The 72,089-nt window shown below is 45.6% G+C and overlaps 1 protein-coding gene across 1 annotated transcript; it reads left to right on the forward strand.

The window, feature by feature from the left end:
* Positions 1 to 2,181: 2,181 nt before the first annotated feature.
* myo3a (myosin IIIA) lies at positions 2,182 to 51,336 on the forward strand. Its single transcript, XM_070880241.1, has 7 exons — positions 2,182 to 3,021; positions 4,933 to 5,077; positions 34,534 to 34,640; positions 43,017 to 43,057; positions 46,039 to 46,091; positions 50,836 to 50,902; positions 50,991 to 51,336. The coding sequence occupies exons 1-7, from the start codon at positions 2,182 to 2,184 to the stop codon at positions 51,334 to 51,336; spliced, it is 1,599 nt and encodes a 532-aa protein (XP_070736342.1).
* The last annotated feature ends 20,753 nt before the right edge of the window (positions 51,337 to 72,089 follow it).

A 72,089-nucleotide genomic window follows, 5' to 3' on the forward strand; every position in this document is an offset into this window, starting at 1 on the left:
GCCCACTAGTTCAGCCGGGCCGCCAACGGGCAGCCTGGCACCCCCTCTTGAGTGACAGGCCACTGGCTCGGCCAAAACCCTCCCTGGTGGCCCAGTGGCCGAAGATAAATGAAAGATTCTCTTCCCTTTAACAGAGGGGAGAGAGTGTGGTGTCGCAAACATGCTGTGACATCACCACTACTCAACTGCTGATTGACAGCGGCGGAGTTCCGGTCCTGACCCAAATTCAGCCCCTCAGCCTGCCTTCCTGTCTATCTCCTGCCCCCGACTATGACCGATTTCCTTTGGGTCTTTGAAAAAATTTCAAAGTCCTAAAAATCTATCATCTGACCGCATCGTGGATCCCTGCGGTAAGAACATTAAAAAAAATCATAGGTGGGCCAGCTTTCTTGCGCTACTAAATTCCGACCCCTAAGACTCAACAGGGATGATAGTGCAAAGCAAAAGAAGATGGTAATGGGACAAATTAAGAAAATAAAGAGTCTAGATATGGTGCAAATGGAAATGGCAGAATCATCAACAGCTCCCATGGGAAAGAGAGAAAAAAAGAGAAAAAAATTGAGGCAGGGGTTATGATCTGAAATTGTTGAGCTTGATGTTGAGTTCAGAAGGCTTTAAAGTGCCTAAACGAAAAGTGAGGTGCTGTTTCTTGAGTTTTGTTGGAACAGTATAGGAGACAAAGGACAGAGAGGTCAGAGTGAGAGTGGAGCGGAGAATTAAAGTGACAGGCGACCGGAAGCTCAGGATCATACTTACGGACTGAACGGAGATGTTCCGCAAAGCGGCCACCCAATCAACATTTGGTCTCCCCAATATAGAGGGGACTACATCGTGAGCAATGAATACAGTACACTAAATTGAAAGAAGTACAAGTAATTAGCTGCTTTACCTGGAAGGAGTGTTTGGGGCCCTGGACAATCAAAAGGGAGGAGGTAAAAGGGTAGGTGTTGCATCTCCTGCGTTTGCTTGGGAAGGGGCGGGTATTTTGGGGGTGATTGAGGAATGGACCAGGGTGTCCCAGAGGGAGCGATCCCATTGGATTGCTGAAAGGGGAGGGGAAGATGTTTTTAGTGGTGGGATCACGCTGGAGATGGCGGAGGATGATCCGTTGAACATGGAGGCTGGTGGGGTGAAAGGTGAGGACAAAAGGAACCCTATCATGGTTCTGGGATGGAGGGAAAGGGGTGAGAGCAGAAGTGCGGAAATAGAACGGACACGGTCGAGGGCCATGTCAACCACAGTAGAGGGGAATCCTCGGTTAAGGAAAAAGAACATATCAGAAGCACTACTATGGAAGGTGGCGTCATCAGAACAGATGCGACAGACAGAAAAACTGGAAGAATAGAGTCCTGGAAGTGGGATGGGAGGAAGTGTAGTCCAGGTATTTGTGGGAGTCAGTGGGTTTATAGTGAATGGTTGTCAATAGCCTATCCCCAGAAATGGAGACAGAAAAGTCGAGGAAGGGAAGGGAAGAGTCGGAGATGGACCATGTGAAGGTGAAGGAAATGTGGAAATTGGAAGCAAAGTGAATGAAATACAGCAGGATACGGCACCGATACATTCATCAATGTACCGGTAAAAGAGGTGGGGAGGGGGGGGGGAACCTGAATAGGACTGAAACAAAAAAATGTTCCACATATCTCACGAAAAGGCAGGCATAGCTAGGACCCATACGGGTTCCCATTGCAACACCTTTAATTTGGAAGAAGGGTAGTCACTCTAGCTGTGATATATGTACAACTGATGTGAAGCCAGCTCTTTAAATCGTGAAAATAAAGTATTAAGAAAACTCCAAGTAGTTCACTGGATCACCTTTATGTTTTAAAGTCATTAAAGAGCTTATAGGACATTTTGTTCTTCACTAACTTTAAAAACTTCACCTATGGAGCTTAAGCATGTGTTTAGGCCCTCAATATAATTCAGTGCTGTTGCTTAACACCGCTATAAAGGAAATACCGGTGTCAACAGTGCATGCAATGTAAAAAGGCAAATCCATTATCTCTACCATAAAATTCTTTACTAGAACAAGACAAATGGACTCGACAATTGTTTTAATAATTGTCCTTGAAAGTCCCAGAATAAAACTTTCTTTTTTCTTTACTTTAATGTAGAGAGCATGGGATAAAGAATCCATATGAAGAAACAAATAGCTCTGATGTGAATGGCAAAGAAACAACAAGAATGGATTCTGCAGGACAATGCTCCAGGAAGGTGGTAGAACGTGAGGGGAGCAAGGACGTTAAAGGTGACATGCTGATTCGGAGTAACAGCCGAGCATCCATTAATAGCATTAAAGACAAGCATCATGAAAATGCCAAACGGGTACCATCACACCATACCACAACTGCAACTGATGTGGAAGATGATGAAGACAAAGCGGCAAAAGTTATTCAGAGCAACTATCGTGGACACCAAGAGAGAAAACGGCTGGAGGGTGAAGGAAAGCTTCCTGAGAGGAGAAAGAAGCAGGAAGAGCAAAGAAATCCTCAACAGCAAAAGCAAGAGGTCCAAGTCAAGAATAAAAACAGCATAAAAGAGCAGTTAACCGAGGAAATGGGCAATGAGGAAGAGGATAACAAAGCCGCTATTGTTATCCAAAGTAATTATCGAGGTCACCAGGAGAGAAAGAGACTGCAAGAGAATAAGGTGCCAGTTAAAACTGAGGAGATAGAAGTGTCAGGAAAAGAAATCCAACCACAAGAAGAAATTTTAGCCAGTGAGGATCCAGATGAAGAAAGAGCTGCAACAGTTATTCAGAGCAACTTCAGAGGGCACAAGGAAAGGAAACGGCTGAAAGAAGAAAGGAAATTAGATGGAAAAGGAGAGATGACAGTACTTGAAGAAGTTACAAATAGTGAAGAATCTATATTGCAGCCAACAACCAAGCCAATTGGTTCTGGTGAGGATGAACAGCAAGCAGCGGTGAAAATTCAAAGTAATTACAGAGGCTTTAAGGAAAGAAAACAAATTCAAGAATGTACTGAAAGAGAAGGAGAAATGTTTGCTACCTTTTCAAAGCAGGTGGGTAATATTAGGGATATTGTTCCTTTTGATCTGTAGGACATTAATGCTCAAAGCCCAGCTTAGAGAATGGGAATGATTTACAGCCTGACTAGTTGAACAGGCCTGTGTTTTGTAAAGAACACTGAGATTGATACCCGAACAAGACAAATCCATCACCCCTTCACCTAAACTCCTTATCGAGAAATTGTCTGGGGTTTACTGTTCAGTCGATGCTGAGGATTGAATGATGCCTAAGTTTGCTTGCCGAGCTGCCTTACATCAATCAATTCGGATTGGATTAATATTTACACTATCAACTGCCAATTAGGACACACACAGCTGTTGAGTGAATGAATTAACCCCCTTTTGCTAAATTATCAAAGAAGAAGTCGCACAACATGTCATAAACAATTGTTTATTAACCTCAAAATCATAAATAGCAGCACTTAAACTGAAAAATTGGGGAGGAAAATAACTAGTACATAGGGTTAATTAAAGAAGTAAATAATAAAGTTTACAAAGACTGTTGAGTTAAGTCACAGTAACTCAACAGTAACTGCTTGCTGATTATAACTTAATGGTTGAGATCAGTATCCGAGATTGATATACATTGGTGAGATTAATTTAGGATTAGATTGCTTAGACAGCTGACAAGCTGACATCATAAGATAACCAGTATATTCAATAGATTAAAATTGAAAGGCTGGATTTTCGGTTCTGCACATTTCGGGGCGGTAATGGCGGTGGGGCGGTAATGGCGGTGGGGCGGTAATGGCGGTGGGGCGGTAATGGCGGTGGGGCGGTAATGGCGGTGGGGCGGTAAGGTTTTCGCCCGGTCACCTCAGTCAGCAAAATTCATCAGCTAGGCCCTGAGTGTGGGGTGGATGCTAAGGGAGACATTACACACCTCTTTCAGGGTGCTAGACCGGCTGAGCAAGCGAAAATCCCAAGCGAAATAGGCCGCCTCGGAGTGCTCTAAGAGAGGAGGGGGGAACCTGAAAAAAACCCACCAAAAACATTCCCAATCAATTACTCACGCCACCACAACATAAATCGCAAAAAAAATTAAATAAAAAACAATGACTCTTACCTGAGGTCGACATTATTTACCTCACTGCAACCGCTACAGATCGGACCACCAGCTTTCACAGGCAGTCCCAGCTCTATGGAGCGCTACGGATCGGGCGTCAGCAACCAAGGACGTTGCACACCAGCTCGCCTCTTCTGGGCGTGAATGCTCCGTGCTCCATTGAAACCGTCACTGAATGTCCCGGCGAGGCACCTTAAAGTAAATGGCAACAGCAGACAAGCTGGCCGCCCGCCCAGAAATGCTTACCGCCGGGACGCGAACGGGAGCGGCAGAAGACCGAAAATCCAGCCCGATGTTTGTAGTTAGAAATGTTTCTAGAATTTACATGATCTCATCCGTGTCAGCTGATGTAGGTGAAGTGGTTGCCTCGTTGTCTCTGGGAGGACGGTGTTAGCCTTTTGAGACATCAAAGTGATGAAACGCCTTCTGTAAAGGTTTTGCCAAGTTTCTTCCTGGCTTCCCCTAAAAATGAAAACAAGTGAAACTCTAGAATATCTCTCTAAACTCACATCTTACATTGTACATCTTTCACTAATTGCCATTCTTGGCCTGATACTTCCATGCACTCAGCAATTGGCTAACCATGATGTTTCATAAAGCTAATTGCATTTGTCTCGAACTGTACTTATTCTTCCAAACCTCAGTCCCATTTGCAAACAAATGATTAACCAGTTCTTTCTTCCATAATTTGAGGAAACATTTTTGACAGTGGCATAAAGATGAACGATTCATTTCAGGATAATTGATTTTCTTTCATAAATGATACTGTATATTTACACGGAATGGTGCACAACCTACTAATTTTTTTAACCAAATAATGTTTTTGTTCTTATTGTCAGATAACACGACATTCTGAACAATTCTTGATTGTCCAGAAGAAGCTGAATGATGTTATTGTCTCACACTATCTGACGTCTAAGGACCCGAATCCACAGCCGGTGAAAAAGCAACCAAATGGGAGACCATTGTCACAGTATCAGCCAGGTTTGTCTGCTGTTGCCGCTTACTTTAAGATCCTACAGCAGTAGGACGTTTGATGGGAAATCAGCACCGGAAGAAACAGTAGCTGGAAATGTTATAGTGCTTTTCCCATATCAGAATGCTCAAATACACTTTACAGGGGTTGGGGTGAGGAGAGAAGGTCAGGGACCTAAGCAAGAAAAGGGGGAGGATTTAGTGGAACTGGCTGAAGGCGAAAAGGGTAGATTTGGAAAAGGCTTTTGCAGGTGATGAGAGAGATAGCAAAGCAGAAAGGATTGGGAAGAAAATTGCAGGGTGCATCCTAAGATAGTGGAGTGAAGGGAGCAGGATACGCACAATATATCCGAGTTGGGAGAGTAGAAAGTGCAGACAGGGACATGAGATTGATGTAAAATGCAGAGCTAGAGACTAACAAGACCATAGAAGGATATGAAAACCGTTGTGGGATTGAGAAGAAAATCCAAATATCAGATATTCCAGAAAAGGTAGCTGTATTCTGACCATTTTCTACAGAAAGGATTTGAAAATCGGTGTTATTTAAAATGTTTTTTTCAAAACAGAAAGTATTCTCACATCCTTTTTTTAAATCCACCTAAATAAAAAGTGGTTAATAGGCCAAATGGTAGTATTTTTCCCTCATAAACAAAATAATAAGCAATTTGTTAGCTTGTCTAGGTAATCAAAGAATACCTTGCACCCATTGTTCCTTGATCCTGATTTGTCTCTGAAGAGACAGATATATAAACAGGGAGGCTGTGAGAACAGTCAAGCTGTTAGGCAGGCTCAGAAAGTCAGAAATGCTGCAGGAATATCAAGAAGGCACATACCCTGATTTTGAAGGCCTCTGTCTGGCAGGAGCAAAGCAACAGCAGTCTGAAAATCTTAGCTAAACACAGACCACCCCGTTCCTGCTCCCGATCGACCTGTCGGCATTTTTGTTGGGGAATTAATTGATATGGCCAGCCCATGCACCCGCCTGTTACAGTGCTCACAGCTCGCCAGCAGTAACCAAACGAGGCCCAACTCTCAAAAGGGCCTGGGCCTCGCGGCAATGACTTCAGGCAAATGGAATATTGGCCTTTATTGCAAGGGGGATAGAGTACAAAAGCAGAGAAGTGCTGCTACAACTGCACAGGGTATTGGTGAGGCCACATCCGGAGTACGGCATACAGTTTGGTCTCCGTTTTTAAGAAAGGATATACTTGCTTTAGATGCTGTTCAGAGAAGGTTCACTAGGCTGATTCCAGAGATGAGGGGATTGACTTATGAAGATAGGTTGAGTAGGTTTGGCCTATATTCATTGGTGTTCAGAAGAATGAGAGGTGATCTTATCGAAACATATAAGATAATGAGGGGGTTCAACAAGGTGGATGCAGAGAGGATATTTCCACTCATAGGGGAAACTAAAACTAGGGGATATAGTCTTAGAATTACGGGCTGCCCATTTAAAGCTGAGATGAGGAGGAATTTCTTCTCTCAGAGGGTTGTAAATCTGTGGAATTCTCTGCCCCCGAGAGCTGTGGAGGCTGGGTCATTGAATATATTTAAGGCAGAGATAGACAGATTTTTGCGCGATAAGGGAATAAAGGGTTATGGGGAGCGGGCAGGGAAGTGGAGCTGAGTCCATGATCAGATCAGCCATGATCTTATTAAATGCCGGAGCAGGCTCGAGGGGCCAGATGGCCTACTCCTGCTCCTATTTCTTATGTTCTTAGGCAGGCAGCGTGAGCGTTCCTCTCATCGCCTGCCTTTAGCACTCTCAAATTGAAAATCGCGTAAGATGAGGTAACGTGGGCAAGTGTGGCATTTCTTTTGTATCATTGTGCATGGATGGATTGGACAGAGCGAATCTGATCATAACTGTTCTTCCGTATATTCACTCGATATGAAATGATTTGTATTAAGCCTCAGCTCACCAAGTGTTTACTCAGTCTGTCTTCAGAGAGATTGAAGAAGTACACATGCCAAAAATGAAAGAAAGACTTGCATTTATATAATACCGTTCACATCCACCGGACATCTCAAAGTGCTTTTCAGTCGATGAAGTAGTTTTGGAATGCAGTCACTGTTGTAATGTGGCAAACGCGGCAGCTCATTTGCACACAGCAAGCTCTCACAAACAGCAATGTGATGATGACCAGATAATTGAGGGATAAATATTGGCCAGGACACCATGGATAACTCCTCTTCTTCAAAATAGTGCCATGGGATCTTTTACATCCACCTGCGAGAGCAGACGGGGCCTCGGTTTAACGTCTCATCCAAAAGGCAACACTCCCTCAGCACTGCACTGGAGTGTCAACCTAGATTTATGTGCTCAAGTTCCTGGAGTGGGACTTGAACCCTCAACCTTCTGACTCAGAGGTGAGTGTTCTACCCACTGAGCCAAAGCTAACACTGACAAAGACATGACTATCCATGTCACATTGGAGCATTACTATTACACCCCTGGGTTACACTTTCATGCAAGTAGATGTAGGGCAGTGTGCGTCAACTCTCACTGTATCTTTTAAAGCATATTTGCTTGTTTTTGCTTCCTTCTCAACTTTTAAAAAAAATCACGAAAGCCTAAAGATAGAACATAGCAGGTGGTGACATCGTTTAAGCAATGCCCTCAAGATCTGTGTAATCAAACAGTTCTGATGCACTAATGTGCTGGCACTGAGGCATACTGAAATAGGATGGAATAGAGTTGCTAATTTAAGCAGCAAAGAACAGAATACATTCCCACTCCATATGGAGCTAATACACATGTATGGGCAAACTTAGATTTTAGACAATGCGGCCCTCTCAACCGTAATAATATATAAAATGAAAATATATGGTAAAGTATACAATAGGCTATTTCTGAAATAAATCACCTCCTTAATTAAGTGAGTAATATGAGCAAAGGGATAAAGATGCCTGTATTGAAGCCATCAGGAAATTCTACAAGATTGTCTATTAAGAGTGTCATCTGGGCTTTCCCATTGGCAGAAGTTGCTCTTTACAACCAAGGCATTAATCATAAGATGCCGGAGCTAAATCTATCACACATCAACAACATAGGTCACATCTTCATGTTTATAATTAACATGTTAATCTGAACAATAGTTGTCAAAACATGTCTTCACAGCTCCACGCTCCCCCCCCTCCCCCCCGTTCTTTATTCACTGAATGCAGTTTGTTGCCTCATTACTGCCCAGAAGACTATGGTGTTCTCCGTCCATGCGGCTCTCTGAACTGGTTCTTGAACTGCCTTCCATACACCTCCGAGCATTTCAAAGTTGCAAATATTACGCTTCAGGATTACTGGTCAACTCAGAATTCTCCGTATATTCGAAACAGATAAGAAAACAGACCATTAATCTAATAGATGTAGTAAAAATATACGAGGTGTGCAGGTGACTCTTGGGCCTCCAACAGTTGCGCTCTCTGGTGGCAAGTCTTACACAGTTATAATGTTTACATGCATAATATCACTCCCCCCCAAAGTCTTTGATACAAATTATTTACAAGTTGAGACGATCCGGGGCTCTACGCTCCCTGGTTGATTGTCTGAGTTCAAACTCTTGCATGGGTGAGTTGGTCAGACCATTGCTGCACTGCGGCATGGCTGGTCTGATAGGACTGTTGGGAATGGTGGGTTCATCCTCTTGATTGACAGCGAGCTCGATTGCTGGTTGGGTGTGTGTTGGTGGATCGATGATGGTGATGTCCTCTTCAGGTTGTTCCTGGTTGTCGGTGAACCGCAGTTTGGTCTGATCCAAATGCTTTCTGCACGTTTGTCCATTCAATAGTTTGACTATAAATACTCTATACCCCTCCTTGGCCAAGACAGTGCCAGCGACCCATCTCGGACCATGACCATAATTAAGGACAAACACAGGGCTGTTAACATCAATGTCACGCGATACAGCAGCGCGATCATGGTACATGTTTTGCCGGTGACGCCGGGTTTCCACGTGTTCATTTAGATCTGGGTGGACTAGGGAGAGACTGGTTTTGAGTGCTCTCTTCATTAACAATTCAGCAGGGGGATCCCTAGTGAGCGAGTGGGGTTGTGTCCAGTAGCCGAGCAGAACCCGAGATAAGTGGGTCTGCAAGGAGCCTTCTGTCACGCGTTTTAAGCTCTGCTTGATAGTTTGGACTGCCCATTCCACTTGACCGTTGGATGCGGGCTTAAAAGGAGCAGACCTGACATGCTTGATGCCATTGTAGATCAGAAACTCATTGAATTTTGAGCTGGTGAAACACAGTCCATTGTCACTGACAAGGACGTCGGGCAGGGCATGGGTGGCATTCAATAGTGGCAGTGGATGTGCTGGATGACATGATTACGCATTCAATCCTTTTAGAGTAAACGTCCACTACAACTAAAAACATCTTTCCGAGAAAGGGGCCAGCAAAATCTACATGGATCCTGGACCACGGTTTGGAGGGCCATGATCACAGACTCAATGGAGCCTCCCTTGGTGCATTGCTCAATTGTGAGCACGTGTTGCACTGGTGTACGTATGACTCTAAGCCCGAGTCAATGCCGGGCCACCAAACATGCGACCTGGCTATAACCTTCATCATGACAATGCCTGGGTGGGTATTGTGTAGGTCGCGTATAAACGTTTCCCTGTCTTTTTTGACAAAACCGCGCGATTATCCCATAAGAGACAATCCGATTGGATGGACATTTCATCTTTGCGTCGGTGAAACGGCTTAATTTCATCTTACATTTCCTCGGGAACGATCGACCTGCTCCCATTGAGGATGCAACTTTTTACAAGTGATAGCACAGGATCCTGGCTGGTCCAGGTCCTGATCTGGCGAGCAGTGATGGGTGACCCCTCGCTCTCAAAAGCAGCTATGACCAGAAGCTGGTCTGCAGGCTGCGCCGTTTCTACCCCGGTAGTGGGCAATGGTAGCCGACTGAGGGCATAAACACAGTTCTCCATGCCTGATCTGTGGCGGATAATATAGTCATCGGCGGACAATGTTAGGCCCATCTTTGGATGCGGGACGAAGCATTGGTGTTTATATCTTTGCTTTCTGAAAACAGCAAAATGAGCGGCTTGTGGTCAGTTTCAAGCTCAAACCGAAGTCCAAATAGGTATTGGTGCATTTTCTTAATCCCACATACACATGCTAATGCCTCTTTCTCGACCATACTGTAGTCTCTTTCAGCCTTAGACAGATTTCTAGATGCGTATGCAACCGGTTGAAGTTTGCCCGATACATTGCTTTGCTGTAACACACAGCCGACCTCGTACGAAGATACATCACAAGCTAGCACTAATCGTTTACACGGGTCATACAGTACAAGTAACTTATTAGAACAAAGTAGGTTTCTGGCCTTCTCAAAGGCTGTGTCTCGAGATTTACCCCAAACCCAGTCGTCACCCTTATGTAGCAACATGTGCAACGGTTCCAGCAAAGTGCTTAGCCCGCGTAGAAAGTTACCAAAATAGTTGAGGAGTCCCAGGAACAAATGCAGCTCTGTCACATTCTGTGGTCTTGCTGCATTCTTGATGGCCTCTGTCTTTGAGTCCGTGGGTCTGATGCTGTCTGTCGCAATCTTTCTCCCCAAAAATTCGACCTCTGACGCCAGGAAAACATACTTGGAGCGTTTCAGCCTGAGTCCCAATCTGTCTAGTCGATTTAAAACCTCTTCCAGCTTGTGCAGGTGGTGTCACGACCGATGATCAGGATGTCGTCTTGAAACACAACGGTGCACGGAACCGATTTCAGCAGACTCTCCATGTTCCTCTGGAAGATGGCAGCAGCTGAGCGAATCTCAAAAGGGCACCTGTGCTTTATAAACAGTCCTTTGTGCGCGTTGATGCACGTCAATCTTTTCGAAGATTCAGTCAGCTCCTGTGTCATGTAGGCGGAGGTTAGGTCCAACTTGGTGAATGACCTCCCCCCTTACGAACAGGTAGCAGGAACTGGTCTTGTAACGAGACTCGGTTGATCGTTACCTTGTAGTCTCTGCAGATTCTGACCGTGCCATCGCTCTTCAACACCGAAAATCGACTGGCGATATGATTCCCTCTCGTTAAAGTCTGCCCAGTTCGATCTCGACTTTCTCCCTCATCATATATGGAATCGCTCAAATCTTGTGATGAACAGGCCTTGCATCGGGGACTAGATGGATCTATACCTTGGCGCCGATGCCTAGTTCGAATAGCGACGGAAACTTGCTCAGCACTTGGGCGCAGGAGGCATCATCCACTGAAGATAGTGCTTTGATGTTGTCCCAGTTCCATCGAATCTTTCCCAGCCAGCTTCCGCCGAATAGCGTCGGGCCATCACCTGGTCCAATCCACAGTGATAAATCATGCACAACTCCATCGTATGATACCTTAACTGCCGCACTGCCAATGACTGGTATGAGCTCTTTGGTGTAGGTGCGCAGCTTTGTCTGAATCGGGCTTAGTTTGGGTCTTTGTGCCTTGTTGCCCCACAGTTTCTCAAAAGCCTTCTGGCTCATAATTGACTGACTTGCCCCCGTGTCCAACTCCATTGATACCGGAATACCGTTCAATTTGACTTTCAGCATGATAAGAGGGCTCTTGGTGGTGAAGGTGTGTACCCCATACACTTCTTCCTCAAGTTGAGTTGCCTTTCTTGTTTGTTCTGCGGGATCCGCGCCAGATCGATCATCCTCTGCCGACTCTGCCACGTGGTGAGTCGCAGCCTTCTTGCCCATTCCCTGGAGGTGCCCCATTGTTTCACAGCCTTTGCACACGTAGTGCTTGAATTGATATTGATGAGCTTGATGATTACCCCCGCAGCGCCAACATGGTGCTAATGGATTTGCATTCACGCCCAGTGGCAGACTCAGAGTCATCCTAGGTCTTGCAGCTGCAGATATGTAGGCTCTGCCATACGCAGTTCTGCCTGCTAGTGACGTTATTTTATGCACAGTACTTGCCGGTGAGCTTCGATGCTGGGAAGATATCTGTCTGGTATTATCGCTCGTGGATATGAATGCCTGGGCTATCGTGATGGCCTTGCTCAGGTCGAGGGATTCGGCGGACAGCAGCTTGTGGAGATTGACCTCGTGGCCGATGACAAGCACAAAAAAGTTCCGCAGCATTTCCCCCCAAAATCCAGCAAATTCACAAGTTCCCGCAAGGCATCTCAGGTCGGCGACATAACTCGCCACGTCCTGGCCCTCGGAGTGGTGTTGCGTGTAGAAGCGATACCTGGCCATTAAGACGCTCTCCTTTGGCTTGAGGTGGTTCCGAACCAACGTACAGAACTCTGTATATGTCTTCTCCGCTGGTTTCTCCGGTGCTAGCAGATTCTTGATGAGGCCGTATATTGTGGACCCACATACGGTGAGGAGAATCACCCTGCGCTTGATCGCTTTATCGTCCCCATCCAGCTCGTTGGCCACGAAGTACTGGTCGAGATGCTCAACAAAGGCTTCCCAATCATCATCCTCTGCAAATCTCTCTAAAATACCAACGGCAGCCATGATCGCGTGAAAGTTCTTATCTATTACTCGTCGCCAATTGTTAAGTATGGAAGAATTCCACAAGACTGAGTACTGTGAGCTAAAACTGATGTGACCTTAGTCTTTTTAATACAACTGCAGAGTGCCTAAGCAGCCTGGCAGCCAATTTTTTTACTCCCTTGCACAAGGTGTGCAGATGACACTTGGGCCTCCAACAGTTGCGCCCTTTGGTGGCAAGTCTTACATAGTTACAATGTTTATATACATAACACTACTGACTATGGAACTCTGTGCATGGGACACGCTACTTCTTAATGTTATCAGCGGTGGTGACAGTGGCCCTTACAAAATTATCAACTCTGTCCAATGAATCACCAGGACCCTTCCAAATTGTGGCTTCACAACAGAATGGAATCACCCTGCACTCAATGTGAAGCCCACACAGTGAGAGAGTACTTGCGTGAGATGGTCTCATACATATTAATGCACTTGGGAGATGGACCACTAATGCCACTGTATCAAAGTATCCGTGAGAGTTTAAAATGTCTACAATCATAGGTGATGTGCCCCTCAGACTGATCTACGCATATGTGTACTGCCAGCAGCCATTCTTCCTCAATGTTGAATTTCAAAATGGCAGCAGTCGCAGGAAAATCTTTTCAAATGCTAATTTTATTTTCAACCTTTTCCCTTCCTCTCCTGAAGATTCCGGCCAGGAACTTCAACAAAGCCTGAAAACAGGCGGGGGCACCGTGGTTGGGGGTGGGGGGGTGAGATTTGCTCACCCCCATTTAAAAAGCGCAGGCAGCACATTAATTTGGTGCTGCCTGCTAATTGAAGTGATTTTAGCACACAGACCAGTGATTATCGTGCTGCTGACAGGTTGTGCACTCAGCAGGAGGCCCAAGGTTGCGTCACTGGGGCAGCGTTGGATTTCCTTGAAGTAAAGGTGATAGTTTTGAAGGCAGTCTCTAGCCCTTAAAACTGAATTGCCTTCTGCACATAAAAAAAATCATAAAAGTACTGCAGCACCAACACAAATGACTCAATAGGCCAGGGAAAGGGCACCCAGGGTCTTGCACGCAGAGGATCAACACTGGAAGAGAGGTCCTTTATCCACAGGGGGCCAGGAGGCCCTTCAGAAAGAAGGATGTGGGACCAGATCGCCGTGGTCGTCACTGCCAGCAGTGTCACCCCCCAGGACATGACTCCAGAGCCCAAAGAAGTTTCAAGACCTTAGGTGAGTGGTTATCTTTAGTGACTGCACCTTCAAAAGCCATCTCCTACCAACTGAACCACGAGCCTCACACATAGCTCAATGTATGACCCCCCATCACTCATCTACCAACAATATTTCCAAACACGAAGCACACCTCACATTCCTAGCTTCATCTCACCCCCTTGGAGGAGACGGTGCAGGCCATTCTTGGTTCGGGGCATGGCTGAGCCTTTGGCCAGCGGCACTGAAAGAATGCAAGATTCTGGTATCCTCATACATTGTCCTCCTTCTTACATCCCACTTCCCCTTCAATCCCACAATCTCTTCCAATGTACAAGCTGCACATGGTGTAACCACACACCTCTTGCTTTCCCGCCCTACCCACACCACAACCCTACCCTTGTGCCTTCCTCATTTTAGACACCCAAGAAATCCAGTCTGCTTAGCCAGTGGGTGACCAAGGAGAAGAAGAAGAAGAAGAAGAAGAAGAAACACTGTCACTCAATGTGACACTGATAGAATCATAGAATAATTATAGTACAGAAGGAGACCTTTCCACCCATCGAGCCCATGCCGGCTCTCTGCAAGAGAATTAGTCCCACTCCTCCGCCTTTTCTCCATAGCCCTGCAACATTTTCGTAGAATTGTAGAATGGTTACAGGAATCATAGAGTGGTTACATCCCAGCCACTAGCTCCTGGAGGTCATCCTGCGAGGCCATTACACTGATCCCCACCGAAAGTCAGCAACCTTCCACCAGCCATGCAGCAGCCTCCGGGGTAGCACTGTGGAAGAGCACAAGGATAGGCAAAGGCAGATGCAAGAGTCTCACACAGGGAATTCACAAGGATAATTAGTTGATTTTGTTGCTGTAATATTGGATACATCTATGGATAAAGTTGGATTGGAAAGTGTAATGTATTTGCTTCATGGATTCTTTGCTTAAGAATTCATAGCAACACATTGCTATTAAGAACTAGTTGGTTTATTAACAAAGGTTTAACAATCACACGACACATTACCAGTTCAGCCACTGAAAGTTTGCTTTATGGTGGCTTTTATTTCAACATTGTGCTGCAATGATCAGTAACAGAGTGATAGTAAGGTATGGGACAAATGTTGAAAGGGGATTGGGGTTGTGTTCACTGGTACTGCAGACGGATGATTTGATCCCGGATGTCCCGGCCGGAAAGAGGCCATCTGGGTTGACTCCTTCCTTCAGCTTCCTCCTCTTCTTCTTCTTCTGTCTACGAGCAGCTTGTCCTCTTTACTGCCACTGCCTCATCTCCAAGGGGGACTGCAACGAGAGCCCCCAGGACTGTGAGCAAGTGGTCTTCTCAGAGGCCTTCTTTTACCCATCCGAAGCCTTGCAAGTGCCCAGAAGCACTACCTGCACTCCCTGCACACTTTAACAACTTTTGTAATGTATTGCAGCAAGCCACAGCTTCAATAAAATGTAAAAAAAAAAGTCTAAAAGCGGAAATCGAAAATTACCTGAAAGATGTGTGTTATGTATGGAGAAAGAGTCAGACTGAACACTATGAGCTCAAAGTAAAGTGTGACCGTAGTCTTTTATTGCAGGTCTCCAGAGTACCTCACCATCCTCCTGAGGCCTCCTTAAATACCTGTGCTCCCAAGGGATTATGGGATCCCTTGGGACTCCAGGGGATGAGCCCTCTGGTGGCTGTACAGAGTAAATACAAGTTTACATATATAACAACAATTCCGCCTCCGCCCCCCCCCCCACCCCCACCCCCCCACCACCAAAGTCAACAGTGTAACTATTTACAATGTGAGGCGATCTGGGGTCCTTCTTTCCTTCTTGCCCTGGTTGAACGTCTCGGTGTGAAAGCTGGTGTTGTTGAATCATTTGTTGGGCCCTCGCTGGACTGCTGTGCAGCTGGCCTTGCTGGGCTGCCTGGTGTGTTGGGTCCTGCAGGGCTGCTGTGGATGATGGATTCTGCTTCGTGGTCAACCATGGTGCCGGTTGCCACTGGTGTGTATGTTGGGGGATCAAAAAAGGTAGGGTCCAAGGTGGGTTGCTCAGGATAGTCCGTGAACCTGAGTTTGATTTGGTCCAAGTGTTTCCGGTGAATGTGTCCATTTGAAAGTTTGACCCGAAACACCCTGCTCCCCTCTTTGGACACGACAGTGCTGGGAAGCCACTTGGGATCTTGTCCATAATTCAATACAAATACAGGATCATTGATTTCAATCTCGGGTGACACATTTGTGCTATCATGGTACGCACTTTGTTGAATCCGTCTGCTCTCTACCTGTTCATGTAGATCAGGGTGAACTAACGAGAGCCTTGTCTTAAATGCTCTGTTCATGAGCAGTTTAGCAGGTGGGATCCCAGTGAGCGAATGGGGTCTCGTGCTAAGCAGGACTCGGGATAGGCGAGTCTGCAGTGAGCCTTCAGTTACCCTCTTCAAGCCTTGCTTGATGGTTTGCACTGCTCTCTCTGCCTGACCATTGGACGCTGATTTAAACGGGGCAGATGTGACATGTTTGATCCCGTTACGGGTCATGAATTCTTTGAACTCAGCACTGGTAAAACATGGCCCGTTGTCGCTCACCAGGACATCGGGTAAGCTATGTGTGGCAAACATGGCCTGCAGGCTTTCAGTAGTGGCAGCGGACATGCTAGCCGACATTATCTCACAGTCAATCTACTTGGAGTACGCGTCAACAACCACAAGGAGCATTTTACCCAAGAACAGGCCTGCATAGTCGACATGTACCCTAGACCACGGTTTGGGCGGCCAAGATCATAAACTTAGTGGCGCCTCCCTGGGTACATTGCTGAACTGCGAACATGTATTACATCTGTGAACACAGGGATCCAAGTCCGCATCGATACCGGGCCACCACACGTGCGATCTGGCTATCGCTTTCATCATTACGATGCCTGGATGGGTACTGTAGAGGTCATTGATGAAGGTGCCCTTCTTGGGGACCACAGAAGGCCGGATGCCTGTATAGACATTTCATCTTTGCGCCGCTGGAACGGCTTTATCTCTTCCTGCATTTCCAATGGGACACTGGACCAGCTCCCGTGAAGCACACAGCTTTTGACTAGGGATAATAAGGAGTCCTGGCCTGTCGAACTTTTGATCTGCCGGGCAGTGACGGGTGATTGCTCACTCTCAAATGCTTCCATAACCATAGCTAAATCTGCGGGCTGTGCCATTTCCACCCCCATGGTGGGAAATGGCAGCCTACTGAGAGCATCGGCGCAGTTTTCTTTGCCTGGCCTGTGGCAGATGGCGTACTTGTATGCGGACAACGTGAGCGCCCATCTCTGGATGTGGGCCGAAGCGTTGGTATTTATCCCTTTACTCTCGGAAAACAGGCTATTAGTGGTTTATGGTCAGTTTCCAATTCGAATTTTAGCCCAAACAGGTATTGATGCATTTTCTTTACCCCATAGACATACGCTAACGCTTTTTCAATCATGCTGTAGGCTCTCTCAGCCTTAGGCAGACTCCTGGATGCATAGGCAACCAGTTGTAATTTCCCGAAATCATTAGCTTGTTGCAATACACACCCAACGGCATATGACGACGCATCACATGCTAGTACCAAATGCTTACATGGATCATGCAACACAAGCAATTTGCTTGAGCATAATAATTTTCTTGCTTTTACAAAGGCATTTTCTTGGCTTTTGCCCCAAACCTATTCGTCCCCTTTTCATAGTAAGACATGCAGTGGTTCTAACAGTGTGCTGAGACCCGGTAAGAAGTTACCAAATTAGTTCAGGAATCCCAAAAACGACCGCAGCTCCGTCACGTTCTGTGGCATTGGTGCGTTCTCGATTGCCTCCGTCTTCGCGTTGGTGGGCCTGATGCCGTCCGCTGCAATCCTCCTTCCCAAGAACTCCACTTCAGGCGCCAGGAAAACGCACTTCAAGTGTTTTAACCTGAGCCCCATGCGGTTGAGTCGACTAAGAACCTCTTCCAGGTTCTGCAGATGCTCAATTGTGTTCCAACCTGTGACCAAGATGTCATCCTGGAAGACCACAGTGTGTGGGACCGACTTCAGTAAACTTTATATGTTTCTCTGGAATATCGCCACCGCTGATTGGATTCTAAATGGGCATCTGTTATAAACAAAAAGACCTTTGTGCATGTTGCTGCAGGTGAGGGCCTTTGAAGATTCCTCCAGTTCCTGCGACATGTACGTTGAAGTCAGATCCAGCTTCATGAACATCTTACCTCCCGCCAGCGTTGCAAAGAGGTCGTCGGCCTTTGGTAGTGGGCATTGGTCCTGCAGGGAGAAACGATTGATAGTTACTTTGTAATCGCCACAGATTCTGATGGTGCCATCTCCCTTGAGGACTGGGACAATAGGACTGGCCCACTCATTGAACTCGATCGGTGAAATGATGCCCTTTCTTTTCAGCTGGTCTAGTTCGATCTCTACCCTTTCTCTCATCATGTATGGTACTGCTCTCGCCTTGTGATGGATGGGTCACGCCCCCGGAATTTGGTGGATCTGCACTTTTGCTCCTTGGAATTTCCCAATGCCTGGTTCGAATAGCGAAGGAAATTTGTAAGACCTGGGCACACGAAGTGTCATTAGCGGGCGATAGCGCTCGGATATCATCCCAGTTCCAGCGCATCTTTCCCAGCCAGCTCCTGCCGAGCAGCGTGGGACCATCGCCCGGTACCACCCAGAGTAGTAGCTTGCGCAGCGCTCCATTGTAGGAGACCTTTATGTAGCACTGCCGATTACAGGAATCAGTTCTTTTGTGTAAGTTCTTACTTTTGTGTGAACTGGAATTAAGACTGGCCTTGAGGCTTTGTTGCACCACAACCTTTCGAAAGTCTTTTTGCCCATGATGGACTGGCTCGTACCCGTGTCCAGCTCCATTGACACTGGGAGTCCATTTAGTTCAACATTCAGCATTATTGGGGGACAATTCGTGGTGAATGTGTGCACCCCATGTACCTCTGCCTACTCGGTCTGAGGCTCTGGTTCGTCGTGATCCACCATGGATCTGTCCTTCATGAGGCCATAAGTTGGTGCCCCACAGACGGTGAGGAGGATCGCCCTTCGTTTGGCAGCATTCTCGTACCCATCTAGCTCATTGGCCACGAAGTATTGGTCAAGTCGCTCCACAAAAGTTTCCCAATCATCTCTCTCCGAGAATTTCTCCAGGATGCCCACCATTCTCTGCATCTTTGGGTTCGCTATCTGTATCTCGTCGCCAGTTGTTATGTATGGAGAAAGAGTTAGACTGGACACTATGAGCTCAAAGTAAAGTGTGACCTTAGTCTTTTATTGCCGGTCTCCAGAGTACCTCTCCAACCTGTGAGGCCTCCTTAAATACCTGTGCTCCCACGGGATTATGGGATCCCTTGGGACTCCAAGGATGAGCCCTCTGGTGGCTGTACAGAGTAAATACAAGTTTACATATATAACTATGTGTGTGTCCCTTTAAGAAGCAGCATCTCTGCAGTACTGCTGCACGTATGTCCTTCCGTGGGTGGTTTGGAGAGGCTGGCATGAAGAGCAGCAAAGTCCAAAATCACAGTTATGCATCAGTTCAGGCGTTGCACGCCGATTGACTTCACGATCTGCATATTTACATATGAGAGGTCAGCGCAGGCCATGTCCGCGCCAGCAACCTCTCCAAAATGGGGGCTGTCATGTTCCAGGCCGGAAGTGGGTGAAAGCAAGGCAGCCACCATCTTTTCAACAAAACAGGCCTGAAGTATGGTGCTACAGGTGTCAGTATCTCCTCCATTAGCTGTTTAAAAATATATTTATCAGCCCAGAAAATAACTATTGGAAGGCAATTTGACTGTGGGAGACATCATAGCTGACCCCAATTCTAAACTCCCCAGACGTCCACACACTTGCATTAACCAGTATGGGCCATTGGAAACCCTGACTGATCTTTCCCGTCCGTAACTCAGGGGTGCTGACCCATCTGATTAGGTCAGTTAGCACAGACTGTTCGCGCTGACCTGAAAACCTCCGCTCTTGAGGGCTCACTTCACACAGGGCAGTGAACTTTCGAACTGCGCCTTTGGGAGAGTTCTAGAAATATAATTGCTAACAATTTATATATGTAAATTATTCCAAAATGAGGTTATGTACTGGATATCAAAAGCACAAATGATTCTGGATAATAATGAGGACCCCTCCAATTCTGGGCTCTTGTGCATCCCCAATTTTAATCGCTCCACCATCGGTGGCCGTGCCTTTAGCTATGTAGGCCTGAAGCTCTGGAATTCCCTTCCTAAACCTCTCCACCTCGCTACCTCTTTCTCCTCCTTTAAAATACTCCTTAAAACCCCTACCTCTTTGTCAAGTTTCTGGTTACCTGTCCTGATACCTCCTTATGTGGCTTGGTGTCACATTTAGTTTGTTAATCGCTCCTGTGAAGTGCCTTGGGACGTTTTACTATGTTAAAGGCGCTATATAAATGCAAATTGTTGTTGTTGGAGCGGATGACAATCCCAGTGTATCAGATGGAAAAATCTGTCACCAAACTGACGTCAGTGGAAAGGCTCTCCGGCCACTGTCAAATGCAAAGTATCACAGCTCCCCGAGGCTGCAGGGAGGGAATCAAAAATTAAATTCCTTCTGAGCCATCTGTTTTCCTTTCCAATCTGTGCTCTCAATGACATGACACAAACAATTTATTTTAATCTGCGGCAGTTTAAAGGAATGTTATAAAATAACAACCAAGGGGGTGAGATTCCTATTAATATTCAGACAGTATATTAAATGTGAGTTGAAGTTTTTGCCGTTTTAAGTAATCATAGGAGCATAAAACTTTAATCTGTGCCTTCTGGAAGCATACACAAAAAATATATCTGTTTGGTAAATTAAGGAACTCCCTCAGGACTATTGCTTAACCATTTAACCAGTATAGATAGCACACTGTGGATGGATATAGCTGAGAAGTGTGTAACCTGTAAGGAATTGAGCAAAAGCACAGAAAGTGTGAGCAGAATTTATGGATCAAGATCTTTTGAATGTAGTCGAAGGCATGAGGTGCCTGAAAAAGTGTTCTCCATGGAGCAGTGTTCTCGACAGTAGGCATCAAGAATGTGTTGTGGCTAGAGAGCAAACATGAGGAAATTTGCACACTCACCTTTAACTGCTGCTTAACAAACTAAAACATTGTTAATGCAGGGTCGGCTCATTAAAAAGCATTAATCTAGTTTGGTGCAAGACGAAATTTGACAGTATGCACTCCATTAATGCTATACAACAAATTGTATTTATATAGCACCTTTAACATAGTGAAACATCCCAAGGCGCATCACAGGAGTATTATGAGACAACAAAATTGACACCGAGCCACATAAGAAGAAATTAGGGCAGTTGACCAAAAGCTTGGTCAAAGAAGTAGGTTTTAAGGAGCATCTTGAAGGAGGAAAGAGAGGTCAAGAGGCGGAGAGGTTTAGGCAGGGAGTTCCAGAGCTTGGGGCCTAAGCAACAGAAGGCACAGCCACCAATGGTTGAGCGATTATAATCAGGGATGCTCAAGAGGGCAGAATTAGAGGAGCGCAGACATCTCATGGGGGGGGGTGGGGGGGGGGGTTGTGGGGCTGAAGGAGATTACAGAGATAGGGAGGGGCGAGACCATGAAGGGATTTGAAAACAAGGATGAGATTCAAATTATTACTCTGCCTCACAAAATAATTGCACCATTTGAGGGTGGATAACTAAAATTTATATGTTGAGGTTTAGAAATTTAAAAAAAAGAGAACATGTCGTCATAAAGAGAACAAAAGCCATTTATCAGCATGTTTGAGATCATTTAAGTTACAATCAAATCTACATTAAGATGTCCGGACAGGACTCTCTATTGAGGCTCAGTTCCAGAATAAAGTCTTCTGAACAGATGGAGTTGTGCAGATTATGCTGACCCCTTTTGACATCCCCAGGTGATCGTTTTGACGCAATTGTGCTTCTTTTTGTCAGGAGCAGTGAATTTCTAGTTACCAAGTCTTAAATTAAGCCATATTAAAGGGGCATGGTATTCCATTGATAAAATGTTTGATAAAGATTTTTTCATTTTGCAACTTGCACACTGACATAAATTGACAAAAAGCACTGACTCTGATTGAAATAAAACATAACTATTATGGCTGCTCTCCCTAAAGGGATGAGATTTATCTTTTTTTTCCATGAAGACAATGTCACAATATTTCTGACTTGATTTTACTGCATTAAATTCAGATTAGTTTGACTGTCAAATGGTTTCTTCTGGTTGTTTACATAGAATTAACAATTATAAATACCTTTGTGCTTCTGAGGTTTTTGCTGAGGTCTTTTGTGATGCTCCAAAGTTAAATTTTCTTCACTGCTCAGCAGAGCATTGATTCACATCCAGCTAAGTTACAGAATCAAATGCCCTTCTCTGATTGTTGGTAAGTGACGCTATTTACCACAGCATCAATGCAGCTCCTGGTGGCTAACAGTTCACAGCAGAAATGCCTATCCTGTTCTTATGTATTGATGTTTGGGGTCACTAGACACCAGGGGGCGCCACTGTCGGAGGTCATCAGGCTGTACGTGCGTGTGCGCGGGCCCTGGTATACAAGAGCAAGTACCATGTCATGTGCGCACTTTGGGCGCGAATAAAGTTGAACCAGGTTTGCACCTGAGTGAGTTTACAGTAACAAGTCTTTTGAGTCATTATATACATTACACCTTCAATCTACACAAGTCCATCAGTCTCTCAGCAAAGCTTGAGGGTCGAGTAAAGGTTGGTTGGAAATGCTTCCAGTGCATGAGTTATGTTCTTCTGAGAATGAGGCACATTATCTGATTTTTTTTTTTACAGGATAACCAGGAGTGGTGCTCACTATAAGTGATTAAAAAAAATAACCTGATAGTAATGGTAGGTCAAGTCACTGGGAGGTTCACATTTATTCCCACTGGCACCAATAGTAGGAAGCCATTGTCAAGGCAAAAGGAAAAATGGAAGGCTTAAAGAGCAAGAGGCCTAAATTATGTTGCCACCTGATGTTTTTTCTTCTCTTTGTTATTGTCAGCTGCAGCATAGACAATAGCAGATGGAGACAAATTTGAATCGCAGAACAACAACAACTTGCATTTATATAACACCTTTAACATAGTAAAATGTCCCAAGGTGCTTCACAGCAATGTTATCAAACAAAATCTGACACCATTAATGTCTCCCGCAATTAAATTGCCTTCCAATACTTATAAGCAGATATTAAGAAAGGTTACTAAAAGCTTGGCCAAAGAGGTAAGTTTTAAGGAGCATCTTAAAGCATGAGAGAGAGAGGAGGAAATTTCAGAGCTAAGGGCCCAGGCAGCTGAAGCCACAGCCACCAAGGTAGAATGATGAAAATCGGGGATATGAATAGGCCAGAATTGGAGGAGCACAGCACTCTCGGAGGGTTGTAGGGCCGGAGGAGGATACAGAGATGAGAAGGGGTGAGGCCTTCAAAGGATTTGAAATTAAGGATAAGAATTTTAAAATCGAGGCAATGCTGGACCGGTAGCCAATGTAGGTCAGCGAGCACAGGGATAATGGGTGATTTTTACTGATTAATCTCCCATGGTGTTACACACAGGGATTGGAGACTAAATGTAGTCTTCAGGTGAAGTGGTATTAATCGCTCCACCATTGGCAGCCGTGGTTTCAGCTCCCTGTGTCATAATCATTCGAATTCCCTCCCTAAATCTGCCTCTCTACCTCTCTCTTCTCCTTTAAGATGCTCCTTAAGAACATAAGAAATAGAAGCAGGAGTAGGCCATTTAGCCCCTCGAGCCTGCTCCGCCATTCAATGATCTTTTACCTCAACTCCACTTTCCTGCACTATCCCCATATCCCTTGATTCCCTTAATATCCAAAAATCTATCCATCTCTGTCTTGAATATATTCAAAGACTGAGCTTCCACAACACTCTGGGTAGAGAATTCCAAAGATTCACCACCCTCTGAGTAAAGAGGTTTCTCCTCGTTTCAGTCCTAAATGGCCTACCCTTATTCTGAGACTGTGACCCCTGGTTCTAGTCTCCCCAGCCAGAGGAAACATTCTCCCTGCATCTGCCCTGTCAAGCCTGTAAGAATTTTGTATGTTTCAATGAGATCACCTCTCATTCTTCTAAACTCGAGAGAATAAATGCCTAGTCTCTCCTCATAGGACAATCCCCCCATCCTAGGAATAAGTCTGGTGAACCTTCGTTGTACTCCCTCTATGGCAAGTATATCCTTCCTTCCTTATGGAAGGAGACCAAAACTGTACACAATATTCCAGGTGTGGTCTCACCAGGGCCCCATATAATTGCAGTAAGACATATTTACTCAAATACTCAAATCCTCTTGTAATAAACATAGAAACATAGAAACATGGCAAATAAGTGCAGGAGTAGGCCATTTGGCCCTTTGAGCATGCACCACCATTCAATAAAATCATGGCTGATCATTCACCTCAGTACCCCTTTCCTGCCTTCTCTCCATACCCCTTGATCCCTTTAGCCGTAAGGGCCATATCTAACTCCCTCTTGAAATATCGAACAAACTGACATCAACAACTCTCTGCGGTAGAGAATTCCACAGGTTAACAACTCTCTGAGTGAAGAAGTTTCTCCTCATCTCAGTCCTAAATGGCTTACCCCTTATCCTTAGACTGTGACCCCTGGTTCTGGACTTCCCCAGCATCGGGAACATTCTTCCTGCATCTAACCTGTCCAGTCCCGTCAGAATTTTATATGTTTCTATGAGATCCACTCTCTGTAAAGTCCTGTCCCCTCAGTACAGAATCACACGAGGCATATAGTGAAGTCAAGGTCACTCTGGACCTGCACCTTTATTTCACAGCTCTGGAATGCTGCACTTGCCTGAAATCTGTCCTGATATACCTGTCTCTTGTAAGTGCACCCCTGGTGGTAAGGTATGCTGGTGGTTACAGGTCATATCTTATTACAGTCATGTATAGCATGTTAGGATACAGTTATATATAATAATGTAAGATTCATAACATCACCCTCCCCCAAGATCTTATTGTCTTTATAGGTTCAGTTTCTCAGGTGGTCTACGCTCTTGCGTGGAGTGTCTGAGTTGTGGTTCAGTTGTTTGCCTTGGTGTCTGTTTTTCTTTGGGTGTGGTTGCTGGTTTCTCGCCTGGGCTGTCTGTTTCGATTGGTGTGATTGTTGTTGACTCGCCTGGGCTGTCTGTTGGGATTGCCCTTTCCTCAGGTTGTTCCCTCTGTCTGTCCACCAGGTGTGGTGCGAGTTCCACATTGTAGTCTGCCTCTGGTTCCGCAGTGTTGTTGGTAAATCTGCTTTTGACTTGGTCTACATGCCTCCGGCAGGTTTTTCCATTGTCCATTTGTACTACCAGTAGCCTGTTTCCTTCCTTGCCTGTTACTGTACCTGCAAGCCATTTGGGACCCCTGCCATAGTTTAGTACAAACACTTTGTCCCCTATCTCATTCCATCTCCCCCTCGAATTTCTGTCATGGTACTCAGTCAGCTTACGGCGCTTTGCCTCAACGATTTCGTGCATGTCTGGGAGGATTAATGAGAGCCTTGTTTTTAAAGTCCTTTTCATCAACAGTTGCGTGGGGGGGATCCCAGTCAGTGAGTGCGGACGAGATCTGTATGCCAGCAGCAGTCATGACAGGCGACCCTGCAGCGTGGGACCTTGGATTTTAAGCATGCCTTGTTTAATGATTTGCACTGCTCTCTCCGCCTGGCCGTTGGAGGCCGGCTTGAACGGTGCCGTCTTGACGTGATTTATGCCGTGGTCAATTATAAAGTCTTGGAATTCTGCGCTGGTGAAGCACGGACCATTGTCACTGACCAATATGTCAGGGAGTCCGTGCATTGCAAACATGGTTGCGAGGCTCTCCACAGTGGTGGAGGTTGTGCTCGAGTTTAAAATGGTGCATTCGATCCACTTTGAAAATGCATCTACAACTACGAGGAATATTTTGCCCATGAATGGGCCCACATAGTCTACGTGCACTTGTGACCACGGTTTGGTAGGCCAGGGCCAGGGGCTCAGTGGAGCCTCCCTGGGGGCATTGCTGAGTTGGGCACAAATGGTGCACCTTCGGACGCAGAGCTCCAAGTCCGCGTCAATACCAGGCCACTAGATGTGGGATCTGGCTATGGCCTTCATGAGAACGATCCCCGGTGGAGCTCCCGGACAAATGCCTCTCTGCCTCGCAGAGGCATGACTACTCGGCTGCCCCACATCAGGCAGTCTGCTTGTAGTGATAGCTCATGCATGCGCCCGTGAAAGGGTTTTAATTCCTCGGGGCAGGCATCGCGAGCCTCTGCCCAGTCACCGGTTAGGACATCTTTTTACTAAGGATAACGTGGGGTCGCTGGCCATCCAGGCTCTGATTTGGCGAGCCGTCATGGGCGAACCTCTGGACTCAAAGGCATTGATTGCCATGACTATCTCACAGTCCTGCTCATCAGACCCTTCCGTGGTCGCCAGGGGTAGCCTGCTGAGCGCGTCGGCACAGTTGTCTGTGCCTAGTCTGTGTCTTATGGTATAGTCGTAGGACGCCAGCATGAGTGCCCACTGTTGAATTTGCACCGAGGCGTTGGCGTTTATTGCCTTGCTCTCGGATAGGAGGGACGTGAGGGGCTTGTGGTCGATTTCTAATGCGAACTTGGCCCCGAAAAGGTATTGGTGCATCTTTTTGACACCGTACACGCACGCGAGCGCCTCCTTCTCTACCATTCCATAACCACGCTCCGCCCGCGAAAGTGACCTGGAGGCATAAGCTATGGGTTGTAATTTGCCCACACTGTTGACATGTTGCAAAACGCACCCGACCCCATACGCTGACGCATCGCATGTGAGAACTAGCTTTTTACCTGGGTCAAAGAAAGTCAAACTACTGTTGGAACACAGAAGGTTGCGTGCCTTATTGAAGGCGCGTTCCTGGGCGAACCCCTAAACTAATCGCACCCCTTTCTGAGTAGCACGTGGAGAGGCTCCAGCAGCGTGCTTAAGTTCTGCATAAAGTTCCCAAAGTAATTGAGTAGCCCGAGAAAGGCGCGCAGTTCTGAGACATTCCGGGGCCTGTGTGCCAGGCGAATTGCTTCTGTTTTGGACTCTGTTGGGCGGATTCCATCAGCGGCAATCCTTCTGCCCAAAAATTCAACCTCGGGTGTGAGAAACAGGCACTTGGATTTCTTGACTCGTAGGCCTACCCGATCCAACCGCTTTAGTACTTCCTCCAAATTACGCAGATAGGAGTCGGTGTCCCTGCCCGTGATAAGTATGTCGTCTTGAAATACAACCGTCCCGGATGGACTTGAGCAGACTCTCCATGTTGCGCTGGAATATAGCAGCTGCCGACCTGATGCCGAATGGGCATCGATTGTACATGAAAAGGCCTCGATATGTGTTGATGGTGGTGAGTAGCTTGGATTACTCGGTCAATTCTTGCGTCATATATGCAGGTCTAATTTTGAGAAAAGTTTACCTCCAGCCAATGTGGCAAATAAGTCCTCCACTCTGGGCAGCGGGTACTGGTCCTGTAGGGAGACTCTGTTTATGGTAGATTTGTAGTCCCCACAGATTTGTACGGATCCATCAGGCTTCATGACTGGGACGATGGGACTTGCCCAGTCGCTAAATTCCACAGGTGATATAATGCCTTTCCGCAGAAGCCTGTCTAGTTCGTGTTCAATCTTTTCCCTCATCACATAGGGTACAGCTCTGGCCTTGTGATGGACCGGTCTAGCATCCTGTGTGATGTAGATTTTGACTTTGGCCCCTTTGAAAGTGCCCACACCTGGCTGAAAGAGATGTTCAAATCGCTTTATAACTGTTGAGCAGGAGGTCCGTTCCTCTAATGACATGGCATGGACATCATCCCATTTCCAGTTTAGTCTTGCCACCCAGCTTCTCCCCAGCAGTGCTGGGGGGTCTCCGTGGACAATCCACAGGGGAAGTCGGCTCACTGTCCCTTTGTGTGTGACAGAGAGCATGGCGCTGCCGAGGACTGGTACGATTTCTTTGGTATAGGTCCTTAATGTGGTGTTGACCCTTGTGAGTTTTGGTCTGTCTCTTTTATGCGGCCACAGTTGTTCAAATTGTTGAGTGCCCATGAGAGATTGACTCGCTCCCGTATCCAGCTCTATGTTGACAGATATCCCGTTGAGTAAGACCCTCATCATTATAGGAGGCGTCCTGTTGTAGGAGCAGCGGCCATTTATCGTGTTGACCCGCTGTACACCGGTGTCCCGGGTACTGTCCGCTTTCCGACCCATCTGATTCATATACCAGCCGAGCTGCCGTTTTTTTGCACATGCGGGCCAAATGCCTGTATATTCACAATTTCTGCAAACAGCCTGCTGAAATCGTCATCCCCTTGATGAGTGCTCACCCCACCACACCTCCAGCACAGACCTGTTCCATTGTTCAAAGAGTTCCCAAAGAATGAGCTGCGTCTGGCTGATCTCTCTTGAGCTTCTCTCAGCTTGTAGTTGATTGCTCGCATTGTGGGTTGATGAGGTGTGAATGGCCGTTCCTGTGGCCCTTGATGGCCTCTGCCTGCTATCGAGAGACTGTTCTCCCGGTTTTGTCTGTGTATGGGGGTACCAGCTTGATGGCTTCTGCTTGCTTTCGAGACCGTGTTCTCCCAGTTTTGTGTGTGTGTGGGGGTAGAAGCTTGTTTAGTGCTGTGAACTTCTTCTTCCGATATTTCGTTAGTTGTCGTACCTGCATTGTAAATCAACCTCGTTTCTTCTTCCCCTACCAAGAATGTCTGTGCAACCAGTGCTGATGCCTCTAAGGTCAGGTTCTTGGTCTCTATGAACTTTCGGAATATGCCTGCGTGGCCTATTCCTTCAATGAAGAAGTCTCTCAGCATTTCTGTCCTCAGTTCATTGGAGAACTCACATAAACTAGCCAACCTCTGAAGTTCCGCCACGACGTCGGGTATGCTCTGGCCCACACAGCGTCTGTAGTTGTAGAACCCTGTGTCTGGCCATGTGTAGGCTGCTCGCTGGCTTCAGGTGGTCTCTTACCAGTGTGCTCAATTCTTCAAACGACTTGCTTGCTAGTTTCTCGGGTGCCAACAGATCCTTCATTAAAGCGTATGTTTTCGAGCCACAGCTGGTCAAGAGATGGGCTCTTCTCTTGTCTGCCTTATCGTCGCCTAACCAGTCTTTGGTTACAAAGCTTTGCTGGAGCCTTTCTATAAAGTTCTCCCAATTGTCTCCCGCATTGTACTTTTCATCTGATCCGTTGTTCGCCATTCTGTGGATTCTGTAATCCCGTAACCCGTCACCACTGTAAAGCCCTGTCCCCTCAGTACAGATTCACACGAGGCATGTAGTGAAGTCAAGGTCACTCTGGACCTGCACCTTTATTTCACAGCTCTGGAATGCTGCACTTGCCTGAGACCTGTCCTTATATACCTGTCTCTTGTAAGTGCACCCCTGGTGGTAAGGTATGCTGGTGGTTACAGGTCATATCTTATTACAGTCATGTATAGCATGTTAGGATACAGTTATATATAATAACGTAAGATACATGATACTCTCATTCTTCTAAACTCCAGTGAATACAGGCCCAGTCGATCCAGTCTCTCCTCATATGAGAGAATGGTCACAAATTCCAGAGTTAGGTGGGCTGTGACAGAGATCGAGAGAGCAGGAGAGAGCAGGAAAGGCCAACATATCATTTGCTTTATTAATTGCTTGCTGTACCTGCATGTTAATTTTTAGTGATTCGTGCATAAGGTCCCTCTGAACATTTCCCAATCTCTCACGATTTAAAAAATACTCTGCTTTTCTAATTTTCCAAACAAAGTTGATGACTTTCTCCATATTATATTCTATTTGCCATGTTCTTCCCACTCACTTCGCCTGTCTATATCCCTTTGAAGCGTCTTTACATCCTCCTCACAACTTAAAACCTACCTCTTTGACCAAGCTTTTGGTCATCGACCCTAAAATCTCCTTACGTGACTCAGTATCAAATTTGGTTTGATCATAGAAACATAGAAACATAGAAAATAGGTGCAGGAGCAGGCCATTCAGCCCTTCTAGCCTGCACCGCCATTCAATGAGTTCATGGCTGAACATGAAACTTCAGTACCCCCTTCCTGCTTTCTCGCCATAATCCTTGATCCCCCGAGTAGTAAGGACTTCATCTAACTCTCTTTTGAATATATTTAGTGAATTGGCCTCAACTACTTTCTGTGGTAGAGAATTCCACAGGTTCACCACTCTCTGGGTGAAGAAGTTTCTCCTCATCTCGGTCCTAAATGGCTTACCCCTTATCCTCAGACTGTGACCCCTGGTTCTGGACTTCCCCAACATTGGGAACATTCTTTCTGCATCTAACCTGTCTAAACCCGTCAGAATTTTAAACGTTTCCATGAGGTCCCCTCTCATTCTTCTGAACTCCAGTGAATACAAGCCCAGTTGATCCAGTCTTTCTTGATATGTCAGTCCCACCATCCCGGGAATCAGTCTGGTGAATCTTCGCTGCACTCCCTCAATAGCAAGAATGTCCTTCCTCAAGTGAGGAGACCAAAACTGTACACAATACTCCAGGTGTGGCCTCACCAAGGCCCTGTACAACTGTAGCAACACCTCCCTGCCCCTGTATTCAAATCCCCTCGCTATGAAGGCCAACATGCCATTTGCTTTCTTAACCGCCTGCTGTACCTGCATGCTAACCTTCAATGACTGATGTACCATGACACCCAGGTCTCGTTGCACCTTCCCTTTTCCTAATCTGTCACCATTCAGATAATAGTCTGTCTCTCTGTTTTTACTACCAAAGTGGATAACCTCACATTTATCCACATTATACGTCATCTGCCATGCATTTGCCCACTCACCTAACCTATCCAAGTCACTCTGCAGCCTAATAGCATCCTCCTCGCAGCTCACACTGCCACCCAACTTAGTGTCATCCGCAAATTTGGAGATACTACATTTAATCCCCTCGTCTAAATCATTAATGTACAATGTAAACAGCTGGGGCCCCAGCACAGAACCTTGCGGCACCCCACTAGTCACTGCCTGCCATTCTGAAAAGTACCCGTTTACTCCTACTCTTTGCTTCCTGTCTGACAACCAGTTCTCAATCCACGTCAGCACACTACCCCCAATCCCATGTGCTTTTAACTTTGCACATTAATCTCTTGTGTGGGACCTTGTCGAAAGCATTCTGAAAGTCCAAATATACCACATCAACTGGTTCTCCTTTGTCCACTTTACTAGAAACATCCTCAAAAAATGCCCCTGTGAAGCGCCTTAGGACATTTTACAATATTAAATGTTCAAGATAAATGTAAACTGTTGTTAAAGGACAGGAGATGATTGGTCCAGGGTGTGCAGATGTAATTCAGTCCCCATTTTCAGTCATGTATTCTGTCCTTATTTTTGTAAGTGTACCATGCTGCCTGTGCTGGCACTGCAATAGCTCCACTGGGGGGTTGGGTGTAAGTTCAGATGAACAAATTTTGCATAGATAACCTCCATTATAAATGTGGGTAAATTAATTCAAAATGGGTAAAGTTTCCAGGAAGTGTGGGCAGACATAAGACTTTTAATATAGTTGCTAGTCATTGTCCGTTGATAATGTACATAGATCGTGAAGACCAACTGTAGTCCTCAAGCAAAGCGGGGAGAGAGGCTGAAAGATATTTGAACCAGGATGTACAGATGTAATTCAGTGCCTATTTTAAAGTCACACATTCTGTCTTTATTTTTATATGACCATTATAATTTCCTATGCCCACATTTGTAATGGAAACTGGCTATGTAAACTTATGTTGCTATGGCACGCTAACTTACAGCACCTCCAGCAGCTGGAGGGTATTATCTCAGCATGACAAATTATAATGGAAAAAGTTGAAAGAAAGAGTGCGCAGGCATAAGATTTTAAATATAATTATAGATGTTTATATGTCATCTGTTCTTGCATGGCTGGAATCTCCTCATTCGAGGGATTCCATAACAATCATGGTAGGATGTATTACAATCCACTCAAGGCTATGTTTACAGTAATTTGATTGCAAACAAAAGTTGAAATAATACCTTGTCAAATATTAATCACTTCTGATCAGTTTTAAAACTTTGGTATATTTATTACCTCAATTCAATTTTTTATCAATTGATTGAAAATTTGAATAATTATGTCATTTGAGCTGATTATTTTCTGTGAAATAGAAAATGGACTGAACCCCAACATTCTCTTAAACCTGCTCCAATGATACCTGCTCGAGTCACATGATTTATTGGGTTGTTTCTGCATTGAATTTTATATGTGAGTTATGCAAAATAAAACGTAAGAATGTACATTAAATAGTGCAGAATTTAGCAGCTATAAATAGATTTGGGATATTTTCAGTGAATTGCTCAGTCCAAAATCATTAAGGCTATCTAAAAATCTGTGGGCACAATTGTATATTCCCTGTATTTATTTTGCAAGAAATGTCAAAAAAGGTTAGACCTGCTCTGTGATAGGATTATTTTGAAGGAGGAAATAAAAAAGGTCGACCAAACTCAAAGTTTTGAATTTAATTTTTTTTAATTTTTGGGTCTTTTTACCTTTTTGTCTCGCTTAAACAAGAATCCTGTCAAGAAATCTTAAAGGATGATTTTCCTTTCTCCAATCCATGAAAATCTCTCTGATATTACTTCCCTTCCTGAACTGGATTTCAACAAAGAAAGTTATCCTAAAGCCCAAATTTCCAACGGTACTGAAGCCTGATTTTAAAAATCCTGTAATGTTTCTAAGCTCACACTTTTTATTAACCTTTTTATTTGATGTAATTATATCTTGACTGTTCCACTCAATTAGAAATAATGTAGAAGAGCAAAATGTTTTTCCCAACAGGAAATTTATGTTTAATTGGATTTGTGTATTATTGCATTCTTCTACAACCCCTGTGAAAGGCTTAGTTGGTAACACAATACCTGATGAAGGAATATAATAATTTAACACCAGTGTAGTTTTAAATTACCATCATCCGTCAAAGCATTGTTATACCTGTTATATCTCCAATTATTACAGGAAACAATTATATTTGAATACAGCTAATATAGTTAGTTCAGACAATGAGCTAGCACACAGGGAGGGAGAGTGGGAGCGTCTGACGAGGCAGACAAGGACTTACAAATGGAGCTAGATCAAATCTGTAACCGGGCAGAATGACGGCAACTGAAATAAGGTAAATAAATCACATTTGGAGAATAAATGGGTGATATCTATACTGTATGAATGGAGTCAAATCCAAGGAAGACAATGTTGAAAGGGATGTAGGGATATTAGTAGCATGACATGGAAAGGACCCAGAATTCTGTAGCCCTGGGGCCACCGAAGCAACATAATATGGGCAGGCCCATGTGGAATGTGGAACAGGACCCAGTTACAGAAAGTCCCCACCCCATTTCACATGATGTATTTCCCAATATTTACACACAAGCAGCACTGGATGGAAGGGATGTTCTTGGTGCCCAGCATTACTAAAAAAATGATTTTAACTGGCCTCTAACAAATTTGGGACAGGGTCAGAACACATCCAGTCCTCCAAGATGTGTCCTCAAATGCACTTCTCTGGATCAACAAGTTTTGTAAAAACATTTTTTGTTATTTGTCCTCAGGATATGATTAAAGCTGGAAAGCTGGTTTTGCCTACTCCTCTTTCCCCTGTGAAGGTGGCGGTGAACGTTTTTATAATGATTGTGTATAAACTGAGAGATGTGCTAGGCCACTTCAGAGGGTAATAAGACTGAACCATATTGTGTTGATCAGAGTCATGTATAGGTCAGACGAGGTGACAGTGGCAGGGTTAAACATGTCCAGTCACTGTGGCGTAGCAATCAGAAAACTAAATAGAATGCTATATTATAATGCTAAATCAATACAGTGCTAGTCACATTGAAACTAGAGTTTGCTCCGGTCAGGCACGATGCCCAGTTTTGGTTACTAAAAGATAGGAAGAAGGTTCATGTCTGTGATTTCCTGCATGTGATATCCTTTGCTGTAATTGTGAACAGCCCAACAGAAGACAGGCGCTTCCCTCAGGGATGGAGGCAATAGCCAGACACTGCAGGACACTTCTGTGCATCTCCTGGTAGATGGCCACAGGGTGGCATTAGCAAAGGCCGGGGCAGTTTGCCCGAGTGTACTCACAGTCGGAGTTGGTGAATAGCACAGGGAGGACACAGTGTGAAAAATAAGAAATGAGTTATGAAACTATTTATTACATTTTTGATGATGAATTGCTTTATTTACTGGTAATCCATCATAAAACCAAAGATGTGTGGTACCGTTCACTACTATATATCTATTAGCTTTAGTAGCTTTCCATTATATATCAGGCAATCTCTATCATGCTCAACACTATCATCATATAACAAGGATTATCAGAAACCAATTAATATGGATTCAACTTAAATGAATAACTTGTTTGGGAACAAAACATGTTTGTTTATCAAGACTACTCGACAAACTGATTCTCCCCCCCCCCCCCATTTACAGCACTTAGGTTGTACTAAACTCAATTTATAGTAGAGCACTCTGCCAGGCCAGGAGTAGGATGAAACTCAAATGGGAAATGGAGCTGGAGAGGTTGGGAAAGGGACTAGTCTCTCGTGGGGAGAATTGTGCTGGAACGAACTGGGGGAAGGATGAGATTCAAAATGTAAGATTTAACTCCTTCTTCATTCGTAGGAACTTGTACTACACTAGACTTTAAACAAGTGCTTGTGTAAGGATATCTTCATCACCTCTGAAATATATTTAATCTTGGGAAACCTGAGGGGGAAGATGGTGTAGGAAAATTAATTATTTTCTGCTTCTTTAGGTCCCAATAAAGGACGTGATCAGAAACAGCAGAGAACTCCCAGACGAACCCAACCACCGAAGACTTTAAATACACCTGAAGACAGCACCTACTACAATCTCATTCATGTAAGTCAACAAGCAGTTGAAATATGTTCAAATAAGAACATAAGAAATAGGAGCAGGAGTAGGCCATTTGGCCCCTCGAGCCTGCTCCACCATTCAATAGGATCATGGCTGATCTGATCATGGACTCAGCTCCACTTCCCCGCCCGCTCCCCATAACCCTTTACTCCCTTATCGCTCAACAATCGGTCTATCTCCGCCTTAAATATATTCAATGACCCAGCCTCCACAGCTCCCTGGGGCAGAGAATTCCACAGATTTACAACCTTCTGAGAGAAGAAATTCCTCCTCATCTCAGTTTTAAATGGGCGACCCCTTATTATGAGACTATTAGTTTCCCCTATGAGTGGAAATATCCTCTCAGCATCCACCTTGTCGAGCTCCCTCATTATCTAATATGTTAGCTTATAGCTATTTCATAGAAATTACAACCCATTGTGCCTGTGCTGGTGCTACCTGTTCACCTGGAGCATTTTATGCTCACTCTCATTCTCTGCCCTTTCCCTGTATCCTTTTATATGCTTTACATATTCCAATCCAATTCCTTTTAAATTGTGTTATAGTCTGTGGTAAATAGCCTTTTATGAAAAATGTCTTCCAACTTACTCTTTTATTCTTCTTGTGATAATCTGAGTCTGTGGGGCGAAATTGGGCTCAGTAGTGCCCGCTTTTTGGGTGCTACGCGTCTCCTTGGGGTTCCAAAATGGTATCCATGGTGCACGCGCACACTTCTGGACCGAAGCACGGCAGACGCCATGTTGGTAAAGAGGTTAGCGCATGCGCACTTAATGTCTGCCAAAAGAACGCAGAGCAGGCAGGTTTTGACGTCAATCAGCGTGCAACACTGATTTGATGCCAGGATTGCTATTTTGGAGCTCTACACTCCAGCTTACGCCCTCTCTTAACTTCACACAGCTGAACGAGTATTAAACAGCATGAAGGTTCACCAGCACATGGTGTCCACCGGTACACTTGCGGCCTTTCACTAAAGGTGGGCACCGGAGGGACTGGAGTCCATCATCAACCCCGGCAACCAAATTTTAATTTGACTGTAGTTTCAAAAAGTTTAATTTGTTTAATTTTTCGGTTTTAGTGCTCCTTTAATAAGAGGGCACTTGTATTAACTTTACTTTAAAAGAGTTGAAAATTCCCCAGCAGCACTATTTAAAGGGGTCATCAACTACTTACAGGTTAGTTGCTGGTTTATTTCTTCTGGCTGTTGCTACAATTGTTTCTGGTGTTTTCCATAGTTGTTTCAAGTTTCAAAAATCTACAGGGAGTGGTGTGGCAGGTATTTTTTGTTGACTTCAAGGCTTCTGCACAAACCAGTTGCTCCCAGACTAGGCTTCCTCTTGGAATCGAGCATGACTGGGAGAAGGAGTCGAGGCCCCGCAGAGCAGGGCAAGATGCTAGAAAAGGGAGGAGGGGGTAAAGACTTTTAGCTGGAGGCCATATCAGCCCAGTGTGTTCAAGGAGCAATTTGTCTACCTGAACCTCAGCGACAACCAATGTTTGAGACATCTGCACTTCACTAAGGAGATCATCACTGAAATCTGCCACCTGCTGCAGACATAACTCCAACCTTCAAGCAGGGAAAAGACTGCATTGCCAGAGGCTGGAAAGGTGACCATGGCTATGAAATTGTATGTGTACAGCTCCTTCCAGGCTGGGGCTGGAGATATTAACAATATCTTGCAGCTCCAGTGCACTGTTGCATAAGGGAGGTCACTGAGGCTCTATATTCAAAGAGAGATAACTTAATTTAATTCTCTCTTGCCAAAAAGAAGCAGGCGGAACGAGCTCGAAGGTTTTCAAGGATTGCAAGTACCAAGCATTTTGTTGCGTACGCCCATCAGCCTTTTTCTGTAACTTGGCCCATCAAAGTTCTCATCTGAGTCCTGTGCAGCACAACTCGTGTGTAACCTCGACCTCCGGTGAGCTAGCACCTACACTATCCTTTCCCCCTGCCATGTGTCTCACCACATGCAAATCCTGCCTCTAAGCTATCCAGTAAGATACATCCATATCTGAGCTGGTGGCTGCGAGTATGAAATCAAGTGACGGTGTGTCTTCATCATCACTCTCTTTTTGGTCTTCCTCCACTGCCTGGATAGTGTGCAGTTCTTGGGTACCTGAAAGGAAAAAGGGATAGTTTGTGGTGAGGGAAGAGGAGAAAGCTTTGAAGTGCATGCTTACACCATTTGCAGCTTGTAAGTCAGAAAAGACTGAGGGGGAAGAGCAATGTGAGAAGGAGGATTAGGTATGAGGATCAATGTTCCCTTTAATTTTTTTTGGTGCACAGGCCCTTTAACTGGCTGCGTGACCCATTCAGATTTTGCGCATGCACGTTTTTTACAATGCAAAAGCCGGTAAGCCGCCTGCGCGGAACCTCACAGACACCTCGCATCCGCGTAGCCACACATTTTTGAGGGAACATCGATGATTTCGTCATTTTCAATGGATGCAGCCCCGCCAGTGGTCACGGCCTCAGCAATGGCCCTTATGATAATGGCCAGCACCGTCTCCTCCATGGGGGGGCACCATGCAGGCGTGCCTCTCCCCCTCCAGTTAGTTCCTGCTGCCTCTGGTTGTGTGCCACCTTCTCCTGCAAGAGAGAGGGAAGAGTGCCAGTGAGTGTTGGTGCGATGTGTTTGGGTGATGTAGCTATTATGGTTGAATAGCTGCTTGTGTGTGTAAGATGTGAGATGTGGGTGAGGCTTGCAACAGTGCTAAGTGTGTGAGGGTGAGGCGAAGCATATGAATGTTAGGTATGAGTCCTGATTGACAGAGATTGTTGGTAGGGGAGTGATGTGGATGTGGTGAATTGAGCAGTGGCTGAGGCTAGTGGTGCAGTTGGTGGGATATGGCATTTGAAGATGCATTCATTGACCTTGACCGTGAGGTCATTAAACATCTTGCAGCACTGCATCCAGGTTCTTGGGGCTAAACTCCTGGCATTGACCTCCGCGGCTATCTGCTCCCACTACCTTCTCATCATGTGTCTGGAAGGCCTCCTGTGCCCCTGCAGATACAGGACATCTTTCCTCCTTTCCTCCTCTTCCACCAAGACCTCCAGTGCAGCTTCCAAAAATCTTGGCGCACGCTCTCTCCCGCCGAGAGGACTTTAAACTAACGAGTGAGGGGGAGGGTTCAGGTGAGCGAAAATTTAAAAGGTCAAAGACTAAGGAGAAGGCAATAGAGCAGGGTAGCACTGGGGGAAATGAAAACCAGAGCGTGACAGGAAGATATAAACATAAAAGTGAATCAGAAAGTGGGGTCAAAGTCGGAAAAACCAGTAAAAAAACAAATTTAAAAGATCTCTGTCTGAATGCATGCAGCACTTGTAATAAAATAGATGAGTTGACAGCACAAATAGATACAAATGGGTATGATTTGATCGCCATTACAGAGACGTGGTTGCAAGGTGACTAAGGTTGGAAACTAAATATTATGGGGTATTTGACACTTCGGAAGGACAGACAGACAAAGGAAAAGGAGGTGAGGTAGCTCTGTTAAGAAAGGATGAGATCAGTGCATTAGTGAGAAACATTATTGTCTCAGAAGATCAAGATGTTGAATCAGTTTGGGTGGAGATAAGGAATAACAAGGGGAAAAAGTTGCTGTGGGCATAGTCTATAGGCCCCCTAACAGTAGCTACACTGTTGGACGGAGTATAAATCAAGAAATAATGGAGGCTTGTAAAAAAGGAACGGCAATAATCATGGGCGATTTTAACCTTCATATTGATTAGACAAAGCAAATTGGCCAGGGTAGCCTTGAGGAAGAGTTCATACAGTGTATCCGGGATAGTTTCCTTGAACAGTACGTTGCGGAACCAACCAGGGAGCAGGCGGTCTTAGATCTGGTGCTGTGTAATGAGACAGGATTAATAAACGATCTACTAGGAAAGGAACATTTAGGAATGAGTGACCATAGCATGGTTGAATTTAAAATTCAGCTGGAGGGTGAGAAAGTTGGATCTCAAACCAGTGTCCTAAGCTTAAATAGAGGAGACTACAAAGATATGAAGGCAGAGTTGGCTAAAGTGGACTGGGAAAATAAAGTGTGGGACGGTTGATGAGGAGTGGCAGACATTTAAGGAGATATTTTATAACTCTCAACAAAAATATATTCCAATGAGAAGGAAAGACTGTGAGAGAAAGGATAACTATCCGTGGCTAACAAAGGAAATAAGGGATGGTATCAAATTGAAAACAAGGGCATACAATGTAGCCAAGAAGTGGGAGATCAGAGGATTGGGAAGCCTTTAATCATAGGCGGTCCCTCAAACGAGGATGACTTGCTTCCACAAGAGTTCACAGATATTTCAATGAAGGACCCGATGTTCCAGTCCTGAACTCCAATTGAAGAGGTGGAAGATGCCTGTGCGTGGATTTTTTTAACGTGTGGTGACTATTGCACATCAGCCACCACACAGGTTCGACAGAGCTAGACCTTTATCCAGTGGCAAGGGTTGAACCAGGACAACTGGAGACCTGCTCTGCTGCACGGACCTAGTGTGCACATATATCGCAGTGTGGACTAGCCCGTGCTACCTCTGGCCCCTCGGCTCTACTGGGCCCCGTACCCTCATTCGCTGCACTTTCGCCCACGATGTTCCAGGGCCCGGTGCTCCAGCTCTATTTATAGCCCCGACCTGCGGTGGTGTTCTCACACAGGTCAGGGCGGCCCACAATGTTAGGGTTAGGGTTAGGTTTAAAAGCCAACAAAGAAGACTAAAAAAAATAATAAAGAGAGGGAAGATAGATTATGAAAGTAAATTACCACGAAATATAAAAATAGATAGTAAGAGTTTCTACAGGTACATAAAAAGGAAAAGAGTGGCTAAAGTAAATGTTGGTCCCCTAGAAGATGAGACTGGGTAATTAATAATGGGAAACAGGGAAATGGCAGAGACATTGAACAAATATTTTGTATCGGTCTTCACGGTAGAAGACACTAAAAACATTCCAATAGTGGATAATCAAGGGGCTCTAGGGAGGGAGGAACTTAATACAATCACTATCACTATAGAAGTAATACTCAGTAAAATAATGGAACTAAAGGTGGACAAGTCCACTGGACCTGATGGCTTGCATCCTAGGGTCCTAAAAGAAGTGGCTGCAGAGATAGTGGATGCATTGGTTGTAATCCTAGCGGATTGGAAAACCGCAAACGTAACGGCGCTTTTTAAAAAAGGAGGCAGACAGAAAGCCGGAAACTATAGACCAGGGCCAGTAACCAGAAGACACAGATTTAAGGTAATTGGCAAAGAACCAGAGGCGACATAAGCAAAACACCAAATTACCTAGCGAGTTGTTATGATCTGGAATGCACTACCTGAAAGGGTGGTGGAAACAGATTCAATAATAATTTTCAAAAGGGAATTGGATAAATACTTGAAAATTTGCTGGGCTATGTTGAAAGAGCAGGGGAGTCGGACTAATTGGATAGTTCTTTCAAAGAGCCAGCAGAGGCACATTGGGCTGAATGGTCTCCTTCTGTGCTGTATCATTCTATGATTCAGAAACTGTGGCCCAGTGCCAGCATTACAGGACCTTTGCACATCAAATTCTTAAGCAAATCTCAAGCCTGGTGGTTACCAGAAAAATGATTTTCAATCTGGCCTCTGGTTCTCTGTTAAGCTTCTGTAAGTGTGAAAGAGAAAAGGTTAAGTATTGAATGTCGAAGTCCTTGACATCAATATTTATCATTTGCAGCCGCTCCAATGCCCAGAGGATATTTTACAAAACAATAAACTGTCACAGTGACAAAATGATGTCTTTATATTTTATCTGTCTATAGTTTCATTAAATGTGGCTACAAGACCAATACCAACTATCTAAGCTATGATAATGTTGGGAATGTCGCCAAGGTTTGACTATCTAGAGGCCTAAGGGCTTCGCACAGTGTAATTTTCATTGGGTAGAAGATATATGCCAAAGCATATAAAATCAATTTAACTTACTTAAAATGTACATTTAGACACTTTTAATAAAAGTGATTGCACTTAGAAAAACAAAATAATCTTTATAGAACTATATACACTTATAAGTAAGCTCAAATGAATGCAATATTAACTATCTTGTACTTGACAATAAGGCTGCAACATTTTTAGACAGTTGTGAGCTTGTTCTGTGATCTTTGTAATTCCATATATCATCTCACAATACCAAAATCTGATGCTCGTATGTACTCTTAAACATCATGACCTCGCCAATGCATTGTCAGGCCAAGAGGAGCATGAGTGTGGACCCCACAAGGTATTTTCTTCCCACCCCTCCCATACTCACCTCAGTTTAAAATCGAGACCAGGGCAGAATTTTAACCCTCAAAAACGGGCAGGTTTGGGGCAGGTGGGATGTTAAAATATTAAAAAGTCAGAATCCCGACCCCAACCCACCTCCAACCTGTCTACTTCCAGTTTTAACAGTGGCGGGACAGGGGCGGGAAACCAATCCGTGCTCAGGAGGTGTGTTAACAATTTAATTATTAGAATGAGGCTGCTTGCCTCATATTTAACCACCATTTTAAATTTAACCCTGGCCGGCCGAGTTTTCTGGGCCTCTGGAAACCCGACGGCTAAAGGAAGGCAAGGATCCAGGAGGTAATTGCCTTTACACTTACCTGCTGGTTCAAGTTTACCTGCTTCACCAACCTCCCGGTGTACAGATACCCCCCGCCCACTCCCCCAACCCTACGAGGCCTCCGATCTCCCCCGACTTTTCCGATCCCCTCCACGAGGCCTCCGCTATACCCCCTGTTCCGGACCTCGATCTTCCCTTTAACATTTGGCTTTACTTCATACAGTACTTTGAGACATCCGGTGGTCGTGAAAGGCGCTCTATAAATGCAAGTCTTTCTTTCTTTCTTTAGCCACCGACCTTCTGTCCTCCCCCTCTTCCGGCCTTTCCAATCCCCCCTCCTCTTCTCTCTGTTGAATCTTTAGTGTGTTTGCCTCCTTTTTGCACATTTTGCCCAAATCAACATTCCCAATGCCAAAGGGCAGTTTACTCTATAACTTCAGTCTGTTGAAGAACTCCCTATCAACTGAATACAGGTGTATAATCACAATCACCTCTGAGATTGGTGTATCTCATTTTAATGTAGGAACCACCCTGGAATGCAGATGCTCTCTCTTGTGATGGATGGCATTGGAGCAGTTTAGATCAGAAAGATAACAGTATTTTACCTTTAATAAACTAATATTTTTAAAATGTACTGGGGGGCTAGTGCTAATATGCTTAAGAAAAAATATTCCTTATAGACATTCCTTTCTCTTTAATATCATAAATAGATACTGAAAATTCTGAGAATTTATACCAGGGAGATTTTCCTGAGTCTGAGCTGAGGCACACTGGATCACTACTGCACATAGCAGAGAATCGGCAGGGTTAGACCACACACCTGTGAAGGAATCCACCCAAATGTTCTTCCTATTAAATGAATAGAGGAACATTGTGCAGGTTCCCTACAGACATGCATTCCAAACCACTCGATTCTCCAATATTGGCTGCTCTCAGGCGATCCAATAGGGTGCAGAGTCAGGAATATCTCCCTTTATATCTTACACAGAGGAACTCATTAGTGTGCATAGGTTAGGACAGACAGAAAGACAGACTTAGGAGTGTCTCCATTCCGTTTCTGTAGGTTAAATTATAAACATGTTCTTTATACACGCGGTTACAATTTCACAATGAATATCAAACAGAGGACATCTCCTCACCAACATGACTACAGACCAAGATAGAAACAATTGGGGACTTGATAATGGCTTTAACCTTTTTCTTAATAACTTTCCAGAAATTATACAGATTCAATAGAATATGGAAATTTGAATTGTGTAAAGATTTTCTTTATTTGAATCTGATTAACAATGCTTTTATATATTGGAGAACAAAAGATGGTTAGATTGAATGGGGCAGATTTCTGTCACGTGAGCATTGTAAAGAATACATCGCCCGAGTGGAGTGCAGAGAGGAAAATCTGTGGGGGAGAATCTCATGCCGGCATTGGGAACTGCCCCCTCCACCACAGCCTGATTTTCATTGGCAGGAAAAGCAGGAGGGTTCTGTAACAAAAGTAAAATACTGTGGATGCTGTAAATCTAAAATCAAAACAGAAAATGCTGGAAATACTGAGCAATTCAGGCAGACTCCGTGGAGAGAGAAACAGTGTTAATGTTTCAGGTCGATGACCTTCCGTCAGAACTGGAAGAAGTTCTGTAACAGGTGTGTGAGCCTCACCTCCAGATTTTTCTCGATCCGCTCCACCGAGGCAATGCTTAACACTCACACAGCAAAGACAAAACACTACCCCCATTTATCTCTCGAGGTACAATACTATTATAAATGATTTTCAATGTTTATTTCTTAACAGAGGTCAGTGCAGGATGGAAAACGAAGACCTCGCAAAGACAGGTAACCTCTCCGTATTCTTCCAATCTAAGGGCACAACACAGTTTAACTACTTGGAATCCTGATCGACATGAGGAAGATTTCTTTTGTTTGTTATCTGTAGTGAAGCTGTAAACATGTTATTCATATGTATATTCATAAATTTGGTAAAAGTAGCAAATGAAGGAAATCTTCCCTCCAGATGATTGAAACGTTTCCTTTGCAAGATGTCATAGCCTTTCCTCACCAAAGGATATGGCTAACAAGAATACATTTTCTTAATGGCACAGTGGCTCAAGGTCAGTGTCATGCACTCCTGTGATTCTGCTCACACAGTAGGTTTCTGATCTCAGCTAGGTTGTCAGAGGCAGGCTGAGAAGAGGGAGTGCTTCCCTTTCAGGAGGGGAGGACACTGGGATGTGAGCTGCTCCAGGATTCTCCCACACATTTTCTCGTAGCCAGGTAAATGCATGCCTTACAAAGGCCAGATAGCAGCATGGGGGAGCTGGCAAAATTAAATGGAAGGAGAGGATTTTACTTTTAGAAAATACAATTTTGTTTATTGAGTCTGGTGTGTTTAGTGAGCTCACAGAATCAGTCTATGATGATGGTGCCTAACTATATAACGGGAAAAATCTTCTAAAATCTTAATTTGGATATTACATCGTAGTAAAAAATACAATTCTGGCAGATTTTCACTACATTTTTTTTATTCTTGTCTCCAGATTATTATTCTAGGCCTCTGGATTACAAGTTCAGAAACATTACTACTACGGTACTGTTCCCTATTTAGAAATAGGAGCAGGAGTAGGCCATACGGCCCGTGCATAATTTTTTAAAAAACAGTTAATGATTAACTTTATATTTAGTAAAGGTTCGTAATAATTTCTGAAATTAAAAAAAAAAGCCGGTAACATTTTGCAGCCCCTCCTGCAAAGTGAAAATGATTAATTCTGATTGTTTGTTTTTCAATACGTATATCTGTGCAAGTAAATTCTAATGTGAAGTGTTAAATAATATTATAAATGTTGCATCTCAACAGTAGATCTAGGGAAATAACTCAAGGAAAGGAACCACAGCTATCAAGAAGTAATCTAAACAAATAGCTTACAGTCTCATATGAATTACTTCCAAATCTTAATTAGAGTAAATGATTTTAAGTTTTAGTGTTGTGTCCCCGTACTTTCTTACGCAGAATGAATTCCTTAGTAATTCCATTTGCTTCAGTACGATCTGCAAGACTGCACCTCTTCTGCACTCATGTTCTTCTTGTTAGTTATGATTCCTTTATTAGTATTTTTTCTTGGATCAAAAAGATAGGAGCAGAAGTAGGCCATACGGTCCCTTGAGCCTGCTCCGCCATTTAATACGATCATGGCTGATCCGATCATGGACTCAGGTCCACTTCCCTGCCCGCTCCCCATAACTCCTTATTCCCTTATCGTTTAAGAAACTGTCTATCTCTGTCTTAAATTTATCCAGTGTCCCGGCTTCTACAGCTCTCTGAGGCAGCAAATTCCACAGATTTACAACCCTCGGAGAGAAAAAATTCCTCCTCATCTCTGTTTTAAATGGGCGGCCCCTTATTCTAAGATTATGCCCTCTGGTTCTAGTTATTATGTGTCGACCCTTAGCAAAAGCTGATTGGGATTTAGTTTGTAGCTTCATTTGTTTTCTTGTAGATTTGCTTCCCAATAGTTCAGCCAACTGAGCCAGTAAATAGTGAAGCCATATCAACTCCCTGTCTGGGTTGAATTGACTGATCTCAGCCAGAGTGGCAGTAGAGAGGCTACAATTAGCCACAGCACTCCTGGCTTAGGAAGGGGAAAATTGACCAAGGTCCCTGCCCCTGATCTGTCTATTTTATCATATAACGACTCAAGCTGCAAATATACATATGGAGTTCAAGTGGGGACAGAACAAGGCTTAGTTGGATGTCTCCAAGTATCTAAATAGCTGCAGACACTCACTGTCTAGGCTCCCACTTGAAGTATGGCCACTTGGGAGAGGTGCCTGAGGTCAGTCAGAGAGACAGACCTGTACTGTCGGAAAGAGTCAATGCTGGCAGGAGAGGAGTGGAACAAAATTGGGAGGAAAATAGAAAAAAAAGCCTACATCTTAATTGCTGGATTTCTAAGTACCTATATTAAGGAGAATAATTATCCTTCATAAGAACATGTCAGTTGATATCTAATGAATTATCAACAGTGTGCTAAGCATTTGGAGAAAATCACCAAAGAGCCCAAATGGCCTGTGGTGATAGATGAATAATGTCACTTCAAATGTGCAGAGCATTCCCCTTAACTTACAGTTTATTGAGACTTGAGTGTTCATAGGCTGTTTGATTTACTTTTTTTTAATGTTTCTATTTGTGTTTATCAAAGTGAGCAACTCTGACTATTTCAGGTACCTGCTGTCAGCATCAAATACTCCCAAACCAGGTCTATCATAGTTAGGTGCAGAGTAAAGCTCCCTTTGCTTTGCCCAATGCTGTGCCTCAGCTCTAACCTCAGAACTGTGTCCTCCACCCCGCCAGCATGAAATGGTTTCCATTTGCCACATTTTTTTTCTGAGTGAGTTTTCTAAATTGGCATTGAATAGTGATATGGGAATGAAATTTCGGTGGGGAAGCAAAACAAAATAGGCAGTACTAGATTGACCATTCATTTATATACCCCATCTATACTTTCCGTTCTGTTCTATTGACTTCAATCTGTCGGGGTGCATAGCGGGCAGCTGCTCAGGACCACCTGCTTTATGCCACTGTCGAAGTTGAATTTCACCTCCCAGGGACTCATTTCACATTAATGCTTCACATGGCTAGCCCTGGATAAAATTCTGAACTGTTAGTTCATTCTTACAGACCCAGTTTTAATTGTTTGTTTCACTTACTCAAATGCGTGCATTACCGTTCCCCTAGGAAGTTGCAAGGTGCAAGGAATGAATGAAACAAATTAAATAAGGTGATATAATTACCGTTAATATATTCATTATTTTCTCTGTAGCCAAGTAAAGCTGCTGGATGCAGATGATCGTTACTACAGACAAATTACACCCGGTGATTCATCCTCTAAGGATAAACATATTGAATCAACAGAGAGAATGCCACCTTCAGAACTCAGATCCACAACACCCACCCGCTCCAACAGGTAGATCTACAGACTAGTGAAAATTTGTCACAAGTTGAAGAAATGCAATATCCATTTAAAATGGGCATTAATGAGAAAGCAAGATTTAACTCAACATATCCTACCCTAACTCATTCTTATTCAGGCCTCAAAACCATGGGACTCTTTGCCTCCTTCAGTCTCACCTTCCTCCTACAACCTACTGGCTTTTAAAATCCAAATTTGAGCTGTGATTTTAACTTGGCCTGCCCTGCAGAAATGGGGCAGTGGCCGAGTTAAAATAGCTGTGCACCACTTCCCGCCCAGTTACCGCTCCACCGCCATATTTACTCAGGACTTCCTTTGGGCATTCCAGGCACCTGCCTGAATCAGGCGGAAATCTCATTACTGTATGCAAATGTAAGACGTGTGACATACACGGGACCACAATATAATTTAGAGGGACAACTGGGTGATGGAGGAAGAGGCCCCAAAAACGTAAGTAAAGATTTTTATGGGGCCATTGCGTCCAAAGGCTCCACCCCCTCCACGATCGGCTCCCTCACCTACCCCCCCACCCCTCCCCCAACCCCCAATGCCCGTTCTCCCCATGGACCTAGTTGCCTTCCACCAGATATTGCACCAGCCCAAAGCCGGCAATCTGCATGCATGAGGATGCCCACTCGGGACGTGCAACTCACCGTCGGCATGGTAATGAGGCACAGCCCTCCAGCTGGACAGGGCCTCCCACCAGCAGAAGCAGGTGGGCGTTCTGCCCACTGCCTGCCCATTCATAGCCTGGAGTTAAAATCTACTCCCTTTGGTGTCCATTAATCATTACTTCTTGATTTTTCTTGGGCAAGTGAACTTCTCACTATAGAATAGAGTTCCGTTTTGTTGAGAAATGGTTATCATGAACTTCGTTAACTCAACCATAAAAAATGGTAATTATAAAGTTAGCAGTAGATAGAAAATTCTGTCGAATGGATTCATGTGTGTTGTGAAATTTTACATCTGCCTGATTTTAGCTCAACCAAAAAAGTAGATTTCAAAACAATTGACATTCTTATTTGCATACATTTGAGTGACAGGAAGCCTTTACATGATGTAGCATCAAATTTTACCTGATATATTTTACGTGACCATCATGGATTTCTTTGCGTTTATGGACTTGTTGAAACCATTTTTGCTGTAGCAGTATCGTTAGCGTAATTGGTGCCTGGCAGTTTGAAATATTGGAAGGATATTCTGGCTAGTTTTATGAAGATCTTGCAGACCCAGACCAAGTTCAAATTAGTTTTGGTTATATCTGTTGACTGCAAATAACCTTACGATTTCCAAAATACAATGAAAAGGGGAACTAACCCATTAATCTGTCGAGAGGGATTGTGAGACAGTGACACCCAACACACTCTTTTTCACAGAATGAGTGATTGGCAGCAACCTGCAGCACCCTGAATTATGGAAAGTTGTGTTCGGGTCCCAGAATGTTCTTACTTTTGATTTAGAACTTTTCCTGTTATTACTTTCTTAAAGATATATTAATGAACAAAACCAAATTTATTGGAGGTAATTTTAACTTTTATCGTCAGGTGAGGTGTAAAACGGGCTGCCGATTACCAATAACTGTTTTTCGCCTGGGAATAAAGGTTAAAGTTAGCCCCAATTGTATTTTTCTTTTCTATTCTCTTTTATAGATTCACTTATATTAGCCTGGAAATCACTGTTGCTGATATTAGCAGGCAAACACATAGCATGTTCTTATGCCATTCCTTAGTCTGCTATTTTAATGCATTTAATTATCTTAAAAGAGTTAAGCCCCGTGTTAAAGTAGCAGACCAAGGAATGCTATAAGAACACATTCATTATTTGTCACTAACTGTCATTCTAGGCTCTCATGCTGCTGATTATTTCTTTGTATTAGCCAGATGAAACATTGAGCTGTAACTTTACATTTGTTTTCTGAGTGTATGTTTTGTATATTTTGTTTTAGGAAAATAATAAAATGGTTTAATTCCTCTCGCAGAAAAACATGTACTCCACAATATTCCCTTTAGTTATCAGTAAATGGTTCCCATGACAATGTGTATATTTTCTATACGGTCTTTGACTCTTTTCTCCGAGGGCAAAATATAAATCATAGATAATCCAATCTATTTTATCGTCGGGGGAAATAAAACGCTATTCTGTCAGTCAGAAAAGTATGTTTCAAGGGAATATTGGGGCTTTCTATTAAGATTATCTTGACGTCAATTATAAAAGGGTGATAACCACATTTGCCCAGCTGTAGGCTGTGTTTCACTACACATTTACACAGGAGGGTCCATTACCGCATGATCTCTCCCTGCAAACATCTAATACAAATGTAATTGAGCATGTGGCTAGATATATGATGATCTCAGACTTGAATCTTTCTTGGGATTTTCATTGAAACAGAAATTTACAGCGCAAAAGGAGGCTATTTTGGCCCATCGTGTCCGCACCGGCCGACAAAGAGCCGCACGGCCCTCAGTCAGCAGCCCTGAAGGTTACATATAAACCTATGAACAATGGCAGAAAGGTAAAGAGCACCCAGCCCAACCAGTTCGCCCCACACAACCCTCTGAATCTTCCACCAACCACCTTAAAACTATGCCCCCTCGTAATTGTTCCCTCCACCAATGGAAATAGGCACTTGCTATCCACTATATTCAGGCCCCTCATAATTTTGTACACCTTAATGAGGTCTCCTCTCAACCTCCTCTGTTCCAATGAGAACAAACCCAGCCTATCCAATCTGTCCTCATAGCTAAGATTCTCCATTCCAGGCAGCATCCTAGTAAATCTCCTCTGCACCCTTTCTAGTGCAATCACGTTCTTTCTATAATACGCCGACCAGAACTGCACGCAGTACTCCAGCTGTGGCCTAACCCGAGTATTATACTATTTAAGCATAACCTCCCTGCTCTTGTATTCTATGCCTTGGCCAATAAAAGCAAGCATTCCATATGCCTTCTTAACCACCTTATCCACCTGGCCTGCTACTTTCAGGGATCTGTGGACAAGCACTCCAAAGTCCTTTGTTCATCTACACTATTAAGTGGTCCACCGCTTAATGTGTATACCCTTTCCTTATTAGCCCTCCCAAAGTGAATTACCTCACACTTCTCTGAATTAAATTCCATTTGCCACTGCTCTGTCCACCTAACCAGTAGATTGATATCCTCCTGCAGTGCATGACTTTCCTCTTCATTATCAACCACACAGCCAATTTTAGTGTCATCTGCAAATTTCTTAATTATACTCCCTATATTCAAATCTAAATCGTTGATATATACCACAAAAAGCAAGGGACCCAGTACTGAGCCCTGCGGAACTCCACTGGAAACATTCTTCCAGTCACAAAAACATCCATCAACCATCACCCTTTGCTTCCTAGCTCTAAGCCAATTTTGGATCCAACTAGCCACTTTGCCCTGGATCCCATGGACTTTAACCTTCGTGACCAGTCTATCATGTGGGACCTTATCAAAAGCTTTGCTAAAGTCCATATATACTACATCGTACGCACTACCCTCTTGGTTACCTCCTCAAAAAATTCCATCAGGTTAGTCAAACATGATCTTCCCTTAACAAATCTGTCCCTAATTAATCCATGCCTTTCCAAATGTAGATTTATCCTGTCTTTCAGGATTTTTAAAATAATTTTCCCACCACTGAGGTTAGGCGGACTGTAATTACTCGGCCTATCCCTTTCTCCCTTCTTAAACAAGAGTACCACATTAACAGTCCTCCAGCACCACGCCCAAATCCAAAGAGGACTGGAAAGTGATGGTCAAGGCCTCTGCTATTTCCTCTTTTACTTTGCTCAACAGCCCGGGATGCATTTCATCCAAGCCTGGGGACTTATCTACTTCCATAGCTGCTAAACCCCTTAATACCTCCTCTCTCACTATGTTTATTTCATCCAGAATTTCAAACTCCTCCTTGATAGCAGTATCTGCATTGCCCCTTTCCTTTGTGAAAACAGAAGCAAAGTATTCATTAAGAACCACACCAACATCTTCCGCCTCCGCACAAAGATTACCCTCATGATCTCTAATAGGCCCTATCCTTTCTTTAGTTACACTCTTGTTCTTAATATATTTATAGAACATCTTTGGGTTTTTCTTAATTTTACTAGCCAAGAATTTTTCATGCTCTCTCTTAGCATTCCTAATATCCTTTTTATTACCGCTTAACTATCTATATTCCTCCAAATATTCTACAGTATTTAGCCATCGGTATATGACATAAGCTTCCCTTTTTTTCTTTATCCTCCTTTGGTCCTATAAACATAGTTGGTGTCAATAATTGCTAAATTTGTATAAAGTAAACAGTAATTTTGTGTGTTCTTTTAAACCATCAACAGGATTGTTACCTAAACTTCCGAATTGCAAATGGCCAACTAACCTCACAATGCTACATTGGGTCAGATTCTGCGGTGCTTTGCACCATGTCTTCCACAGGTGTAGGAGATCGCAGAGGAGTAGGCTCTGTGCCCATTTCCTACTGCACTGCAGTTCTGCAACCTGCTGCATTCTATGTGCTAATTTGCTTGCCTCGTTTCATACCATAGCCTTGTTAATGCCCCAGATGAGATGCAAAAATATTTACATAAACATCTGACACAATTCTGTGGGTTTAGCCCCAGTTTTGCTCTTTTTTTCCCTTTAGCATCCATTAAGAATGGGCCCAAGGGGAGCTCCGTGGGTGATGGAGCTCGAAAATGGCAACTGGCTTTGTATGCTTTGTTTTTAAATCAACAAATGTTTCCATATTTCTAACATTTTAACTTGTTTTTAAAAAACCTTCAGTATCTTACTTTTTAGCTCCTTAAGGAAGGGTTTTCAAATAGAGTATTTCATGGTTAAGGTGGTACAAGTTGAAAGAAAGCATGCCAGAGAGATTAACAAACATCAAATCCTGGGGCCAAAATTGATGGCCTTGCCGCCGACTGCCACCGAGATCTGCCGATATTCCTCTCTGGGTTGCGCCCAGTGCCAGTTTACACTTGTGCTGGAGTGGGCAGGAGGGGAGAACTGCCGGGAACCGCCCGCTGATGTCAGCGGACGGCCGAGTGGCGCAAGTGACGTCCCGCCCACCGAGATGCCAGATTGGTGCGGGCGGGAGTCGGCACCAACGTGGGGAAGGACCGCCGTGAGGAGGCTGGTCTAAGCCCCCAAGGTAAGTTTAAAAAACTGGAAGAAAAAGGTTAGTGAACTTTTAATAACATTTTTTTCACAGCGACTTACCTTAATGGGTTCTCCTGAAGATCTTCTGGGTAATTTTTTTTTCCAATCATTTTAATTTGAATGTCTTCGACCCTCCGTAGGCCCGACTCCATCCTCGGCAGCAAGAGCCTTTGCCGCCGAGATTGGGAGCTCCCGCCCGCTCCCGCCCAGTTTCATGGCGTACGTCACTCGTTTGCTGCCGGCCCAACTTTTAAATTATTTTTCATCAATTTCCCGCCCAAAGTGCCGTCCGGTCTCTCAGCGGCCATCGGCAGCCTTTTGGGCGGCACTTGGGTAGGACTTGGCCTTCACCAAGTTCGGCCCCTATATTTTCTAATCTCGGTACAATCACCAGCCAAAGTCCATGGACAATTGCCTCAGCCTGCTTCGGGTCAGCAGGGAGCCGTTGGCAGCTGTTTGCCATCTGCAGCAAGGATAGCTTTCAGCTAAATGGCAACATAGCAACATTGCAGTGCCATCATTGTTATACCTGCAGCTCATTCACAGCTAGTACTACAATATCAGCAAAGGTGCTGCTCACATAGGGATGATACAGGTGACTGATACTTTGGTCAGCATGGACAAGATTTTCATCTTCTTTTCAACTGAGTAACATAACATGGCTGTCCAATGAGACTCCCAGCATATAAATGCTACTGCATTGCCCAAAGTACCGGGGTTACTGGAGGCTACCATATGCACGACCTGTTAGTAAGCGACCACAATTGTGGTTTTGTACTGAAGTCCTTGAAACATGTGACTGTGATAAGATTTTCAATTGTAAGTTGCAGCTTGAGTGTGTGTCCTGCTAAAGAATGTCTATGTCTGAGATACACTGAGAGAACGGTAAGATTGTGTGAGAGCTTGCTGTGGGTGAACAATTGTGTGAGAGCTTGGTCTGGATGAACAATGTATGTGAAACAAGTTATTGGGCAATATTTTATGCTATGCACTCTTAAGTCATCTATCTGATTCCTAAAAGTCTTCTCCTGGGATCCTGAAGGTACAGTATAGTATACATTGTCTCCCAGTTAAGCAACGCCTCGATTTCAAAATTCTCATCCTATTCACAATTCCCTCCATGGCTTCGCTCCTCCCTATCTCTGTAATCTCCTTCAGCTTCACAACACCCCCCCCCACCCCGAGATGTCTGCGCTCCTCAAATTCTGCCCTCTTGAGCATCCCTGATTATAACTGCTCAACCATCGCAGACCTTGCCTTCAGCTGCCTGGGCCCTAAGCTCTGGAACTCTCTCCCTAAACCTCTCCACCTCTCAACCTCTCTTTCCTCCTTTAAGACACTCCTTAAAACCTACCTCTTTGACCAAGCTTTTGGTCATCTGCTGTAATTTCTTCAATTGTGGCTCGGTGTCAATTTTTCTGTTTTCTTATAACACTCCTGTGAAGCCCCTTGGGACGTTTTACTACGTTAAAGGCACCATATAAATACAAGTTGTTGTTGTTGAGTCTGACTGCCACCTCCAATCATGCATGGTGTACAGCTGTCTTGTGGAGAAGATGCTTAGGAGGGGAAAACAGACCAAGCATCGCCTTGCACCCATTTCATGCAGCAGCATGTTCACTTCTCCACCATCAAACAGGAGTTGGGTGCTTTGCCCACAGACTCTGTTCCATGCTTCTCCATTGGATTTACATTTCCTTGCTTTTGTCCTTCACATCTTTCGCCTTCAAACAATCTTCGAAAAGGCTGACTACATTCTAAAACTACGTTCAGCTTTGCCAAAGCTTAGAAGAATTTTTGATCCTCTGTGCAGCTGTGAACAAGTGCCTGCCTTCCTTTCAGCTGGGCGATGCTAGCTATTCTACCCTTTCCATCCAAGCATTCCCTCCACCGGGACAACTTATGTTGGAAGTGTATTATAATCATTCAAATGATCTAATCTCATGGCCCAAATGTCTACAGGGAGGCGCAGGGGGGGGGCCTGTTTGCGGCTGGGTAACCTGGAAAGGCCTGGTACACGGAGGTCCTGCCGAATTTAATGGCAGGACCATATTAGCATTTTGTTACTCTGTTTCCCACCTGGCAGCCAGTTAGATTGAGAAGCTGGTCGACTGTCAGGTGGGAAAGCCAGCAGTAGAAGGTCCCCAGAAATCAAAAAAGATCGGGGCACAGTGGGCAGCCTCAGAGCATGGCAGCTAGGAGGGAAATATCACGGAGTGGCCTCTGATCACCTTCCTGGACCCCCTTCTTCCACTGATGAACTTGAGGCCGGCCCCAATCTTCCCTCCCGCCCCCCCACTCCCCCTGTTGCTGATCCATTCCACAATCCATTCTCCCCCCCAACCTCGCACAAACCCCTCCTTGCCGACTATCTGGAGGCCAGCCACGATCCATTGTTCCCTCCCTCCATCTCCTCTGTTCATCCAGAGACTGGCCATGATCTTTCTTCCCTCCCATCCTGATCCTCTTCCTGGCCTGGCTCCCAATCTTCCGCCCAACCCTTGATCCTCTTAATGGCTCGGCCTAGCCCGACCCCCCCAATCTTCTGCCTCTTAACAGCCCGGCCCCCATTTGAACCCTCTCTCCCTCCTCTGTGCAGCCTAGTGCCACAGGGTTACCTGTTCACAGTGAGCCAGCCTTTCAATCTAGCTGGCTGCAGGTGGGAAACAGAGGGTATGAAATGCAATCAGGCCCTGCCGTTAAAGTCGGCAGGGTCTGAAGGAAACATGTTCTCCTGGGTTTCCCGACCGCCTCAGAGCCGCCCCACTCCCAACCCGCCTTTCCCATGAAAATCCATGCAAAGGATAAAGTTGTCTGTCCGCAAGTATGACCATGAGCAGAGGCGGATTAACCATGGGGCAGATGGGCCAGCAGCCCCAGGCCCACCAAAGAACATAGGCTCACCAAATAAATGTAGGAAAAAAAAATTAAGGCCTCCCAAATAGGCTGAATAGAATAGAGAATAAGAGAGGAAAAACAAGACTGAAGGAAATATTGTTTATTGACCTAACGTGGACATACCTATTTTTGCAGAGACAAGATCTTGACTATTTATCTGTGTTATTATTTAACTGTGTTATTATATAATATATTTAATATATAAAATATAAGAACATAAGCAATAGGAGCAGGAGTAGGCCATTTGGCCCCTCGAGTCTGCTCTGCCATTTAATAAGATCATGGCTGATCTGATCACGGTCTCAGCTCCACTTCCCCGCCCACTCCCCATAACCCTTTATTCCCTTATCGCTCAAAAATCTGTCTATCTCCGCCTTAAATATATTCAATGACCTTGCCTCCACAGTTCTCTGGGGCAGAGAATTCCCCAGATTTACAACGCTCTGAGAGAAGAAATTCCTCCTCATCTCAGTTTTAAATGGGTGGCCCCTTATTCTGAGACTAAACGCCCTAGTTATAGTTTCCCCTATGAGTGGAAATATCCTCTCTGCATCCACCTTGTTGAGCTCCCTCATTATCTTATATGTTTCGATAAGATTACCTCTCATTGTTCTAAACTCCAATGAGTATAGGCCCAACCTACTCAACCGATCTTCATAAGTCAACCCTCTCATCTCCGGAATCAACCTAGTAAACCTTCTCTGAACAGCCTCCAATGCAAGTATATCCTTCCTTAAATACAGAGACCAAAATTGTACACAGTACTCCAGGTGTGGCCTCACCAATATTCTGTACAGTTGTTGCAGGACTTCTCTGCTTTTATACTCTTTCCCCCTTGCAATAAAGGCCAACATTCCATTTGCCTTCCTGATTACTTGCTGTGCCTGCAATATGTTAATATCTCATATATTATATTAATATATTATAATATAATTTCACCGTAGTAATATATTTATGTATTTGATATATATGCTGTCATTGTTGAATATACTGGCCTATGCTTTCATACTCAGAATCAGAACCATATATATATAATGTAATGAACATGAACATACATAACTATAGGCCCATTTGGATCAGTTTGTCCCAGGCCCATTAGGCCTTGAATCTGGCCCTGACCCCGAGCTACCTGTAGCTCACTACTTTAACTCACCTATTTTAATTTCATTCTAAAGTTTTCTACCTTTTACATCTCTCCCATTATCTTGCATTGCTCCAGGCCTCCCATTTCCTCAGCTAATTACACATCGTTAGTGTTGTGTAGGCATGCCTGTTCACTGTGTGATATCTGTATGCAACACTGTATGCAACATTGAATGTACCCTTGTACTGTACACACCTTGCCGGTACACTAGAGGGTGCTGTTGCTGGAGACCCAGGGGTTGCCTGCACACGGCAGGTAACCCAGTATAAAAAGGAACACACAGCTTGTTGTTGTCACTCAGGAGCTGCTAATAAAGGACTGCAGGTCTGCACAGTTTAAGTACCATACCCTGCCTCGTGGAGTCATTAGTAAAGGTGCCTATATACACCACAACTGGTGACAGGAATACGGGATCACGAACTACACGCTCAACATGTCTAACCTCAGCAACTTTCTGCAATTTATGGAGGGAGAGGATTGGGATGCTTTTGTGGAAAGATTGGAACACTTCTTTATAGCCAACGACCTGGACGGGGACACACCGGCCACACTACCGAACAAACGCAGGGCCATCCTGCTTAGCAGTTGTGGGCCCACCATCTACGGTCTCGTCAGAGACTTACTAGCCCCGGAGAAGACAACCACCAAGAGCTATGAGGAACTTGTAACAATCATACAGGAACAACTAAAACCGAAAGAGAGCATCCTCACAGTCAGGTACCGGTTCTACACTTACCGGCAACCTGAGGGCCAAGAAATTGCCAAGTATGCTGCACACTTAAGAAGACTAGCTGCAACGTGTGAGTTTGGCAACCACCTTAATGAAGCACTAAGGGACATATTTGTCATGGAATCGGCCACAAAGGCCTCCTACACAAATTGCTCTCGGCTGACATCACGGTCACCCTGCAGAAAGCAATTCAAGTGAGCCAGGCCTACATGGTTTCGGCCAGTGACTCCAGGCAAACACTGACCCAGGACTCTAAACCAGCGAGCGCAGTGCACCGCATGGACACTTCTAAAGGCAGAAATGCTGCCCTGAGTCCCGCAACCCTGAGTCCACCACATGGGGCAAACCGGATGACCCCGTGCTAGCGCTGTGGAGGAAACCACAGGGCCCACCATTGCCGCTACAAAGACTATGCATGTAAAGGCTGCAAAGAAAAAGGGCACCTTCAGAGAATGTGCAGAAAAGGCTGTACTCACTGCGTCTCTGATGAGTTGGCTGATCACCGGGGCTCCAACACAGCTGCTCAAACCCTGGGAGGAGAGTATGGAATCTCCACCAGTAGTTCTCTGTGGATGATGGAAGTGGACATCGACGAGGTCCCAGTCTCCATGGAGATCGACACAGGGGCGAGCCAGTCTGTGATGAGCCAAAAGACCTTTGAAAAAATTTGGAGGAACCCTGCCACTTGACCAAAACTGTCTCCTGTCCAGGCAAAGCTGCTCACCTATACCAAAGGTAAAATCCAAATCGTTGGCAGTGTGGACGTCCAGGTCTCCCAGGGTGGCATGTTGCACAAACTCCTCCTGTGGATTGTAGCTGGCTACAGTCCCATGCTGCTGGGCAGGAATTGGATGAACCGGGTCCACATCAGGCGAAGTGGTGCTGTGGAAGAAAAGAGCACCACAGCCTGCCTGCAGCAAGACCACAAATTGGCTGCAGCACCACAAGCATGTGGAAGAAAAGAGCACCACAGCCTGCCTGCAACAAGACCACAAAATGGCTGCAGCACCACAAGCATGTGGAAGAAAAGAGCACCACAAAATGGCTGCAACATCACAAGCAGCAGACCTGCATTCAAAATGGCCTCCTCCATGCCACGAGTCAACATGGAGGAGCATCATGTGACATTGAGCGGCCAATCGTATTTGAAGGCTCCCTTAAAGGAGACCGGTAACAAAAAAATTTTAAAGGGGAAGTTCCAACTATTTGAGTACACGGACTTTAAAGCTAAAGATGCAATTAAAGGGTGCAAGTATGAAAATGTATGCAATGTAACCATGAATTGTGATGCTGGTTTAACTAATGTGACTAATGAAATGAATGCAGGTGTCAGTAAGGTTAAGAACAAGTTTATTATGCTTAACAATAATGATAGAGATTGTGAAATGCCTAATGTAACCATGTCTGTTGAAACCAGGACACCCAAAAGTAATGCAAGTGCTAGAATGTATAATGCAGGCTCGATTATGTGTGATCAGAGCGAAGGTGTCATATATACCGGTAGGACACTGCCAAAGGACATTGGGTCCTACAGGATCCATGCTGATGCCAATGGAATTCCCCCTGTGGGCGACCCCCAGGTCCAGCAGGCTACCTGACCTGGACCTTTGGAATGAATGTGATGCCCCTTGAAGGACACACACACAGGCAATGGGAGCAGACCCACTACAGGGACAGTGGTCAATGGGCAGCCCAGCCACCACCAATGGCAACCTGCACCAGACCAGCCCTACAGCCCCTGGCCACCAGGGCCAACACCAGAACCTGAGGCCAATACCCTCCAGCTTTCCTGGCAAACCCTGGGATGACCTGACCCTCATCCCCAATGGTGGACAAGGAGCCCACCCAGTCTTGTGGCCCTGCCCACCACCCCACAACTACCCACATCACAATGTATACACACCACCCACTGCTGCAGTGGCTACCTCCCCGAGGGATCCCACAACAGTGTCACCCATTTGGTTTGTGTGTGAGGGAGGGGAAACGTACGAGGCCAGCCTCAAGCACAGGGCTCACACCTGGCAACCACACAACCCTCACCACAACCTCCAATAGCCCACCACTGATCACCTCCCCTGGTCATGACAACTAGGTTATGAAAAATGCTCAGGGGGGAATATTGTTGTGTAGGCATGTCTGTTCACTGTGTGATGTCTGTAACACTGTATGCAACATTGAATGTACCCTTGTACTGTACACACCTAACCGATACACGAGAGGGTGTTGTTGCTGGAGACCCAGGGGTTGCCTGCACACGGCAGGTAACCCAGTATAAAAAGGAACACACAGCTTGTTGTCAGCACTCAGGAGCTGCTAATAAAGGACTGAGGTCTGCAGAGTTTGAGTACCATACCCTGCCTCGTGGAGTCATTACTAAAGGTGCCTACATACACCACAGTTTGTCACTGATAATAACTCGGACACACGTTGGGAGCTGCGGCGGGGTCCGATATCGTGTGAAAAACCCGGAACTATGTTCAGCATGTCTGTCAGTGGCATTTTAACACAGCCACCTCATTATCATTTTACTTCCGGGTTTGGTGGTGATTGTGTGGCAGCAGGCGTGGTACAGACCAGCATGATGCCATCTCAACTGGAGTGTTTAAAGGGCCAATCCAAAGAGGGGTTGCTAGTTGGAAGAGAAGGCGAACTGTGAGAATGGATTCAGGATGGTCAAAGTATGCACCCCACTTCAATGATGCCTCCCTTGATGTACTGCTGGGGGCAATGAGGAGCCGGAGAGAGATACTCTTCCCCAGCAATAGGAGGAAGAAGCGAGCTGTTGCCACAATGAAGGCGTGGCTGGAGGCGGCCGAAGAAGTCAGCAGCAGGAGCATTGTGCCACGCTGCTCGAATGAGTGCAGGAAGCGCTTTAATGACCTAAGCTGGTCAGGAAAGGTGAGTATAATTGCACATTAACCTATATCCTGCTATGCGCATCACGCCACCCCCCTCCCCAATCACTCTGCCTTCTCAAGCCTACTCCATCACATCACTCCCCACACACACTTAACACTTCCTCACATCCCCATCTATCCATCTACCACTGCCACTTACCCTAATCCTTATGCAATTTGATGCCTCCCTGCATCCTTTGAGTGAACACATAGCATTACAATCAGTCATAAGTCTGCTCTTTCCCCTGTTGCAGGAGAAAAGAGCACAAAACACAAGGGAGGCAGAGATAACTAGAGGTGATCCTCCACAGATCACATAGCTGACAACTACGGAGGCAAAAGCACTGGAGATCAGTGGCGTCTTGGCATCCCTGGCCATCGGAGATGGGGTCTCCACAGCTACCTGGTGACAGAATCAAATAGAATGTACACACATGATACACAACACCTAGTCATACTGACTGATTTTAGCAGGGCGTGAAATATGATCATCCTCACAAAGATTAGTTGCAACATTCTTACCTTGCCAGTACTATTTCAGATCTTTTATCTCTGACAGGGCCTTCACGCGTGCAGCAGGAATCCATGGACTTCAGAGGAGATGATTTGTTCTGATGGTGCACGATCACAGGACTCATGCCTACCATGCACCAGCTCAGATACTCGTGCTTCGGTAGGGCCAGTTGGACAGATAGTTGGGTTTTCACCTGGTGAATCACAATTCACAGGTGAGCAAGAGAAGACACTGGTGGCAGGTAACGCTATGGAGACTCCACTTTGGAGAGCACTGCCCTCTCCAAGCTCCGCTCAGCTGGACACAGGTGATGTACCGTCGATGAAAGGGGTGATCATTGAGAAGAGAAGAGAATGTGCAATGTACTTCCAAGCACACTGACCAGGATTGCAGAGAGAAAGGAGGAGTCCGCCTCTACCATGAGTGGGTTGGTGTCGCAGGGTATTGCAAAAATGTCTTCTTGCATGGACAGAGTGGTCAGCTCCGTGGAACATCAAATGCTGCAATTAAATGAGTCCATGCAGGCCTTGACCACGGTCGTGCACACTCTGGATGTCAACATGCCTGCCACCTGAAATAAAATGACAGATATCTTAGCCTTGTCCTTACAGCGTCCCACTGATCTGCACTGAAGTGTTCTCCAGCACAGTGCTCAGAGTGAGCTAACCCTAACTCTAACCCTAACCATGAGCGGGATGATGGCAAAAGGGGACTCAAAAGTGGAGACTCCACTCTCAGCACTTCCACTCCTAACTCCCCACTGCCTCTATCAATACCCGACATGCTACCTCATGTCACAATGGCCGAGTCTGCCACTACACAGGTGCAAGTGGAGCAGTCTTTGGCGGGGCCCTCATGGGCTCCAAAACCCAGAGGACTTCAGCCAAGAGCATCTCAGCAGTCAGCACAGGGATCTGAGCAGCCTCTGCCTCTGCTCAAGCCACAGGGTTTGCACCATGGAAGGAAAAGGAAGAGTACAGCGTTGTAGTTGCACAAGGGTATGCACATGGCTGGATGAGGAATGTTATGTTGTAAAGTTTCTGCTCTTTTAGTAAAATCACATAAAATTTATTAGTTTGCATCACTTTCTCACCTTGCCGATTCTTGCTTGCTGGTTGGCAAATCGCCTTTTAACTTGCTTGACGATGAATGAGACGACGTGAATTGATGGGGACCAATGGGGTGGTTGGTTATTTGCAGGACTGGGGGATGGGACCATCATATGTCGTTTTGACATTGGTCCACTTGTGCAAACTAAGTGAACCTTGCAATAATAAGGGCATTCCAGACAACCCAGACAGCATTGTGAGCAGCAAGTGCTGCATTACTCTCATCACTTTCCTCCTCCTCATCTTCCTCCTCCTCCTCCTCCTCAGAATCATCCACAAATGATCTACAATCTGTGCCTTGTTCCTCCTGCAGATCCAAACCTCACTGCTGTGTAATGTTGTACAGAGGGCAGCACACCACAACCATTCAGGAGACCCTGGCTGGTGCACCTTCAATCACACATCATATGGATTTCATTGTAGCGCTGTTGGGCTTCATTGGTTGGGTTTCTGATGGGTGTCATTTTGTGGCTGCACATCAGCTGCACATTAATGGAGTGGAAGCCCTTGTGGTTCACAAATACTCCTGGTTAATCTGGGGGAGCGGGGCAGGTGGGGGCAAAGATTGCCATGTGTGTGAAGTCGATGATGCCCTGCACCTATGGCAAGCCAGCCAGAGACACAAACCTGAGTGCCCGCTCGTTCTGACTGACGACATCGCAGGCAAAGTTCACATGATTGCCGGCCTTGTCAAACAACGGTCACCTGTCTTATGCAATTGTGGGCCGCTGACTGCGAGATCCTGGATGTGCTTCCCGCAGAGCCCTGGAAGGATCTGGGGGAAATCAGGTGGCTCGTGGGTGTCTGTCGACACTCAGGGTAAGTGTGGGGAAGTGAGTACTGGGGATCTGATGGTAGGGAAGTGAGGGGGTCCAGGACAGAGCTGGCATCAACTTTTCTTGTGACCTCTTCATCATCCCGTTGGGTTGTAACTGGCTTTCACCTGGGGTAAAAGCCTCAGCCCCGAGTTAAAATTGCACTCCGGGCACAAGGACATCTTCAGACCCAATCTGCATATTTAAAGAAGGACCCACTGGCTTTAGACGGCTCAGATGCCCGTCCAGAGGCCTGAGTGAAAATCGTGATTGGTGGGACCCAGGCAGCTTTTTGGTGGGTAAGTAACCCAGGGCAATTAACTGCCCACCCACCCGGTTTCCACTAAGCAGATATGGTTTAAATCACTTCTCTTTTTTAAATTTTTAGTTAACTGGCACTGTGGTTGGGTTGAGTCAGGTTTGTAAAGGAGCAATGGCGCGCATCTCAAACATACAAGATTAGAGAGCCTAGCTACTAATATAGGATTGAAGCTCATAGGAATGGGAAGGGACGAAGGCTTTAAATATAGAAAAGCGGCGTTTGGAGGGTTTTCATGAGGAAGTACGAATTATAATAAGGAAGATTAAATGTATAAAGGGTTAAAATCACATTGCACAATGTTAGTATGTATTCATATGAAATTCCTTTGTCCACTAGTTTCATCATTGCAGTCCCTCGAAATCGAGGAAGACTTGCTTCCACTCTAAATGTGAGTTCTCAGGTGACTGTACAGTTCAGTACGGGAATTACAGTCTCTGTCGCAGGTGATGCAGACAGTGGTTGGAGGAAAGGGTGGGTGGGGAGCCTGGTTTGCTGCACGCTCCTTCCGCTGTCTGCACTTGGTTTCTGCATGCTCTCAGCGACGAGACTCAAGGTGCTCAACGCCCTCCCAGATGCTCTTCCTCCAATTGGGGCGATCTTGGGCCAGGGATTCCTAGGTGCCGGTGGGGATGTTGCACTTTATCAAGGAGCCTTTGCGGGTGTTCTTGAAACGTTTCGGCTGCCCACCTGGGGCTCGCTTGCCGTGTAGGAGTTCCGAGTAGAGCGCTTGCTTTGGGAATCTCGTGTCGGGCATGCGATGATGTTACCCGCCCAATGGAGCTGGTTGAGTGTGGTCAGTGCTTCGATGCTGGGGATATTGGCCTGAGCGAGAACCCTGACGTTGCTGCGTCTATCCTCCCAATGGATTTGCAAGATCTTGCGGAGGCAGTGCTGGTGGTACTTCTCCAGTGCTTTGTGGTTTCTACTGTAAATGGTCCATGACTCTGAGCTATATAGCAGGGTGGTTATCACTACAGCCCTGTAGACCATAAGGTTGGTGCCAGATTTAAGGTCCTGGTCTTTGAACATTCCATTCCTCAGGCGATCGAAGGCTGCGTTGGTACACTGGAGGCAGTGTTGGACCTCGTCGTTGATGTCTGCCCTTGCTGATAGTAGGCTCCCGAGGTATGGAAAATGGTCCACATTGTCCAAGGCCGCGCTGTGGATTTTGATGTGCTGTGTGGCGGGGTCAGGTTGGTGGAGGACCTTTGTCTGACGGATGTTTAGTGTAAGCCCCATGCTTTCATATGCCTCGGTGAAGATATTGACGATGGCTTGGAGTTCGGCCTCTGAATGTGCACAGCCGCAAGCATCATCCGCGTAGTTTAGTTTGATGACAGAGGATGGGCCGACCTTGGATCTAGCCTGGAGGCAATGAAGGTTGAACAGGTTCCCATTGGTTCTATAGTTTAGTTCCACTCCAGCGGGGAGCTTATTGAGAGTGAGATGGAGCATTGCAGCGAGGAAGATCGAGAAGAGCGTTAGCACGATGACACAGCCCTGCTTGACCCCGGTCCGGATGTGAATTGGATCTGTGATGGATCCATTGGTCATGATCACGGCTTGCATGTCGTCATGGAGCAGGCAGAGGATGGTGACAAACTTTTGGGGGCAGCCGAAACAGAGGAGGGCGCTTCCTAGTCCCTCACGGTTGACAGTGTCAAAGGCCTGTCTTTGTGAGGAGAAGGAAGGCCATGTACAAGGGTTGGTGCTGTTCCTTGAATTTCTCTTGTAGTTCTCGCGTGGTGAAAATCATGTCCGTTGTACCCCGTGGTGGACGGAATCCTCACTGTGACTCCAGGAGGAGCTCTTCAGCCACAGGGAGAAGACGGTTGAGGAGGATTCTTGCAATGACTTTCTCAGTGGCCGACAACAGGGAGATTCCTCTGTAGTTGCTGCAGTCGAACTTGTCCCCTTTTTTGAAGATGGTCACGATTACTGCATCTCTGAAATCTCCCAGCATGCTCTCCTCCTTCCAGATAAGAGAGATAAAATCACACTGTACAATGTTAGTAGCAAATGTTAATGTATTCATATGAAATTCCTTTGTGCACTAGTTCAACAAAGGTTTTAACCCCTTTATTTTGATTAACTGGGAAAGATCACTGAAAGATCTCAGTTACAGAAAAGTGGAACATTTTAAAAACTAAAATGTTGGAATGGAAGATAAATACATGTAGCCAAGAAAACTAGTGCTTAAAATGGGACAGCCTTATCAAAGTGAGTCAAATATTGAATACAGATAACATAAACCCTGAACATTATATCAAAGTAAGCCAGGAGATAAAAGGTAATTGAAAACAGACATCAGAAAGAATTTCTTAACTCAAGAACGATAAATATTTGAAATTGTCCGCCTGAGAGGCTACTCACGGCAAAAACATGGGGGTTGTTAATACAATTGAATACTGTGATGGGAGAGTTAGAGCCTTTTCCCACCCCTGACTTTACTTATCTTCTTATGCTTATAATGACCAGAGGTAATATGCACAAATGCCTTCACTACACCTCGCATCCGGAGCAATCCTTTCCCATAGCAAGCTTGTTAAAAAATCAAAAAGATATCATTTGGGTTGGACATGTGGGGGCCGAAATTTCCCCTCCTGATAAGGCCTCTGGCCACCTGAAAGTTGTGGCCACAGGGCGGCGCAGAATGGCCGCTGACTTGCGGGGGACTGACCGATGTTCAAGGAATTGCCCTCGGGGCTATTTGCTGCGGTATGAGGATCCGTCCCTCTCCCCCCATTTCCGCCTTAATAACGACGTCATTAGACCGTGCACCGCAGTGGCTCAGCCCCGGAAGGAAAATTCAGCTGAAAAAGTCTTCTGGCCGTCTGTCGGTGCCCCCGATAGTTTTTTGGGTCGGTGCATAGTGCCGGCTCAAGACCGCCAGTAGACTTTAAAGGCGCGTTGCGTGTACCTCCATTTTCTTGGCCGAGAATTTTTCGAACTTCTCCCAAGTGTCAGTTGTCTTTTCAGAGCGCAATTGAGTGCTGGTTCTCAATCTGGACAACACAGAGACCTTATTGTGGAGGTTGTGCTTGTGGAGGCAATGGGCCCAGTGCTGGCAGCAGAACACCTCCTGCACATTGTGCGCGGCAGGGAGGCACGCAGGAGAAGGCGGCGCCGGCTCCAGAGACAGCGGGCAAGGGACGCAGCAGACATGGCTGCCCAACATGCAGAAGGCCATGGGGATGGCAACAGACCTCAACCCAGAGAGGTAGCCGAGGAAGGACCTGCCGTCAGGAGGAGGGTCAGGTACGCTGACCCACCCCGCACCAGATAGTGGGCGAAATGCAGAGAGAAGGCAGGATGTACAGGAGGCAGGTGCTTGCCAGCAATAGGCTGCAGAGGGTGAGGAGCAGCAAGGGCATGAGGGAGAAGGCAATGAGGCAGCTGCCATAGGAAGACGTGAGCATAGACGTGGGGGGGAGAAGGCTCTATCGTGCAAGGGTCTGCAGCAGCAGTTTTCATTCATGGACCTGACGGATGACCAATGTCTCCGTAGATTTCAATTCCGGAAGGACATCGTCAGGGAGCTGTGCAATCTCCTGCAGCCAGACCTCCAGCCTCAGACAAGGCTGAGGACAGCTCTGACCATCGCACCCAAAGTGACCATAGCACCCAATTTCGATGCCACTGGCTCTTTCCAAGCTGCTACAGCAGACATATCGAACATTTCTCAGTTCACCGTGCATGGCTCCATCCATCAAGTGACAGCTGCTCTCTATAAGAGAAAGAGCAACTACATTACCTTCCCGATGAGCAGAGGGAAGCAGTTGGAGTGGCAGACCAGATTTGTGCGAATTGCGGGCTTCCTCCAGGATCAGGTGCCATAGACTGCACCCACGTCACATTGAGGGCGCCACAAAACAATCCTGAGATGCTCAGAAACTGCAAGGGATTCCACTCCCTCAACGACCAGCTGGTGTGCGACCACCACCACAAAATCATGGCAATTGATACCCGGTATCCTGGCAGCAGCCACGATGCTTTCATCCTGCGCCAGATCAGTGTGCCCAGCATCTTTGCTGGCCCAAACCAAGATTGCAGTGGCTCCTTGGAGACAAAGGCTACCCATTGTGCACTTGGCTGCTGACTCCCCTTCCCAACCCCAGGACTGCTGCACAGCAAGCCTACAGCAACACTCATTCAGCCACCAGGTGTTTAATTGAGCAGTGGATCGGGATCCTTAAGCAGAGGTTCCGTTGCCTGGATCGTTCAGGTGGAGTGCTGCAGTACTCGCCTGAGTGGGTCTCCCTATTCATGGTCGTCTGCTACATGCTTCACAACCTGGCAATCATGAAGGCACAACCATTGGAGGATGAGGCAACAGTCCCACCTGAGGAGGAGGACCAGGAGGAGGAGGCGCAGGAACATGACATGCAGCAGGAGGAGGAGGCGCAGGAGGAGGACCAGGATGTGGGTCGCTGGCCACTCAGGAGGTGGCGTCGCCATCCCAACCCTGCAAGGGAAGTGCAGAGCCGTCTCATTGCTACTCGTTTCTGATGAGTTCATGCCCACTTCAGCCTTCATCTTTGCATCTCCATGGCCGTCCCAATGCCCTTTCACACATCATTGCCCACAGTGAAATGAGAGACCTGCTCAGATGTGGGAACACAAAATAAAGATATATTGCACCAGAAAGAAAGGAGCAAAAAACATACACAAATTCATTTATCACCCTTGTGCAAGGGAACAAGTGTCTGAATGCCTCTTTGGAGAGGATGGCCGCGGCCCTCGAAGCTGAGAATGCTCTCATGCACTCTGGGCCCTCTTTTAAGCCCTCTTACGCAAGTCTATTCTTAAGCTATGCCACCGTGTCTCCTGTGGCTGCATCATGGGTCTGGGAAGGTTGCTTCAGGAGTTGAAACTACAGATGTCTTTCCAGGACGCCCTCGACCAGCTCTGGCCCTGGAAGGGCCGGTTGCACACTGGGCAGCACCCTCCTCGGTGCGTTCAGTCGGCCTTGGCTCAGGCAATTCCATGCCTGTCGGCAATGGTGGATTGACAGATCTGGGCTCAGGACTGCTGTGATCCTGAGAGAGCACATCATCAACCTGGGCCGAGGAGCCTGCATCACTCTCCGGGGCAACACCTCACCATCCCCACCAATCTGAGGGAAGCACAGGTTGGCGGGGTGACGCGACACCAGAAGGTCCTCCGTGGACCGTGGTGGATCCAGCCATGATGGCAGCTGTAAGATCTTGCATGGCATCCAGCTGAGACTGCATTAGAGCAGACACAGTTTCGATGCCACCAGAGATGACAGCAGTAAGACGCTCCATGGCTTGTTGCCCAGAGTGCCTTTAATCAGGGCTCCACGAGCGGCCGGCTGAGGTGACAATGCCTCCTACAGCTGTAGTTGTTAACACCCGGCAATGCTGCAGGGAGCGGAAGCGAATTTTATATCCGGGGCGATAACATCACCATCATAGAAACATAGAAACATAGAAAATAGGTGCAGGAGTAGGCCATTCGGCCTTTCAAGCCTGCACCACCATTCAATATGATCATGGCTGATCATGCAACTTCTGTACCCCATTCCTGCTTTCTCTCTATACCCCTTGATCCATTTAGCCATAAGGGCCACATCTAACTCCCTTTTGCATATATCTAATGAACTGGCATCAACAACTTTCTGTGGTAGAGAATTCCACAGGTTCACAATTCTCTGAGTGAAGAAGTTTCTCCTCATCTCGGTCCTAAATGGCTTACCCCTTATCCTTAGACTGTGACCCCTGGTTCTGGACTTCCCCAACATCGGGAACATTCTTCCTGCATTTAAATTGTCCAATCCCGTCAGAATTTTATATGTTTCTATGAGATCCCCTCTCATTCTTCTAAATTCCAGTAAATATAAGCCTACTCGATCCAGTCTTTCTTCATATGTCAGTCCTGCCACCCCGGGAATCATTCTGGTGAACCTTCGCTGCACTCCCTCAATAGCAAGAATGTCCTTCCTCAGATTAGGAGACCAAAACTGTACACAATATTCAAGGTGTGGCCTTGCCAAGGCCCTGTACAACTGCAGCAAGACCTGCCTGCCCCTATACTCAAATCCTCTCGCTATGAAGGCCAACATGCCATTTGCCTTCTTCACCGTCTGCTGTACCTGCATGCCAATTTTCAATGACTGATGTACCATGAAACCCAGGTTTCGTTGTACCTCCCCCTTTCCTCATCTGTCACCATTCAGATAATATTCTGCCTCCCTGTTTTTGCCACCAAAGTGGATAACTTCACATTTATCCACAATATACTGCATTTATCATGCATTTGCCCACCCACCTAACCTGTCCAAGTCACCCTGCAGCCTTTTAGCGTCCTCCTCACAGCTCACACTGCCACCCAGCTTAGTGTCATCTACAAACTTGGACATATTACATTCAATTCCTTCGTCCAAATCATTAATGTATATTGTAAATAGCTGGGGGCCCAACACTGAACCTTGCAGTACACCACTAGTCACTGCCTGCCATTCTGAAAAGGACCCATTTATTCCCACTCTTTGCTTCCTGTCTGCCAACCAGTTCTCTATCCACGTCAATACATTATCCCCAATACCATGTGCTTTAATTTTGCACACCAATCTCTTGTATGGGACCTTGTCAAAAGCCTTTTGAAAGTCCAAATACACCACATCTACTGGTTCTCCCTTGTCCACTCTACTAGTTACATCCTCAAAAAATTCTGGAAGATTTGTCAAGCATGATTTCCCTTTCATAAATCCATGCTGACTTGGACCGATCCTGTCACTGCTTTCCAAATGCACTGCTATTACGTCTTTAATAATTGATTTCAACATTTTCCCCATTACTGATGTCAGGCTAACCGGTCTATAATTCCCTGTGTTCTCTCTCCCTCCTTTTTTAAAAAGTGGGGTTACATTAGCTACCCTTTAATCCATAGAAACTGATCCAGAGACTATAGAATGTTGGAAAATGACCACCAATGCGTCCACTATTTCTAGGGCCACTTCCTTAAGTATTCTGGGATGCAGACTATCAGGCCCTAGGGATTTATCGGCCTTCAATCCCATCAATTTCCCGAACACAATTTTTTGACGAATAAGGATTTCCTTCTCTTCCTCCTTCTCGCTAAACCCTCGGTCCCCTAGTATTTCCGGAAGGTTATTTGTGTCTTCCTCAATGAAGACAGAACCAAAGTATTTGTTGAATTGGTCTGCCATTTCTTTGTTCCCCATTATAAGTTCACCTGCTTCTGACTGCAAGGGACCTACATTTGTCTTCACTAATCGTTTTCTCTTCACATATCTATAGAAGCTTTTGCAGTCTGTTTTTATATTCCCTGCAAGCTTACTCTCATACTCTATTATTCCCCTCCTAATTAAACCCTTTTTCCTCCTCTGCTGAATTCTAAATTTCTCCCAGTCCTCAGGTTTGCTGCTTTTTCTGGCCCATTTATATGCCTCTTCCTTGGATTTAACATTATCCCTAATTTCCCTTGTTAGCCCCGCTTTATTTTTACGCCAGACAGGGATGTACAATTGTTGAAGTTCATCCATGTGATCTTTAAATGTCTGCCATTGCCTATCCACCATGAACCCTTTAAGTATCATTCGCCAGTCTATCCTAGCCAATTCACGTCTCATATCATCGAAGTTACCCTTCTTTAAGTTCAGGACCCTAGTCTCTGAATTAACTGTGTCACTCTCCATCTTAATTAAGAATTCTACCATATTATGGTCACTCTTCCCCAGGGGGCCTCACACAACAAGATTGCTAATTAATCCTCTCTCATTACACAAGACCCAGTCAAGGATGGCCTGCTCTCTAGTTGGTTCCTCGACATATTGGCCTAGAAAACCATCCCTTATACACTCCAGGAAATCATCCTTCACCGTGTTGCTACCAGTTTGGTTAGCCCAATCTATATGTAGATTAAAATCACCCATGATAACTGCTGTACCTCATCATAGGCAGTCTCTCGGGGTCGAGGATGACTTGCTTCTACTGTAAAAGTGAGTTCTCAGGTGACAGAGGAGTCCAATGCATGACCTACAGTCTTTGTCACAGGTGGGGCAGACAGTGGTTGAAGGAAAGGGTGGTCAGGGAGCCTGGGTTGACGAGCGCTCCTTCTGCTGTCTACGCTTGGTTTCTGCTTGTTCTCGGCGATGGGACTCGAGGTGCTCAGCGTCCGCCTGGATGCTCTTCCACAATTTTGGGCGGTTGTGGGCCAGGGATTCCCAGGAACCAGTGGGGGGGATATTGCACTTTATCAAGGAGGCTTTGAGGGTGTCCTTGAAGTGTTTCTTCTGCGCACCTGGGGCTTGCTTGCCGTGTCGAAGCTCCGAGTAGAGTGCTTGCTTTGGGACCCTCATGTCGGGCATGCGGAGGATGTGGCCCGCCTAACGGAGCTGACCGAGCATGGTGCTTCGATGCTGGGGATGTTGGCCTGAGCGAGAACACTGACGTTGGTGCGTCTATCCTGCCAATGGATTTGCAGGATTTTGCGGAGGCAGCACTGGTGGTATTTCTCCGGCGTTTTGAGATGTCTGCTATATATGGTCCACATCTCTGAGCCATATAGGAAGGCGGGTATCACTACTGCCCTGTAGACCATGAGCTTGTGCTGGATTTGAGGTCCTGGTCTCCAAACACTCTCTTCCTCAGGCGACCACAGGCTGCGCTGGCACACTGGAGGCGGTGTTGGACCCGATAATGGGGTGCTGCGCACCGGATGATGTCATGATCTCCGGGCGCTAGAGATCGAGATGGGAAGTTTTAGCACCAGCACAAACCCGCCATGGAAGTTCACGGGCGTTGCTGATTTTGCCATGCTCGGTCAGTAAGCGCCCCGTTTTCACCAGGCCAATTTCCCCCCGAGGGAGCAAAATTCAAATTGGGCTGATAGCCAGATTGCCCATGCCGACTGGAATTCAAGCAGCATGGGGCTCTTGGAATTTCAGGCCTTAATTTTCTCTGGTAAAAATACATTGAAGGCTAGTTGTTAGTGTTGAGATCACTGCAGTAAGGAAAGAACTGATTGTTCCTTAAATTATGACCGTAATTTAAACTTGAATTATTTTTTTTTAGATTCTATCAGATTTGCTTCAGCATAATATAATTAACCCATTTATTACAGTATTTGGAGCACCATCACATTTGATTTAGGACCATTACACATAAGAACATAAGAACATAAGAATTAGGAACAGGAGTAGGCCATCTAGCCCCTCGAGCCTGCTCCGCCATTCAACAAGATCATGGCTGATCTGGCCGTGGACTCAGCTCCACTTACCCGCCTGCTCCCCGTAACCTTTAATTACCTTATTGGTTAAAAATCTATCTATCTGTGATTTGAATACATTTAATGAGCTAGCCTCAACTGCTTCCTTGGGCAGAGAATTCCACAGATTCACAACCCTCTGGGAGAAGAAATTCCTTCTCAACTCGGTTTTAAATTGGCTCCCCCGTATTTTGAGGCTGTGCTCCCTAGTTCTAGTCTCCCCGACCAGTGGAAACAATATCTTGTCTATCCCTTTCATTTTAAATGTTTCTATAAGATCACCCCTCATCCTTCTGAACTCCAACGAGTAAAGACCCAGTCTACTCAATCTATCTTCATAAGGTAACCCTCTCATCTCCGGAATCAGCCTAGTGAATCGTCTCTGTACCCCCTCCAAAGCTAGTATATCCTTCCTTAAGTAAGGTGACCAAAACTGCACGCAGTACTCCAGGTGCGGCCTCATCAATACCTTATACAGTTGCAGCAGGACCTCCCTGCTTTTGTACTCCATCCCTCTCGCAATGAAGGCCAACATTCCATTCGCCTTCCTGATTACCTGCTGCACCTGCAAACTAACTTTTTGGGATTCATGCACAAGGACCCCCAGGTCCCTCTGCACCGCAGCATGTTGTAATTTTTCCCCATTCAAATAATATTCCCTTTTACTGTTTTTTTTCCCAAGGTGGATGACCTCACATTTTCCGACATTGTATTCCATCTGCCAAACCTTAGCCCATTTGCTTAACCTATCTAAATCTCTTTGCAGCCTCTCTGTGTCCTCTACACAACCCGCTTTCCCACTAATCTTTGTGTCATCTGCAAATTTTGTTGCACTACACTCTGTCACCTCTTCCAGGTCATCTATGTATATTGTAAACAGTTGTGGTCCAAGCACCGATCCCAGTGGCACACCACTAACCACCGATTTCCAACCCAAAAAGGACCCATTTATCCCTTGGAGAGAGGCAGAGTTAGAGGGGAAAATAGATAACTATTATCTCAGGCATCACATTCACACACAGAAGATCCAGTTGTCGAAAACCTATTTGTTATCT

The sequence above is a fragment of the Pristiophorus japonicus genome, chromosome 5 (assembly GCF_044704955.1).
Source record: "Pristiophorus japonicus isolate sPriJap1 chromosome 5, sPriJap1.hap1, whole genome shotgun sequence".
NCBI lineage: Eukaryota > Metazoa > Chordata > Chondrichthyes > Pristiophoridae > Pristiophorus > Pristiophorus japonicus.

Bases quoted from the DNA above. Each gene is read 5' to 3' on its own strand.
- myo3a (XM_070880241.1), top strand. From the start codon at position 2,182: ATGGATTCTGCAGGACAATGCTCCAGGAAGGTGGTAGAACGTGAGGGG. The intron at 46,092-50,835 runs GTGATTCATCCT...TTTTCCCTTTAG, and splicing joins CTACAGACAAATTACACCCG to CATCCATTAAGAATGGGCCC. The intron at 50,903-50,990 runs GTATGCTTTGTT...CTTACTTTTTAG, and splicing joins CGAAAATGGCAACTGGCTTT to CTCCTTAAGGAAGGGTTTTC.